The sequence below is a fragment of the Littorina saxatilis genome, linkage group LG5, assembly GCF_037325665.1.
Source record: "Littorina saxatilis isolate snail1 linkage group LG5, US_GU_Lsax_2.0, whole genome shotgun sequence".
Taxonomy (NCBI): Eukaryota; Metazoa; Mollusca; class Gastropoda; order Littorinimorpha; family Littorinidae; genus Littorina; species Littorina saxatilis.
Genome location: NC_090249.1, coordinates 61427141 through 61499229, shown reverse-complemented (window position 1 = coordinate 61499229; position 72089 = coordinate 61427141). Strand labels below are relative to the sequence as shown.

Here is a 72089-nt window from a genome sequence, read left to right as displayed (position 1 = left end):
ATTGTTATTTCCGTTGTCTGTTCAACCAGTAAGATTGTTATTTCCATTGTCTGTTCAACCAGTAAGATTGTTATTTGCATTTTGTGTTCAACCAGTAAGATTGTTATTTCCGTTGTCTGTTCAACCAGTAAGATTGTTATTTCCATTGTCTGTTCAACCAGTAAGATTGTTATTTCCCTTGTCTGTTCAACCAGTAAGATTGTTATTTCCATTGTCTGTTCAACCAGTAAGATTGTTATTTCCATTGTCTGTTCAACCAGTAAGATTGTTATTTCCATTGTCTGTTCAACCAATAAGATTGTTATTTCCATTGTCTGTTCAACCAGTAAGATTGTTATTTCCCTTGTCTGTTCAACCAGTAAGATTGTTATTTCCATTGTCTGTTCAACCAGTAAGATTGTTATTTCCATTGTCTGTTCAACCAGTAAGATTGTTATTTCCCTTGTCTGTTCAACCAATAAGATTGTTATTTCCATTGTCTGTTCAACCAGTAAGATTGTTATTTCCTTTGTCTGTTCAACCAGTAAGATTGTTATTTCCATTGTCTGTTCAACCAGTAAGATTGTTATTTCCATTGTCTGTTCAACCAGTAAGATTGTTATTTCCATTGTCTGTTCAACCAATAAGATTCTTATTACCATTTTCTGTTTTCAGGAATTGGCTGATGAGGACAAGAACGGAAATATCGTGAGCTACACGGCCACAGTGGTGATTGATGGGACAAACGTGACGTACACCCAGTCAGGCACCCCTCGCACCGTGAAGCTGGACTCTGTGCCGTGTGACGGTAACTTTGACGTCACGCTGCGCGCACACACCGCTGTGGGGCCCTCGCCTGGTGCTGTGCTGCACGTGCCGCAGTGGACTGAAGGTGTGACACAGTGCTGGAAGTTACCTGTCCTTTGTTTGCACCTTATGCTGTGCAACCCCCTTTCAGCATCCAGATACATGATGATGATAATGTTGTTTTACACCCCACAGTGAAACCATTAAGGGCATGCTCCCTAGTGTTACCCCGACTTTAGATAAACTGCTGAAGAAGACAATTTGAGGCCGCTGCAAAGGATACAAAACTTGAATTTTGTACTGATTTTTGTAGAGAATGATGGAAATAAGAAGTGTAATAATGTGATGGCAATAAAGACTAAATTTGGAAAACAAAAACTTTCATTTTGTGACTGCTTTTTCAGGGAACAATGGCAGCGTAGACAAACTGATGCTGAAGCTGAGCGACGGCAAGATCACTGCAGAATGGGAGGCAACTCCCTCCCTACCAGACGTGTCCGTCCTGCTCTACTACTGTGACAAGACCAGCGCTGACACCAACATGTGTCAGGTACGTCTCACACCTGTCAGTCAGCACCGCTCTGATCGCCTTAAAGGCCCACGGACCATGTGAAAACAGTTCGCCTCACATCTCAAATCTGGTCAGACTTTATGACGGGATAAGACCGTCCCTCCACTTTGTCATATACCTACAATCAACACCTTGACTGCTTGCGCTGATGAGTTGGACTTTTTATTAAGTCATTTCCGAATAAGGAACTTGCGAATTTAATTCTTAAAAACCACTGAGCACAGGGAACACCCATGCTTTTAATTGTTGGTATGTGACCAAGTGGAGGTCTTGTACCAACAGATCTGAGACAGTGAGGCCATCTGTTATCACAAGGTTAGCGGCCCATGATAGTACTCACCGCTCGAATAGTCTCATATATAGTTATATATATATCCATGTGTACTGATGTTTCCTTGTTGATGTGTATAGGCAGAAATATGTAATGCTTTAACAATAGCAAACTTACAATATCTTCTTCTCATAATTATGACCTGTCTTGAAAAACTGATAATCACCTTCTGAAAATACATTCATGCACCCAAACACACATGCACGCACACACACATAGACGCACACACACACTTTTTAAGACCCCCTCCTTTTTAAGACATGATTTTCTCGGATTTTTGGAGGACTTAAAAGGGGGGTTCCACTGTACAGGGTAAGAAACATTGTGTTTCTTTGTCCTCAGCACCCTATCCTACATGTCAACATCAGCACTGTACAGGGTAAGAAACATTGTGTTACTTTGTCCTCAGCACCCTATCCTACATGTCAACATCAGCACTGTACAGGGTAAGAAACATTGTGTTACTTTGTCCTCAGCACTCTATCCTACATGTCAACATCAGCACTGTACAGGGTAAGAAACATTGTGTTACTTTGTCCTCAGCACCCTATCCTACATGTCAACATCAGCACTGTACAGGGTAAGAAACATTGTGTTACTTTGTCCTCAGCACCCTATCCTACATGTCAACATCAGCACTGTACAGGGTAAGAAACATTGTGTTACTTTGTCCTCAGCACTCTATCCTACATGTCAACATCAGCACTGTACAGGGTAAGAAACATTGTGTTACTTTGTCCTCAGCACCCTATCCTACATGTCAACATCAGCACTGTACAGGGTAAGAAACATTGTGTTTCTTTGTCCTCAGCACTCTATCCTACATGTCAACATCAGCACTGTACAGGGTAAGAAACATTGTGTTACTTTGTCCTCAGCACCCTATCCTACATGTCAACATCAGCACTGTACAGGGTAAGAAACATTGTGTTACTTTGTCCTCAGCACCCTATCCTACATGTCAACATCAGCACTGTACAGGGTAAGAAACATTGTGTTACTTTGTCCTCAGCACCCTATCCTACATGTCAACATCAGCACTGTACAGGGTAAGAAACATTGTGTTACTTTGTCCTCAGCACCCTATCCTACATGTCAACATCAGCACTGTACAGGGTAAGAAACATTGTGTTACTTTGTCCTCAGCACCCTATCCTACATGTCAACATCAGCACTGTACAGGGTAAGAAACATTGTGTTACTTTGTCCTCAGCACCCTATCCTACATGTCAACATCAGCACTGTACAGGGTAAGAAACATTGTGTTACTTTGTCCTCAGCACCCTATCCTACATGTCAACATCAGCACTGTACAGGGTAAGAAACATTGTGTTACTTTGTCCTCAGCACCCTATCCTACATGTCAACATCAGCACTGTACAGGGTAAGAAACATTGTGTTTCTTTGTCCTTAGTCCGCTATCCTACATGTCAACATCAGCACCGACAGTGGCAGTCAACTGCTGCCGAAAGCCAACGCCAACATGAAGTTCGGGATGGCGGCAATATCGAAAGATTCTTCAACCAAAGGGATCAAGACCAAAGGGATCCAGTTCACTGACTGCCTCTATGATCCCGCAACAGGTGTGACTACCTGTTAGTTCTGACTTGACTTGGATCTGGCATGGTTTTGTCTGTGTGGAGTTTTCAACATTCTTTTTTTACATTTCTTTTGGCGCAGGAAATATGAGGGGAATAGACAATGTTCCGAAATAGCTCTGTCGGTTTGTATGGGTTGTGAGAGAGTGAATACTCTTGCTTTTGTTGAGGCAAACTTTCCCACGTGACACTATTGGCCAGTCACTAGCTAGGGGTGTATCTGAAACAGTTGGACAAGAAGCACGTGTGGAAAGTTTGCCTCAATTAGAGCAAGAGTATTCACTCTTTCACAACCCATGCAAACCTGACACACTTATTTCCGGAACTCGTCTATCAAAACATTGAGAAAACTAGTGACTTTTACATCTCCATCAATAGTTTGAGATGCGTGTTGAGAAAACTAGTGACCTTTACATCTCCATCAATAGTTTGAGATGCGTGTTCAGGATGTGCTATATAATATAACAAAATGCAGGGAGATCAGCAGCTATAACATCAGAGGGGAGTCAGCGAGAGTTATCTGTCAAATTTCCAGGACATAAACAATAGTGAGTTGAACAATGCAAGCAACTTGCATGCTGAAAAATATATCCTCAGGATCTTTGTTGTTCCTTCTTCTGGCAGTTTGCTGTTGCAGAAATAACTGTTCAAACTTTCTACCGCTCTTTATGTTTGTGTTGCAGAAATAACTGTTTAAACTTTGCACCGCTCTTTATGTTTGTGTGTCTTCTTCTTCTTCTTCGTTCGTGGGCTGAAACTCCCACGTATTTACGTGTATGACCGTTTTTACCCCGCCATTTAGGCAGCCATACGCCGCTTTCGGAGGAAGCATGCTGGGTATTTTCGTGTTTCTATAACCCACCGAACTCTGACATGGATTACAGGATCTTTTCCGTGCGCACTTGGTCTTGTGCTTGCGTGTACACACGAAGGGGGATAAGCCACTAGCAGGTCTGCACATAAGTTGACCTGGGAGATCGGAAAAATCTCCACACTTAACCCACCAGGCGGCCGCGGCCGGGATTCGAACCCTCGACCTTCCGATTAAGAGGCCGACGTCTTACCACCACGCCACAGCGCCCGTCATGTTTGTGTGTCAGAAATAACTGTTCAAACTTATCACCGCTCTTTATGTTTGTGTGTCAGAAATAACTGTTCAAACTTATCACCGCTCTTTATATTTGTGTGTCAGAAATAACTGTTCAAACTTATCACCGCTCTTTATGTTTGTGTGTCAGAAATAACTGTTCAAACTTATCACCGCTCTTTATGTTTGTGTGTCAGAAATAACTGTTCAAACTTTCTACCGCTCTTTATGTTTGTGTTGCAGAAATAACTGTTTAAACTTTCTACCGCTCTTTATGTTTGTGTTGCAGAAATAACTGTTCAAACTTTGCACCGCTCTTTATGTTTGTGTTGCAGAAATAACTGTTCAAACTTTGCACCGCTCTTTATGTTTGTGTTGCAGAAATAACTGTTCAAACTTTGCACCGCTCTTTATGTTTGTGTTGCAGAAATAACTGTTCAAACTTTGCACCGCTCTTTATGTTTGTGTTGCAGAAATAACTGTTCAAACTTTGCACCGCTCTTTATGTTTGTGTTGCAGAAATAACTGTTCAAACTTTGCACCGCTCTTTATGTTTGTGTTGCAGAAATAACTGTTCAAACTTTGCACCGCTCTTTATGTTTGTGTTGCAGAAATAACTGTTCAAACTTTGCACCGCTCTTTATGTTTGTGTTGCATGGATGAAAGACTGATATGCATGACAGGACTGGACCTAGTGTATATGAGGGGGGGGGGGGGGGGGTAGAAATTTAGCATTTGAAAGGGGTATTTGGGATCTTTCCTTTTGGAAGAAAAGGAACATTTGTGTGTTGTTGGTTGTTGGTTGTTTTTTTTTTTTGTTTTTTTTTTTGGGGGGGGGTGGGGGGGACTTCTAGAACGTAGGAAACACCTTGATCCAGTCCTGCATGAGCAGACTATCTAACTGCGAGTGTTTATGTGTGTGGATGGGTGAAACAGACTCTGTTTTGGCTACATCAGCTGGTCACCTTCATGGTATCTTCAATTCGTCAGCCAAGCTCCGAGTCTTTAACCACAACTAACATCTCAGACATTTCACATCTCTTCACTTGGAGACATCTCAGACATTTCACATCTCTTCACTTGGAGACAAATCTGTTGACTTTCTTCTGTTTTATTGTGTTTTTGGGTCTAAGTGCATGGGTTGATTTGACTGAAAGTGTCAAAGAGACAGTGCCTGCTAAGTTTGTGGACTGACAGCAACAAAGGTGAGTTTCACCGACTGTTGCCTGTTTTCCTTGTCTGCCTGTTCTGACCATTTTTCTGAATGTTTGTAATTTTGACCAGCGGAGATTTGAATTTACTCTTCGTTTTTTTTTCTTCTTTATTTTTCTCTCTTTTGCTTGGCCATGCTTTGTGACTTTATCTTCCCCTCTATTGATAGACACTTTTCGGAAATATGTCTGAGATGGGTTTTTTGTGTTTTGTTTGCGCTGTGGAAGAGTTGTGGTACTTGACGATGAGGCAAGCTGAGCTATAAATAGCTCCGTGGCACAGTGCTATGAAAGCGGACAGTTATTTCCAAACATCTTCCGTTGCTGTCACTGATCAAAACTGATTTGTCATTTTTCAGACCCAGGAAATCCCCTGGAAGTGAGCGCCTTCCCACAGTCGGATGACATCCTGGTTAGCTGGAACGCCGTGAGCGCGTGTGATTCCAGCAGACGCTACATCATCTTCAACTTTGAAATAGAAGTCTGCAACACAGAAACTACAACAAGTGACCCCGATAGGTGCAAAAGTAAGTTGCCAGTTAAACTTAGAAGTGTGTGTGTCAGACATGAGATTTTTAGTTCAAATCATGATTTTGCGGAAATGTAAAAGTCCCAGTACCCTTTTTGGACATGCCTGCAAATTCATTGAGACAATATTGGGGTGTGTAGAGGTGTGCAGAGGTGTGTAGAGGTGTGCAGAGGTGTGTAGAGGTGTGCAGACACTGTCCATCAGCTGTGGTTTCTACCAACTCCTATTTTGATATTTTTTTTATAAACCTTTTGGGTGTTCCATATTGTGTTCTTTTGGGTGTTCCATATTGTGTTCTTTTGGGTGTTCCATATTGTGTTTTGGGTGTTCCATATTGTGTTTTGGGTGTTCCATATTGTGTTCTTTTGGGTGTTCCATATTGTGTTCTTTTGGGTGTTCCATATTGTGTTCTTTTGGGTGTTCCATGTTGTGTTCTTTTGGGTGTTCCATATTGTGTTCTTTTGGATGTTCCATATTGTGTTCTTTTGGGTGTTCCATATTGTGTTCTTTTGGGTGTTCCATGTTGTGTTCTTTTGGGTGTTCCATATTGTGTTCTTTTGGGTGTTCCATATTGTGTTCTTTTGGGTGTTCCATATTGTGTTCTTTTGGGTGTTCCATATTGTGTTCTTTTGAGTGTTCCATATTGTGTTCTTTTGGGTGTTCCATATTGTGTTCTTTTGGGTGTTCCATATTGTGTTCTTTTGGGTGTTCCATATTGTGTTCTTTTGGATGTTCCATATTGTGTTCTTTTGGGTGTTCCATGTTGTGTTCTTTTGGGTGTTCCATATTGTGTTCTTTTGGGTGTTCCATGTTGTGTTCTTTTGGATGTTCCATATTGTGTTCTTTTGTGTGTTCCATATTGTGTTCTTTTGGGTGTTCCATATTGTGTTCTTTTGGGTGTTCCATATTGTGTTCTTTTGGGTGTTCCATATTGTGTTCTTTTGGGTGTTCCATATTGTGTTCTTTTGGGTGATTATTTTCTGACACTGAAGGAATGATGGTTTTTTTCCACTTGATGAAACAGTGTACCTGGCGAACGCCAGCAGCAACAGTTTCCCACTGGTTGGTATTGCCAAGGACGTCAACTACAGCGTGAGAATGAGGGCCAACACCACCTATGCCAACCGATCGCTGACCGACTTCACGGAACCGGTCTTTGCCACGGTGCAGTCCACTGTCTTCAGTGAGTAGTTGCTACTTTCTTTGATTTCCTAATTTATATACAGTGGAACCCCCTTTTACTTGACTCACTTGACTTATTCCTGCAGACTCCCTGTGGAGCATAGGGCCGCACCCCCCTTTTAAGACCCCCCAATTTAAGACTCCCTCCCTTTTAAGACCTTGTTTTCTCAGACTTTTTGTTCATAACATCTGTGAAATTACCCCCATTTTAAGACTCCCTCCTTTTTAAGACCTTGTTTTCTCAGACTTTTTGTTCATAACATCTGTAAAATTAACCCCATTTTAAGACTCCCTCCTTTTTAAGACCTTGTTTTCTCAGACTTTTTGTTCATAACATCTGTAAAATTACCCCCATTTTAAGACCCCCTCCTTTCTAAGACCTTGTTTTCTCAGACTTTTTGGAGGTCTTAAAAGGGGGGTGCCACTGTATTGAATTCAAAACCTTTCTTGCTCTGCACCACTCCACAATAGGTGCTTGGTCTATGACGTCTTGAAGAAGCCCGTCGGGTGAAAATTTAGTATTTTACTGGAGATGAGACATTCTGGTATTTTAATGTATTATTTATCATACTTCTATTCTATTGTCTTGGTTGCTGCACTTTTTAATATATCTTAATTTATTATTTATTGTATGAGTCGTACTTCGTTCTATTTTTCTTGGTGAATAGTTAGTCGTTCTCTCTCTCTCTCTGTCGCTCGTTCTCTCTGTCGCTCGTTCTCGCTATCGCTCGTTCTCCGTTCTCTCTCTCTCTCTCTCTCTCTCTCTCTCTCTCTCTCTCTCTCTCTCTCTCTCTCTCTCTCTCTCTCTCTCTCTCTCTCTCTCTCTCTCTCTCTCTCTCTCTCTCTCTCTCTCTCTCTCTCTCTCTCTCTCTCTCTCTCTCTCTCTCTCTCTCTCTCTCTCTCTCTCTCTCTCTCTCTCTCTCTCTCTCTCTCTCTCTCTCTCTCTCTCTCTCTCTCTCTCTCTCTCTCTCTCTCTCTCTCTCTCTCTCTCTCTCTCTCTCTCTCTCTCTCTCTCTCTCTCTCTCTCTCTCTCCTCTCTCTCTCTCTCTCTCTCTCTCTCTCTCTCTCTCTCTCTCTCTCTCTCTCTCTCTCTCTCTCTCTCTCTCTCTCTCTCTCTCTCTCTCTCTCTCTCTCTCTCTCTCTCTCTCTCTCTCTCTCTCTCTCTCTCTCTCTCTCTCTCTCTCTCTCTCTCTCTCTCTCTCTCTCTCTTTTCACCCATTGCACCTCGGTTCGACCGAAGCTAAGTTAAGAATAAATTCCTGTTGGGCAGCGGGATAAAGTATTCCCTCATACCTCGGAGATATACCTTCACTCGCTCGCAGCGACGTCACGTGACATTTTAGATGGTGGAAAGAATGCTGTCGCTTATCGGCACTGGGTGCAGTGCCTTTGTAGTGCACTTGCACTAGAACGGCACTGGGTCCAGTATCCGCTCCGGCGTCGAAGCATTTTCCACTAAAAAGTGCACAAAATTTGACCTATTTCGTCGCCTATAGGGGACGGAAAGAATGTCATTTCAATAGTGTGATAACATTCTTTCCGTCACGTGACGTCGCTGCGAGCGAGTGAAGATATATCTCCGAGGTATGAGGGAATACTTTAACCCGCTGCACAACAGGAATTTATTCTTAACTTAGCTTCGGTCGAACCGAGGTGCAATACCTCCTCTCTCTCTCTCTCTCTCTCTCTCTCTCTCTCTCTCTCTCTCTCTCTCTCTCTCTCTCTCTCTCTCTCTCTCTCTCTCTCTCTCTCTCTCTCTCTCTCTCTCTCTCTCTCTCTCTCTCTCTCTCTCTCTCTCTCTCTCCCCCCCCCCCCCCCGTTCACCCTGAAATGCTGACAGCTGTCATGAACTTGAGTAGCATTCTGAAGATGTGCGTCTGAACCAAGCCAGACTGATTCTGGTTTTGTACATGTACATGTTGCATGTTGAACTTGTTTTCTTTGTCACTTTCTGTATGACTACATGTAATGCACAGTTTAGAATAAAACTATTTGGCTGGGTTTTTTCTTCCCAAAAAATGTCTGCGCAATTCATATTCAAAAGAAAGGACACCTTTGTACAAAGGACAGTGGCAAGGTTCCCCAAGGGTGTCCTTTGCTCGCAGGTTTTACTGTACCATGTTGCTGCACTTGTTATTATATTTTAATTTATTCTATATAATACTGCTGTTCTATTTTCTGTATGAATATGATGTTGCTGCATTTTTCATTGTATTTTGATTAATTAATCATGATACTTTATTCTATTTATTTCCAGAACTGAGCAGTGGTGAAATTACTGGCATTGTCATGGGAGTGCTTGTGGTTGTGTTTGTTTTGGCAATGCTGGTCTTCTGTTTCTGCAGGTAAACTGGTTACTTTGGGTAAACCGGTTACACTGGGTAAACTGATTACTTTGGGTAAAATAGTTAGTTTGGGTAAACTGGTTACTTTGGGTAAAATGGTTACTTTGGGTAAATGGTTACTTTGGGTAAAATGGTTACACTGGGTAAAATGGTTACTTTGGGTAAACTGGGTAAACAGGTTACACTGGCCTGGGTAAACTGGTTACTTTGCGTAAACTGGGTAAACTGGTTACACTGGGTAAAATGGTACATCTGATTTGAAGCAGATCCATCGAGAACTTTGGCCCTGCATCGCGGACACACGGACACACACAAGCCGTATATAGTTATAAGATTATATATTTCTGGTTCTGTTCTAATCCCTGTCAGTCTGCTATCAACTGGACTGTTAGATTGCTGGTCAACAGAGAGTGACTGTTAGATTGCTGGTCAACAGAGAGTGACTGTTAGATTGCTGGTCAACAGAGAGTGACTGTTAGATTGCTGGTCAACAGAGAGTGACTGTTAGATTGCTGGTCAACAGAGAGTGACTGTTAGATTGCTGGTCAACAGGGAGTGACTGTTAGATTGCTGGTCAACAGAGTGTCTGTTAGATTGCTGGTCAACAGAGAGTGACTGTTAGATTGCTGGTCAACAGAGAGTGACTGTTAGATTGCTGGTCAACAGGGAGTGACTGTTAGATTGCTGGTCAACAGAGAGTGACTGTTAGATTGCTGGTCAACAGGGAGTGACTGTTAGATTGCTGGTCAACAGGGAGTGACTGTTAGATTGCTGGTCAACAGGGAGTGACTGTTAGATTGCTGGTCAACAGGGAGTGACTGTTAGATTGCTGGTCAACAGGGAGTGACTGTTAGATTGCTGGTCAACAGAGAGTGACTGTTAGATTGCTGGTCAACAGAGAGTGACTGTTAGATTGCTGGTCAACAGAGAGTGACTGTTAGATTGCTGGTCAACAGGGAGTGACTGTTAGATTGCTGGTCAACAGGGAGTGACTGTTAGATTGCTGGTCAACAGAGAGTGGAATATGTCTACATTTCTGTTTGTACCCACAAAAAAGACAATAAATTTGTATTGTTTATTGTGTATCTTTGTGTTGTATTGTTTATTGTGTATCTTTGTGTTGTATTGTTTATTGTGTATCTTTGTGTTGTATTGTTTATTGTGTATCTTTGTGTTGTATTGTTTATTGTGTATCTTTGTGTTGTATTGTTTATTGTGTATCTTTGTGTTGTATTGTTTATTGTGTATCTTTGTGTTGTATTGTTTATTGTGTATCTTTGTGTTGTATTGTTTATTGTGTATCTTTGTGTTGTATTGTTTATTGTGTATCTTTGTGTTGTATTGTTTATTGTGTATCTTTGTGTTGTATTGCGTGCATTGTGTATCTTTGTGTTGTATTGTTTATTGTGTATCTTTGTGTTGTATTGTTTATTGTGTATCTTTGTGTTGTATTGTTTATTGTGTATCTTTGTGTTGTATTGCGTGCATTGTGTATCTTTGTGTTGTATTGTTTATTGTGTATCTTTGTGTTGTATTGTTTATTGTGTATCTTTGTGTTGTATTGTTTATTGTGTATCTTTGTGTTGTGTTGTTTATTGTGTATCTTTGTGTTGTATTGTTTATTGTGTATCTTTGTGTTGTATTGTACGTATTGCCTGCATTGTGTTTCAGGGACAAATTCCGAGCACTGAGGTCAAAGTTCAAGAAACCTGCGGACATCGTCAACCCTCCGGTCAAACAACCACCTAAAAATCCTGTCAACGGGGTGAGTGTTGTTTAACCTTGACCCGATCATTCAGGATGAGGATTGTACACCAACCATTCCTTCCCAATTGTGATGCTGGGAACTTGCACTTTATCGCGTTCTACTACATTGCAAACTCAGCTTTATCATGCTTGGAACCTCGTGCCGCACTCAAGGTCAATTATGTGGCCAGTCGGTACAGTGGAACCCCCTTTGAAGACCCCCCAATTTAAGACTTCCTCGCTTTTAAGACTTCCTCGCTTTTAAGACCCTGTTTTGTCAGACTTTTTGTTCATAACCTCTGTACATTTTAAGACTCCCTCCTTTTTAAGACCTGATTTTCTCAGACTTTTTGAGGTCTTAAAAGGGGGTCCCACTGTATAGCCAAAAGTAAAGGCTGTGCAAGATCCATGCCATCTAAATAGGAATAAACATGAAACTGCCTCTGACCACTCTGTACTGCCCACTCTGTCCGATGATAGTAAAATCCTTTCACAGATCCCATAGGGGTCAGACATCACACACATCATCTGTACCTTTGTGAACTGTTTTTCATACATTCGAGGCTACATGAAAGAAACAGACAGTTTGCTTTCTCTAGAGGTCATGTAACATTTTATCTGCACATTTTAGCTTGGATAAACTTTCAAGGACCTTTTTATACCGGCATGAAAAACAGCCATGATAATTCTATTTAGAGGATTTCCGTCATTTTCATGATGATGATGGCAATACTTACACATGTACTTGTACTTGATGGGTGCCTTTCTTCAACAGTTTGCCGCGAGTGACGGCCATGTGGGAGGATACTCAAACCAGGCTTTCATAGTCACCTCTTCTCCTAAAGTTGTCCATGTGAGCTTTTTCTTCTTTTTCTAACTTGCTTTAAAAAATGTCCTCGTGTTATTGAATTTACAATTTCGGTATGTAGAGGAGTTTGTTTTCAACCAGGGGTTGTGTGTTTCTTCATGATTCAGGGGGGATTATCATCTCCTCCTTCGTGTTAGACCCACGGACAACAGTAGGAACAGCCTTCTGAGAGAGAGAGACAGACTGAGGGTATCAGTGCGTAGCCACTACTTTTCAACACCCCTTGTAAGACCCCCACAAATCTGTGAAAATCAGGTCAATTATTCTTAAAATGGAGGTAAATTTAAAGAGGTTTTAAACAGAAAAAGATTACGTTAGCCACGAAACAGCGCTGATTTTTTCGCCTTTGTCAACAGGAGCAGCAGGTGAGCGATGACAGTGGCTACTCCGGCAAAAATGACTCACCGCCACACTCCCCCACAGAGGACAAGACGCAGGTCATCCCCGAGTCCAGACCGGCCGGCTACAACATGGTCATCTCCACCACCGGGCACAATCCCTACATGCCTAACGCCGACACTGCCGGTCTGATCACACCCAGCGCTGACCAGGCCGACGTCTCTGGTATTGTTCTGTCTGTTGCTAACCAACCACTGGGGCAGCCTCAGGGGCTGTCCTTCCCACTCCCGGTACCAGCTTGTTGTCAGGAAGACGATGACAAAGACAGCGACAAAGACGAATGTGTGAGTGATGACAGCCGTGCATCAGAATCAGGGAACGAAGCCTACATGCGTTGCAGCACGGCAGACACTGTTCCAGACGATGCCCAGCCACCCGGTGCCAGCACCGCCTCTGACACCACACCGCCTGCTGCCAGACCAGACCCAGCGGTCACTCAGCCGGTCATTAACTTCGTGCTGGCTGACCTTCCGGCCATTCCTGTACCGCAGGATTTCCTCGATGAGCCAGATCTAGAGGATGAGGATGGAGCGTTGAAAGAAGCTGGTCCACGTTCTCAACACAACCCTGCTGCAGATTCCATGCTACAGGGCAACTACATGCGCCTGGCGGCTGCCAGTGACACCACAGAGCCAGGTCAGGACCATGTCAAGCAGCTGACCGCACAGCCTGGGCTGGAAGCGTCATTTTTCCCATCAGGCGACAACCACCCCACAGCACCACAGGACACAGAACACCTACGGAAGGACACTCCCCCGGCAGGAGATGGAAACGGCTCAGGATACATTGAGACTTGCAGTGATGCCCTGCAGAGGTCACCCCTAAGCTCACCCCTAAGCTCACCCCTAAGCTCACCCAACGTGGAAAGCACACAGGAGGTAGAGACTTGTACACCTCAGGAAGGAGCAGTGAATCCAGGCTACGTCCCAAAGGAAACCATCGCCAACCACAGCCATACCTACCAGCCCAACCAGGCCGTGGGTGAAGACGAATCTCAGCAAAGTCCACAAGCTGAAATCCTCACTGATCTGTCTGCCTCGACTCAGAACCCTCTCCCCTCCACAAGATCTGAACTGAGTCGCGACCAATCTCCAGCAGCCAGTGAATGTGAAGGATCGAACCCTGAGGTCTCACACCAGCAGCCCCCTGCTCCGCTAGCACCCCCTTCCATTGCAGGCTACCTCCCTCACTCCCTCCCCCCACTCCCAGCTGCTGACCCTCAGTCTGGGTCGTCTCAGCGACACGCTGAACAAGGAGGTGGAAACGACCTTGACAACAACCTTAACCTTGACCTTGCAACTCAAGGTCAACCTGATGAGGTAGCAGAAGATACTCCATTGCCATCCGCAGTCTCATCAGGGTACGTGGCCCGACCCGAGGAAATCTGTGACGTCCCCCAGCCCTCTTCCCAGCCTGTATCCCCGGAGAGGGGAGGGAGTGAAGAAGGCAGCGCACAACCCGTGGCGGAAGATGCTGCACAGTGGGATGGAGGGGGTGAAGAAGGCAGCACACAATCCGTGGCGGAAGATGCTGCACAGTGCGATGGATCCGATTCAGGTGCATCCTCCATGTCTGACGCAGAGCACAGCCTCAGTTCCAACGGAAGTGGTTACGTCCCTCATCAGGTGACCTTGACCCCCAGCCTACAGTCACCACCTAACAACAGCAGTGTGAGGATAGAAGTCACTGGCGACAGGCCGAGAGCCAACAACACCAATTACGTCCCTTTGGAGGCGACCTTGACCCCTGGCAGTGGCAGACTGTGGCAGCCTGACGACGCGAGTGAGGACCCTGGCAACAGACTTACACTGGAGCGGCTGGACTCTGGCTACTTCTCTCCATGCGCCACGCGCGCTGCAAGGCCCCTCTTCTCCTCGGACAGTGGGCAGGACAAGGTCCCGGCAGTGGACCACAATCACCAGGCCCACCACACAGACCCGTCCTCCACACACAATGATGAGGACGGAGAGACTGTCACCACAGGCGAGGGGGTGGGGGGAGAGAGGCAGGGGGGAACACTGGGCGGCACCCTGATTATGTCTTGCCAGGCGCGACTGACGTCATCAGGTTATGTGGAAAGGAAAGACTCTCCCTCGGCCACCTCCACCACCAGCGTCTGACAGAGAGTGAGACACAGATCTGACCATTCGTAACACTTTATTTCACCAATATGCCGTTACATTTACATATATATATCACCTTTAAGCATTGTACATATTCTCATATAATCAGATTTAACAAAATTGTTTGAATCAGAACTGACCATCTGCAAGACTTTTTTTCAGCATTATGCCGTCAGTGTTGTTCCCAGGGCTTGGTCTGCAGTCCTTTACGCACACTGTTTTGATCTGACGCATTGTCCTGAAGCAAGGTCGGTCAAATGTCCTGTGGTTTTGATGCGCAGGATGTCTTTTGACACGGCAACTATTTTGTTGTAGCCAGGACATTTAGATACATATTTTAAGCCCAGGCCAAACTGACCTTTTGACCTATTGTACCTTTTGTCTGGAACAAAACTGATTTCTGTCAGCATTATAATCTGTTACATTAATAATATTATTATCGTCTTAAAACGAGAGTGGTTCACGCTAAATAAGCTGCCATCATAATCATCATCATCATTTACATTATTCTGCATGTGTATTAAGTGGATTTAACAAAATATATATTCTCATATAACCAGATTTTTACAAATTGTTACAGATTGCTTGTCTTGGACAAAGATTTCTTGCCATATTTGAGTTATTTTTGCTACATTTGGTTACTGGTACAGCTGAGTACTCAAGTATTCTGCTATGCTCAGCGTTTAGTTAAGTTTGTAGGAGATATTTGGTGCAAACAAATAACTGCTTGCATGAAAACGTTTTATTTGTGGATCTGAATTTTTCTTTGATAGGCTCATTTGTTGAAAGATGTCGGTGTTACCACGTTTTACCAAAGGCTGTGATTATTTTGTTTCTGCTGGAAGAGCGTCATAATATTGCGCCGTGACAGGGTGCTGACGGATCTGCCTTGCTTGGAGAATTACTCATTGGAGAATTACTCACTGAGTGGCTGGGTGCAGTGTTATTGTGTCTCATAATAGCTGATGATTCCATGATAAACCTTCAGTGTTTTGGTTTGCTGGTGTGGTTGGATGTTGTGGTGGGTTTTTTTCTGCAGAAATGTTAGCAAACACAGCTTTCTGTTGTTGAAGTAAAATATTGTGATAGCGTGCGAAGTTCACTACCTGAAACAACACAGTATTAAAACTTGGGGCCCAGCTTACTCTGTCTTCCTCTTCCTCTTCATCAATTTACAAAGTTCTGTTTTCTTTTGTACTTAGCTTAGCAATAATGCAGAGTTTACCACCCCCCGCGGGTTAGGGGGAAGAATTTACCCGATGCTCCCCAGCATGTCGTAAGAGGTGACTAACGGATTCTGTTTCTCCTTTTACCCTTGTTAAGTGTTTCTTGTATAGAATATAGTCAATGTTTGTAAAGATTTTAGTCAAGCAGTATGTAAGAAATGTTAAGTCCTTTGTACTGGAAACTTGCATTCTCCCAGTAAGGTCATATATTGTACTACGTTGCAAGCCCCTGGAGCAATTTTTTGATTAGTGCTTTTGTGAACAAGAAACAATTAACAAGTGGCTCTATCCCATCCCCCCCCCCCCCCCCCCCCCCTTTCCCTGTCGCGATATAACCTTGAACGGTTGAAAACGACGTTAAACACCAAATAAAGACAGAAAGAAAGAAAGTTATTATTTCTTACGTAATTTCCTTTCTGTTTTTACGTCATCGTTTGTTTTGATTCAATTACTGAAGAAGGAGTTTTTACTCCGAAATATTTATTTCATTTTGGTGTTTGGGTGTTATTTTTTATTCTTATTAAAGAAAGAAAGTTTACACATCGGCACTGTTGGGTGGTACGTACCAACAAACTTCACATGGACAATCCCCTGCTGTGTGAGAGGAAAGGTAGCTATGATTTTTTCCTTTATCTTTTGTGAACAGTTATAAAATGTTGTACGCACATCAACTTTGATGAAAGGACAACTGACCACTAGTTAACTCCAAGGTCACATGAGGGTCATGCTGGCCAACAAATTTATAGCTGGTGGTTTCTGGATTTTGTGGCTGGACTGTTGAGTACTTACTTACTGCCTGTACTTACTCACTGCCCGTTATGCCGCTTGGCATGTAGGGCAGCACACCAATCTGTAGGCGTTGATAAAGTGCTGGAATGTTAATGTGATGTGTGTGTGTCCACCATAGTCTGTACAACCAAACAGGGTCTCCACAAGATGTGTGAATCAGTTGATAAAGTGCTGGAATGTTGTTGTGATGTGTTGTGTCCACCATAGTCTGTACAACCAAACAGGGTCTCCACGAGATGTGTGAATCAGAACAATATTTCTCTGAGAAATGCATATAATGCTGCGTCTCCAAAAATAACGGTCAACAGGGGGTGCGACGAGGCAAAGAACACGGCCAGAATGCTATGAACATTATTAATTGTTCTTCTTCTTCTTCTTCTTCTGCGTTCGTGGGCTGAAACTCCCACGTACACTCGTGTTTTTGCACGAGTGGAATTTTACGTGTATGACCGTTTTTACCCCGCCATTTAGGCAGCCATACGCCGCTTTCGGAGGAAGCATGCTGGGTATTTTCGTGTTTCTATAACCCATCGAACTCTGACATGGATTACAGGATCTTTTACGTGCGCACTTGGTCTTGTGCTTGCGTGTACACACGAAGGGGGATAAGCCACTAGCAGGTCTGCACATAAGTTGACCTGGGAGATCGGAAAAATCTCCACACTTAACCCACCAGGCGGCCGCGGCCGGGATTCGAACCCTCGACCTTCCGATTAGGAGGCCGACGTCTTACCACCCCGCCACAACGCCCGTCAATTGTTCTTCTAAACCCATAACAAAAATACGACACTTCCTGCCACGTTGAGGCTTTTGTGCTAGAATGTTTTGTTTTGGCACTTCGACGTTGCAGTTCTGGAGCAAACGATCCAAATTTCTTTGCAAGTTGTTACCTAACAAAGCACAACTCTAAAAATGGTCACAAACAAATCCATGGTAATTCCAAGTCGGGTATGGCGAAATAACTACATTTAGTCAAGCTGTCGAACTCACGGAATGAAACTGAACGCACTGCATTTTTTCACCAAGACAATACAGCTTCATCAATTGCCGCGAGAAGGAAATCGCTCACTTCTCACGTGCAAAACGCAGTGAAATAGACAAGCAAGAATAGCGCGGTAGCGTATTGCGCTAAGAAGGAAAGCGCGCTTTTCTGTATTCTTGTTAACTTTCTGAGCTTGTTTTGAATACAACATATCATATCTCTATGTTTTTGGAATCAGGAAATAATAAAGAATAAGATGAAATCATTTTTGGATCGATTTCATAAATTATAATTGTAGTACTAATTGTGATCACATTTTAAGAGTAAACATGATATATGTATATATTTTTAGATTTGGAATTTGATGAAGAATACGATGCAATCAATTTTAAATCTGTTTGCGAGAATTTGATTTTAATGACAACTTTAATGAGGAAACTCATTAATTAAATTTTAAGCCTCCAAGCTGAAATACAATACCAAAGTTGAAAAATGAGAGCGTGACAGTGCCACCTCAACTTTCACAAAAAGCCGGATATGACGTCATCAAAGACATTTATCCAAAAAATGAAAAAAACGGGTAGAGATATCATACTCAGGAACTCTCATGTCAAGTTTCATGAAGATCGGTCCAGACTAGTTTCTCGGAATCGCGTTATACACACACACACACACACACACACACACACACACACACACACACACACACACATATATATACACCACACCCTCGTCTCGATTCCCCGTCTATGTTAAAACATTTAGTCAAAACTTGACTAAATGTAAAAAGAATAACAACAACAAGTTTATCAACCCGACTTGCATTTGGACTTGATTGCTTCAAAATCTCCCGACCTTCAAAGCAGACAACTCGCGGACATCTTTATTTTTTTTTCAAGGGAGGATTCTTTTTTTCAAAATTCTTGCAAGACTCGAACATCCTTCTGCAGAAGAAATGTGTTATAAGTGACTTAACAGATCAAAACAGGGATGCATCCTTTTAGCGGTTTGTGTTGTGTGATCAGTACTGTAGAAATGGCTGTTCTTGCCTTCATGTTACATAACTACCGGGGAAGAACAATGTACCATGGTGGGTTAATCATCGATTCACAGGGAGCTTACCCTTACACACACTTTGTTCTTGTACTGGCCTTGGAATTAGACAGTGTTCGTGTTGTTTTTGTACTGGCCTTGGAATTAGACAGTGTTCGTGTTGTTCTTGTACTGGCCTTGGAATTAGACAGTGTTCGTGTTGTTCTTGTACTGGCCATGGAATTAGACAGTGTTCGTGTTGTTTTTGTCACATTGAACAATTATACAATCGGGTTCTTGAACATTTTGGATGTTGAAAAGAATCTGTGTTTTTCATGGCTTTTTTTATGTAAAAAAACCTGTTTTGTTACAGCTGGAGGTTTAAACAGTTGTATTCTTTTATTTATTTTTTTTTTTACAAAGAGACGCATCATTTATTTGTTGTTGAAAATTATCATCAATGAGTCTGTGCAGACTATTGTTTATTTATCACGGTTTTATGAGAGTGTTTTCCTGCTATTTGAACTACATGAACATGAACTGTACAAAGTTTGAGCATTTCACCATGTCCAAGCTTGATTGATTTTAATCAAGAACTTGAGTGTGTAAGTATGTATAATTTTTGAACATGAGTTTGAGTCCTGTTGATATCATATGAAGGACTTGTTATTTGCAGAACTCTTTTTGCCTGTGAACAAGTAAAAAACGCATTGAAGGGCCCAAATTGAAAATAATTCCATCCTTCATTTGTGAATGCGTTTCTGACAGAGTTTTGTTCTGTGGCTCTTTTTGTGGTTGGTGCTTGTTTTTCTCGTTGGTTTTTAATGTCATTCTTGGACTTGAATGAATCAGATTTAATTCTAAAAATGTAATGTGGACGTTTCCACGTTCCTTTCCTACTGAAAACAATTAATGTCTTCTTGTTTTTATGTGTTTTTGCATTGTTGAATTAGCTGTGTATGCCATAATCACACTGTGTATGCCATAATCACACTGTGTATGCCATAATCACACTGTTTATGCCATAATCACACTGTTTAATGTTATACTGGCCGTCATATACATGTATACTTTTGTAACCTCTCATCTTGATTTGAAGATTCTTTCGTTCATTTGGATCGTGCATCAAGTTTTGAATCGCCCTTTATATGCTTTTCTGAGATGTATGTTATGGCTAAGATGCTACCAATCTGCTTTGACTGCTTACTATCTGAAAAACTGCTGGTCGCCACAAAGAATATGAAAAAAACATCACCAAAAAATAAAAAAACAAAACAAAAAGCAAACAAAAAACGGAATATTATACTTGAGGGACTGTTTAAAAGAGAGAGAGAGAGAGAGAGAGAGAGAGAGAGAGAGAGAGAGAGAGAGAGAGAGAGAGAGAGAGAGAGAGAGCGCTTTTATGGATTAAACACAAGGCTTCCTTTCAATGGAGAGGGAGTGGGGATGGTGGGAGTGATATGTGTCATCAGTCTGTGCAGGTTATATATGTTGACCGGAGAAAAGAGAGAGAGACTAAGAATGAACTTTATTGTAAAAGGATAAAGATTTAAGGCAGGGCCCTTTCCTACAATCTGTCCTTGGGACGACAAATAAAAAAAATAAAAATACTTTCGATTTACACTTAAACAGAAAGGGAGAGAGAGGGAAGAGAGAGGAGCAGGGGTGAATTGCTTCATAGAAAAAACAAGTCGCGTAAGGCGAAAATACAATATTTAGTCAAGTAGCTGTCGAACTCACAGAATGAAACTGAACGCAACGCAACGCAGCAAGACCGTTTACTCGTAGCATCGTCACTCCACCGCCCGTGGCAAAGGCAGTGCCCGTGGAATTGACAAGAAGAGCGGGGTATTCGTTGCGCTGAGAAGGATAGCACGCTTTTCTGTACCTCTCTTCGTTTTAACTTTCTGAGCGTGTTTTTAATCCAAACATATCATATCTATATATTTTTGGAATCAGGAACCGACAAAGAATAAGATGAAAGTGTTTTTAAATTGATTTCGAAAAAAAAAATTTGATAATAATTTTTATATATTTAATTTTCAGAGCTTGTTTTTAATCCGAATATAACATATTTATATGTTTTTGGAATCAGCAAATGATGGAGAATAAGATAAACGTAAATTTGGATCGTTTTATAAATTTTTATTTTTTTTTACAATTTTCAGATTTTTAATGACCAAAGTCATCAATTAATTTTTAAGCCACCAAGCTGAAATGCAATACCGAAGTCCGGGCTTCGTCGAAGATTACTTGACCAAAATTTCAACCAATTTGGTTGAAAAATGAGGGCGTGACAGTGCCGCCTCAACTTTCACGAAAAGCCGGATATGACGTCATCAAAGACATTTATCAAAAAAATGAAAAAAACGTTCGGGGATTTCATACCCAGGAACTCTCATGTCAAATTTCATAAAGATCGGTCCAGTAGTTTAGTCTGAATCGCTCTACACACACACACACACACACGCACGCACACACGCACGCACACACGCACATAGTCATACACCACGACCCTCGTTTCGATTCCCCCTCGATATTAAAATATTTAGTCAAAACTTGACTAAATATAAAAAGAAAAAAAAAACCAAGAGAAAAACCTGTTACACTCTTAAGTTTCCATGGATCTGTATTACATGTTGACGCTGACCTGCTCAAGGTCATAGTAAAGTTGTGCAGACAGTGAATCATGTCAAGGTCATAGTGACGTTGTGCACACAGTGAATCATGTCAAGGTCACAGTGACGTTGTGCACACAGTGAATCATGTTTGTTAACACACACTTTGAATTGTAGTAGGTTTGCACACATTTCTGTCAACAGTTATGAAGTCTTGTTTTTTATTTTATTTTTTTAAATGTAAGCAAAAAATGTGACTGGTGAAGCTGTAATCAAAAGTTCTGCATTAATTTGTGTATGTGTGTGAGGGATCATGGGATTTTTTCCATGAAAATCTATTGACGCTTTTGCTGATAAAAAATAATTGTTTACAACTGTGCCATGTGTATGTTGACGTCTAAATGTGACAGTGCATGAGAAATGGGGACAAAGTTGAATTTGTACAAAATGGGTTTTAAAATATCATGAACTAGAGCTGAGGATGCTCAGTAACGTAAAAATTAAATTAATGTTATCTTTCCTACTTTAGGAATGATGTCAAGGTGAATAATGCACACATGCCTGGGAGCCAGGTTTGTGTGAATTCCACTTGACAGGCAGGGGCTGTAGAGGAGCTGTCAGCGTGGATATACAGTAGCAGGCAAAATAACCTGTTCACTTTTTTTGTACATTTGCAAAACGATTTGGTATATATGTACCATTAACAGGTTATTTTGATTGAAACTCTGTTGTTGGGACATGTATGTAGATAGATTGGACCCGTTAAGGCCCCAAAGGTCAAAATTGTTTAAAAAATCAAATGTTTTACCTCAGCCCACTTTTCTTTTTGTTTTTAGAAGAAAGGGCGTTTTGCGCCTAACGTCCCCGTTTCACAAATGTTGTGACACATGTTTTAATCAAAAGATCAGGGTCAGGGTCGATACATTGCAGGAACCTGTTCAGGTTATCATCGCAACGGAAACGAGAGAGCGCAACCCCAAAATTAAAAATATTTAATAATAGGAATTATTGGATCCTAGCCTATCCTCCTATTTCATAGGAGGTCAGTTTGTGGGGTTAGGGGGGGAGGGGGGGCGGTTGAAGAACAGGAAGCATCCAAGTGACACCCCCAGCCTTCCCCCACACGCAAATCCCCCAACCCCCTAGATCCTATCCCTAACCGAATTTAAACATGTAAATAGGTGTTCAGGTGTAATAAATTGATCAGTTACGGGTACTAGTGGTGTCATATTGTTTTGATGTGCTTGAGTGTAAGGACAAAGCTTTTGTAGTTGAGACCAAGGAAGTGTTTATGGTCCTCATTGTATGTTGATCAACTTAATAATCAGTATGTGTGTGCCATCGTTTACTCATGTGTTCCAAAATCAAAATCATTTGACTTAGTTCATCATTGACATTTTGTGTTTCTGAACACAGTCCCCGGCTGTCTAGAGTGTCAGTTGTTATGTTCATGCTTTTGGAGAGGGAAATTGGGTCCACATACTCATTTCACCAACATCGAGGTACATGTATTTCTGCTGCATGATATTGCATATCCTTGCCCAGTTTGAAAGCGGGAAGACTGAACTTTGGGGGCAAGTTGAAACACGTTTTAAAGGGTAACATTTCTTTAATCAAAGAGAAAACTGAGTTAAAGTTACAGGGTGGTAGTACACACACACACAGTTATCATGGTTGATGTTTTTGTCAACCGTGGCAGCCTTGCCGCTGTAGTACAACAAGACTGTGGTGATTGTCACACAAAAAACGCTGCCATTTTCATTCATGTTGCGCTGTGTCTGTGTCTGAAAAACATGATATTCATTTGCCATATTACATGTATCGTTTTATAATAAAACTTATAAACTGAGGAAAACGTGTGTGTGTGCGCGCGTGTGTGTGTGAGAATGCACGCGTACATGCGTGCGTGCCTGTTTGTCACAGTGTGTGTGTGTGCGCGCGCATGCGCGCGTGTTGGCACTGAAACATCAAGTAATGCCGAGTACCCTGAACTTTTTAAGTCAAAAAACGCTGAAGTCTGAAAATGCAATACCTTCCCAGAATGACGTTGTGGAATGAACAGTGCAAATGACTCCTTACACACTTGAACACAGTTTATTAAGTGAAATGCCTCGCTAATACTGCCCTAATGAATATATTCACAAAGAACCAAATACACTGTAAAGATACCGATACATATCTGTCCAAGCTTAGTGTACATGGATCACATTTTCCCTCCCCTTGGAATGACACTACGAATCTACAGTCTGGCTGATACCTGAAAGAGGATACATTTCTTGTGTAACTGATTACACAGATTGACCCAGGGGGCAATTACAAAATTAATTCAACAAAAAATGTTACTGCGCGCACACACATGAACGCATGCACGTACGTACGTACGCACACACACACACACACACACACACACTCACACACACACACACGAGCGCATGCACGTACGTACACACACACACACACATTCTCACACACACACACACACACACACACATTCTCACACACACACACACACCAGTCTATGAGATCAATTCCTGTTCCAATAACATTTCAATGAAGAGCAAGAGCCAAAAGAAAAATTCTGTTTGTTGCATTCAGTCAATAAAGTGTTATTGAATTGAATGAGTGAATACAAACTTTTCCCCACGCGTACTTCTGCCGCTCGCAGAGTTGAAAGGAACAAACATCAAGTGGGCCAATAACCAGGACTCAACGGATCCGACATGGCACAGTAGCTGCAATACCTGTCGGAGCCAACGGACCGTTTGAAAAATATGGAGAGGGTTGTGTTGGGGGTAGTGGACGGGAGGGGATTGTATATATGGCAGTTAATCGGAATTTTTTTTCGCAATGTTATGTATAACAGAATGTAGTCATAATCCGGGAATTGTTATTTTTTGAGACATGAAATCCAGTTATTTTTAAAATTATTTCTTTTTTTCTCTCAACGGAATGAGTATATGTATTAGTTGATACAGCCTGCATTTCCTTCTTGCCCTTGTATTTTTGTTTTTTCATGTAGCCCCATGGGGTTTCTTGAATAAATTTGCCTTGCCTTGCCTTGTGTGGCAAAGGATTTGGAAGTTCACTGAAATTGTGAACAGTAATTCTTCCTTTGGAGACGGAGGGGAGGAGTGTGTGTGGAAGTATAGCTATGACGATCAATACAGTGTTTGTGTGGCTCAGTGGAGGGGGGGGGGGGAGTAAGTGTTTTGGTGTGTCAGGGGAGGGGTGTTTGTGTGTGTGTGTGTGGGAGGGGAGGGGTGTTTGTGTGTGTGAGGGGGTGAGCGTGTGTGTGTGTGGGAGACGGGTGGAGGGTCAGGGTAAAGGAGAACAGTTTGAAACATCAGAGAGCTGACAAGGTCGGTCTTTCTAGTCTCATTTTCTCTCGACATTTTCGTAAGTACCTGCACCAATAGCCTATTCCATTGCTAAAAATAACCTACAACTAGCCCTCGAGATTTCAAAAAAATACAACAAATAGTTTTCTTTTCGTGGAAGTTGATAATTTCACTTATTTTCACTCTGTTTTGGATAAGCTTCTTTAGTTTCCTGGTGTGCTCCAAATAATGCTCTCATCAACCCGAAACAGATAAATCTAAAGCATCTTTTAATTAGTCTGACTTGCACACTAAGTTGTATCATGTTATTTTAAAGTATAGGGGGCTTTTTTTAATTTTTAATTTTTTTATTTTTTTATTATTCTTTTTTTAATTTTTTTTTATTTTTACAACACATTATACATTACATTACAGTTCACATCGCCACATACATACATACAGCATGCAAACTAAAAGAATGATTTAGAAAAGAGAGAGAAAAAGAGAGAAAAATAGAGAGAGAGAGGGGGAAAGTTAAAGAGGCACTGTATAGGACTGTTTGACTACAACAACTACTAGACCCTTAAATAATATTGATTACTACAAGATTCAAGTTTACAATAGAATATATATCAAGATACTGTTAACGAATTAGGGAGGAGGAGTAGAGCCTAGTACTGGACAATTTTCATGAAACCAGGTTAGAATATGGTTGCCAGAGGCGGTCAAACTTATCTTCTGCTAATCCCCCCTTGTACTTTTCCAATAAATAGCCTATTTTTAATGACCAAAGTCATTAATTAATTTTTAAGCCACCAAGCTGAAATGCAATATCGAAGTCCGGGCTTTGTCGGAGATTACTTGACCAAAATTTCAACCAATTTGGTTGAAAAATGAGAGCGTGACAGTGCCGCCTCAACTTTCACGAAAAGCCGGATATGACGTCATCAAAGACATTTATAAAAAAATTGAAAAAAATGTCTGAGGATATCATACACAGGAACTCTCATGTCAAATTTCATAAAGATCGGTCCAGTAGTTTAGTCTGAATCGCTCTACACACACACACAGACAGACAGACAGACAGACAGACAGACAGACACACATACACCAAGACCCTCGTCTCGATTCCCCCCTCTACGTTAAAACATTTAGTCAAAACTTGACTAAATGTAAAACTGAACACAGAGACCACACACACACACACACACACACACACACACACACACACACACACACACACACACACACACACAGAGATAAAGCAATGACAAAAAAATAGCAGAAACTTACACTTCAACACTCGAACACACACACACACACAAACACACACACACACACACAACACACACACACACACACACACACACACACACACTGACACACACAGCTCCGTTTGATATGAAAAACTGAAGAAAAGCCCTGTCTTTTTGCACTGAGAAACTGTGGAAGTAGCGTGTTTACCACTGGGTCTGGCTGAAGTACATTTACCCTCATTTACTTCCTTGTTAGCTTCCAAAGTAAACTCTTTTTTTCGTCCCATGCATGCGAAAGTGAGGATGTACTTCCGATGTCGCTCAAAACATTAGAAGTAGTCGCAAACTACCCTGAGTTACTTCCTCGCTTTGCTTCGAAGTAAACCCTTTTTCCGGCCCATGCATACGAAAGTGAGGCAAGTACTTCCTATGTCACTCAAAACTTCGGGAGTTGTCGCGAACTTCCCCCATAAGCATACGGGCCCAGGCCGTCCCTGCCCTGAAAAGAATATCGTGCAGCTATAGAAGCACACTCACAGAAAGTGTTGAAAGCGCCTTCAGCATTCGTTTGAAAGTATCTTTGTTGGAGATTTGAATATGTCAAACGAGGCCGGCACCATACTATTTCTCTGTCAGTAAAATATTGTTCACCTCGCGATCGTAACTTCGAGGTCGCAGGTTGCAACTGTGTGTGTGTGTGTGTGTGTGTGTGTGTGTGTGTGTGTGTGTGTGTGTGTGTGTGTGTAAGTGTTTGTTTGTGTGTTTGTGTGGGTGTGTGTTCGTGCGTGCGAGTGTGTGTGTGTGTGTGTGTGTGGTGTATGCTTGTTTGTGTGTGTGTGTGTGTGTGTGTGTGTGTGTGCTTGCGTGCGTGCGTGGGTGTGTACGTGTGAGGGTGAGTGTATGTGTGTGTTTGTGTGTGTGTGTGTGTGTGTATGTGTGTGCGCGTGCGTGCGTGAGTGCGTATGTGTGAGTGTGTGTGTTCCAGTGTCTATATGTGTACGTTTGCGTCAGTTTCGCTTCTTTAATGACGCATGGGTTTTGGGGGGGCTCACGCTTTTAAGTACAGCTATTACCATAATCGACCCTATGTTGTCGGATGTAGTCCTACAGTTTGCCAACCAGCCAACGTCCATAACATTATGAAAACACGGCCAGCCAGTACTGCGCCGCACGGATCCACCCGGCCCTGATTGTTGATTGGGGTCGGCGAGCACTATGTCAAGCCCGCTGGGACCACATCAGCGCATGCGCATGTTTCACTTTCCTTCAACGCTTGAAGTCATTGAACAAACTTCAAAGTTTGAAGATGATCAACTCAAAAGAGAAACATGACTAATTCATTTTGTTGGGGCGTGATAACATGGTGACATAGCACGTTTATTCACAGGATGCTTTGTACGTTCATGTGTGTGTGTGTGAACAGATGAACATTGTGCTTCGGATAAAGGCCATGAAGGAAAATTTGGTCGAAAGGAAATGTTGTGTTGGACCCTGCGCTACAAATAACAACACGTGATATAACGCAGTTGTACGGTAAGCCTCTATCTGAATAGATATTTTGCTGCCTATCATCTTTTCTCATTTTTATTTAGTAGTCTTTGATAATTGGTGTCTTCTTACTTTCTAGTTTAGAAGCGTATTTATTGTATATTACTGTTGTTGTACGTTGAGCGGCAATTTGTTGGCTTTCTTGTTTGGTACGCGTTGAGCAAGTTGTTGGCTTTCTTGTTTGGTACGCGTTGAGCAAGTTGTTGGCTTTCTTGTTTGGTACGCGTTGAGCAAGTTGTTGGCGTTCTTGTTTGGTACGCGTTGAGCAAGTTGTTGGCGTTCTTGTTTGGTACGCGTTGAGCAAGTTGTTCGCTTTGAACAAGGAAAGACTGGAAAACAAGGGAAAACAAGGGAACCTTGACAATGTAACAACCATTTAGCTGCGTCCTCTCTTCTGTGCGCTCATTCTCATTTACGAAACAGGAGCGAGGTGACCCACATTATATTTGAGACAATGACAAAAGGTGACGTTTTCATGTCAGTATGTCCCAAATGACATCACCAGTACATTTTTCATTCTATCTAATCTGTTTTCGTTCTATTTTTTCTAATAACATGCGTTAACAATTGATTGCCAACTGGAATGGAAGAGCACAAAAAGTGTAACTTGATATGTAGTTTCTCTAGAGGGAAAAACATCTTCCACTTTCATGTCAGTGTGTCCCATGCAACATACATTTGCCAAACAGCTATGTGTAAGTAGATTATTTGTTAGTGGTATAGAAAATACTGATCAACAATCAAAGTCAGTTTTCACATTCATTTTCTACCTATTTCTTATTTGTTTATTCTTTTGGCAATGGTGAAATGTCAGCAATCGTGTGTCATTCGGGACAGTAGACATGACACCTGACCTTTTGTCACTGTCTCATTTGTGATTGAAAAAAAATGGCCATGGGTGACTGGACTATGCGTTGCACCCTGACAATGACCATGGGTGACTTGACTATGCGTTTCACCCTGACAATGGTCTGGGTGGCCGAGTGGTAACGCACTTGCGCTCGGAAGCGAGAGGTTGCGAGTTCGACCCTGGGTCAGGGCGTTAGCAATTTTCTCCCCCCTTTCCTAACCTAGGTGGTGGGTTCAAGTGCTAGTCTTTCGGATGAGACGATAAACCGAGGTCCCTTTGTGTACACTACATTGGGGTATGCACGTTAAAGATCCCACGATTGACAAACGGGTCTTTCCTGGCAAAATTGTATAGGCGTAGATAAAAACGTCCACCAAAATACCCGTGTGACCTGGAATAATAGGCCGTGAAAGGTGGATGTAGCGCCTAAAGGCAGTCGATCTACTGGCCGATGTGAATGCGTGATATATTGTGTAAAAAATTCCATCTCACACGGCATTAATAGGTAACATGCGCCTTGAGTCGCCTTGTGTGGTGAGATACGTGCGCGATATAAATCCTCGTATATAAATAAAAAAAAAATTAAAAAAATAAAATGGCCATGGGTGACTGGACTATGCGTTGCATGTGTTCTGCGCGAACTTAGAATCCGGTTTCATTCTAGAATGGACCGGGTCCAGGTTGGAATTCTAACCCTGCGCAAGTACAGGGGTGCCATTCTAGAATGAAACCCTTGTTGCTGGTCCATTCTAGAATCGGCCGTGCGCAAGGTTGGAATTTGGGTCCAAGTTGGAATAGTCATTTCAGTTAGACTATCACACAACCAAAGCCACAAATGTGGATTTTCTGTTTGTTTTTGTTTTTTGTGTGTTTGGTTGGGTGTTTTTTTCGGGTTTTTTACACTTTACTCAAAGACATCGTGAATTGGGATTGTGATGTTCTGAAAGTGATTACGATTTTGAGAGACACTCAGCACTGATCGCTACGAACGGAAATTTCCGGACTGACAGTGTTTTGCCGATCTCGCTTGTAACTTTTAATCTTATTCATATACATGAAGTTGGTCTTCTGAATTGTGAAGATAAAGTCTTTAGCTTTGTATCGATATATAATATGACTATATAGTTTGAGCGAGGGAAAGGCTTTTTTTTTTATTTATTTATTTTTTTAACTAGCTTTAACGTTCTATCAGGCATGCGCCTCTTAAGAACGGTGCTGCTTTGACCACAAGACTCGCAGCCATAGCAAACCCCTCGTTATGAGCGCCGACCACAACGAAAGCAATTGGCTGCGGTGGGCCCCACGAAAATCGGCAAAGGCGAGGCTAGTTTCTGTAGAAAATCGTCTCTGTTTTCTCCAAAATGACATATCATCCCATAACTGGCGTTTGTATTTCGACATAAGGTCTTGTGGCATCTAATAATCGATTTCATTCTTTCATTTGATTCATTTGTGAACTGTGAAATGAAAGTTTTACGCCCTCACGGCAAAGCCATTAGGGGCATGTTACACGGGAAAACCCGGCTTTGTATGAAAATAAAAAATAAAAATGCGGGGGAGGGGGGGGGGGGGGATGTAGACAGCTGGCTGCCGGCTGCTAGAGGAGACCTGAAATGGGCTTGGGACCTGGTTGGGTCGTCTTGGGTCAGTGCTGAAATGGTTACTTTTTTGGCTGTTGGCCGAACGGACACCCGGGCTTCATATTTTTGCATGCATGTATTCGTGTTTCCAAGGCCTGAGGCTTTCGCTGTGACCCTGGGATCTCTATCGTGCGCATGCGTGCACACGGGGGTGTTCGGACACCGAGGAGAGTCTGCACAAAGTTGACTCTGGGACACACATCCCGCGCCGAACTTGGGGGTTGAACCCACGCGGACAGTAACAACCGGTTTTAAAGCCAGCGCCTCTACCGACTGGGCAAACTCCCCCCCCCCCCAATTTGTTGGGGTCAAGAAGTTCCATGGAGGGCGGGGGGTATGGAGTAACACATAGTGTTTTGCTCAGAACATTCCCACCCATGCAGAGCCGCGCTATGGGTACGCATTACCGTGAAGCTGGCAGTCAGTGCTACCAAATGTCGTCTGTGTCTACCACTCGGTGGTGACTTAATGTGGGTCTATGTAAGCAGATGCTAGCGCAAGCAATCTGATGCAGAGTCAGGAGGCGGTTTGGTACAAGAGAACCTTAGAGGCCACAGCCTCGGCCGTCTAAGGGATCTGTGTGTCTGGAGGCACATTTGGTTTCTGAGGTTCAAGCGGAGCTGTTGCCTCTGCTCCCAAGTTCCCGTGTCTGGAGGCGTTTTTGGTATGGTAGCAAACCTGTAGGTTGGGGCCTCTACCTTTCAGGATGCCAGGACTACAAAATGTGTGTCTTGGGACACATTTAGCTTAAGATTCCAGAAGTGGATCTGTGCTGTGCTGGGTCTGCTGCAAGCACACTAGAACCAGCTCGCAACAGTTGAGGTGAACAAATTGGTGACCAAGACCATCATCGGTTTCTCTCCGAGTGATGGGTGTGGGCGGAGAAAGTCTCCCAGACTGAGAGCATTCTCCCTTCTGTAGCGGATGAGACTAGACATCTCTTCCTTGAGACCTTGAGAGTGTCACAACCTTCAAACACGTGTGTGAGGTGTCCAGTCTTGCCACACTGACAGACTACCTTGTCCCAGTAGATGCGGCTGCTGACCGTGCGCAAGCGACGCAACAGGCTCATGGGTCTCGGGGGGAGTGGGAGGTGGTGCCCTTTCCTATTGTAGGGGAGGTGTATCCATCCTCTCTCTTCACATGTTTGTGACAGTGTCTGCTCTCTTTCCTCTCTTTTTAGCTTGGCTAGCAGCAGTTTGGCTTCCTGGCAGGAGAGCCGAATGTCTGTCACTGGCATGGTTGACATAGCCGCTGCTTTTGCTGCTCTGTCCGCCATTTCATTTCCCCGGATTCCTGTGTGGGATGGCAGCCACATGAGGGAAAAGTCTGTTCCTTTTGTCATAATTTGGTGGGCTAAGAAATGAATTTCAGTTTGCATCTCTCCTCTGTTCTTGGTGCCATGTGCAAGTGCTTGCAACGAGGATTTTGAGTCCGTAAGGATGACCACCCCCAGGGGTGGGGTTGGCAGATCGTTTATCAGTGTGCAGGCCATGTAGATAGCAAAAAAGTTTGTCTAGGTTAACCCGACGGACTCTGTTTTTTTCCCCGCAGACTCTAAACGGCTTTTTTCCATCCTTGTGTGTGTGTGTGTGTGTGTGTGTGTGTGTGTGTGTGTGTGTGTGTGTGTGTGTGTGTGTGTGTGTATGTATGTGTGTGTGTGTGTGTGTGTGTGTGTGTAAGGAGGGGTGGGGGTTGGGGGAGCGGTGGAGGTTCAAATCTAATTTGATTGAAAAATGAGGGCGTGACAGTGCCGCCTCAACTTTCACGAAAAGCCGGATATGACGTCATTAAAGACATTTATCAAAAAAATGAAAAAAACGTATGGGGATTTCATACCCAGGAACTCTGATGTCAAATTTCATAAAGATCGGTCCAGTAGTTTAGTCTGAATCGCTCTACACACACACACAGACACACACACGCACACACACACGCACATACACCACGACCCTCGTTTCGATTTCCCCTCGATGTTAAAATCCACTATATTTCAAAATAACGCGATGCATGCTATTCAGATTAATTCTAATCTGAATTAGATGTATGCCTTTAGCCAGAAATAGGGTTCAGGTTTGAGTGCATGCTGCGAACGAGAAGGAATAGAGGCCGATGTGAAACTTCGCCAGAGGAAATATGTGACCCTCCACCACGGAATGAGTCGCATGTCACCTTTGCATGATTTTCTTATTTGTACATTTTCCTAAAGAGTTTTTTATGCTCTATCCAGTGGTGAAAACCGTTTTAGAAAAGCCTGTGACTAAGGTGACCCTCACACTGTTACCAGAAACTCCCCGGACTTATATCAAGCCTAGCGCAGAACCGAACGAGGTGACATGCGACTCATTTCGTGGTGGAGGGTCACATAATTATGTGCTTCGTTTGGACTTTATATCTTCCGGGAATGTGGATATGATTCAAATCATCGGGACGTGTGTTGTGCACCGGTTTCCGAGGATACGCGGGATGCAAGTGTATTGTTGTGAGGCCAGGCTGTCTTCCTTCTGTAGGGCGCGAGAGTGTTATGTTAAATGGGTTTTATTTCATCATTTGATTCGGTAGTGAAAAGTTGAAATGTTTCCTTGTTGTGAAGTGTGTTTAGTTCCTGTGGGCGTTGTCATCACCCTGAGGGGTTGTGCGTGTGACAGCGTGTGACTGAGTGTGTGACGTGTGTCGGTGTGTGTGTGTGTGTGCGTGTGACAGCGTGTGACTGAGTGTGTGACGTGTGTCGTGTGTGTGTGTGTGTGTGTGACAGCGTGTGACTGAGTGTGTAACGTGTGTCGTGTGTGTGTGTGTGTGTGTGTGTGTGTGTGTGTGTGTGTGTGTGTGTGTGTGCGTGTGACAGCGTGTGACTGAGTGTGTGACGTGTGTCGTGTGTCGTGTGTCGTGTGTGTGTGTGTGTGTGTGTGTGACAGCGAGTGTGTAACGTGTGTCGTGTGTGTTTAGTGTGGGTGTGTGTGGAAACCCCCTGTACGAAAAGCCAGTGCTTTACCAGTGAGTCGACAATCACACAATTTTTTGCCAGTGAGTCGACAATCACACAATTCTTTACCAGTGAGTCGACAATCACACAATTCTTTGCCAGTGAGTCGACAATCACACAATGCTTTGCCAGTGAGTCGACAATCACACAATTCTTTACCAGTGAGTCGACAATCACGCAATTCTTTGCCAGTGAGTCGACAATCACACAATTCTTTGCCAGTGAGTCGACAATCACACAATTCTTTGCCAGTGAGTCGACAATCACACAATTCTTTGCCAGTGAGTCGACAATCACACAATTCTTTGCCGGTGCATTATGGTCGTGATAGGTTAATCTGGGGAACCCTCTTCATTAATGACTGCAACGCGTCTTTTTCTGTTCGTTTCTTCTACTTGTGGAAGGTGGTCCATAATACTAATGGGAAAAACATTCATACTTTGAAATTTAGCTATTTTCCATCATCATCGTCGTCGTCGTCGTCAGTCGTCGTCGTAATCATTGTCATCACCACCACCGCCACCACCACCTGTTAGGAAACGCTACCGTTGCTGAGCTTTGGTTCAGTTTTGTGTGTTGCATGTAGTTGACTTATTTGTACTTTGTGGGAAAGTACCGATATTATATTTTGTAAACACAATATTTATGCTTGGACGAGAATGCAGGTGAACTTTCTAGTCCTGTCAAAACAAGTTGTTTACCATGCTGTTTTAGTCGTGAGTTCGTGGCGTTCGTTCGGATTAAGTGTGTCGGCGCTTTTGATGTACGTCAGAGAGAATGTCGCTAGTTTAGTCCATGCACGGCTCGTATAATGTAGTTGTATCGTGTTCGGTCTGGAATATTCTCGAGATTGAGTATTTACTATATATGCCAGCGCGATTTGAATGTTAAAAAAGTTTCTATTTGAGTTCTGCTACGTTGTGCAGTTGTATGTATTGAATGCTGAATAAATCCTCGAACTCAATTTGACGAGTTGTTTTCTGTTGCTGCGAAGACGGGCGACGTAGAATAAAAGAACACAACTATACGACATTTGAGAACTTGTGGCAATCTCAAGTGTCGTGTAACAATTGGGGGCCAAGCCAAGGATCTACGTTTAACGCCAAGGGTTTTCCAGCAACAAGGACTAGCGTCAAGACAGTCACAGGAGGTAGCCATCAATCGGGTGTATCCTGAGGGATCAGTATTGAGACTACGGAACCGTGGATTCGGTGTGACTGGTGAAGAGTTTGGTAATCGCCGCAGCTCGGTACGGTGAGCGACGCCGGAGTGTATCGGGATTACAGAGGTTAGCTGCCGTTTGGACGAGACGGACTTCGTCGCGGAGCTAGTGCATTAATACTACGAAATACGACTGAGGTACGTCGTGTACGTATCGTGAGCAGAGTGCGCCGTCACGTTAGACGAGGAGGGTGGCAGCCTGCGTCTACGAAGGTGAACAGCGACGAGAGAAGCATCGGAGGTGCAGTAGAGACTGTGTTCTTTTAGAAGACTACATTCGTCTACGTTCGTGGCTGTGAAATAATACAGACGAACGCACCGGAAAAGACCAGAATGGCTGAGTTCTGGGCAAAAGGAGTTGAACTGGGACTGAAAGGCAAGCAGCTGACGGAGTTCGTCGAGTCCCAGACACGACTGCAAGCGCAGCGTGAAGAAAGACAAGCGCAGCGTGAAGAAAGACAAGCGCAGCGTGAGCGTGAAGAAAGACAAGCGCAGCGTGAGCGAGAAGAAAAAGAAAGACAAGCGCAGCGTGAGCGTGAAGAAAGACAAGCGCAGCGGGAAGAAAGAGAAGCACAGCGTGAAGAAAGGCAAATGGAGCTGAAACGCGTAGAGCTCCAGATAGAAATGGAGACGAAGCGCTTAGAGCTTCAGACAGAAATGGTGCGTGTTCAAAATGAGCAAGCGGCACCACGCCAAAGAGATAACCAGCAGCAAATGCTACACAGGGCACCGAAACTTCCAGCATTCGCTGACGGGAAGGACCAGATCGACTGCTACCTTGCAAGATTCGAGAGGTTCGCCGAGAGTGCTAGATGGCAGCGCGACGACTGGGCGATTCAACTCAGCGCACATTTGACTGGGGCAGCACTTGAGGTCTACACTAGACTTTCAAATGATGACGCCAGAGACTATGATGTACTGAAGGAAGCTCTGTTGCGTTGCTACAACTTCACTGAAAGGGGCTACCGTCAACGCTTCCGCGAATGCCAGCCATTGTCTGGAGAGACACCGAGCCAGTTTGTGGAGCGCCTGTCGTCATACCTGCAGAAGTGGGTGGAGTTATCAGGTGAAGAGCAGTCATACGAGAGTCTGCGGGACTTGATCGTGAAGGAGCAGTTCCTTAATGCCTGCCCGAAGGACCTGGCGACCCGCTTGGAAGAGCAAAAACTGCGGGGTTTGAAGGACATTACTGATGCTGCTGAGCGTTATCTCATTGCTCATGGAAGGACCCTGGGGACGTCAAAGTCATCGAAACCTTTCCAGAAGAGCGGGAACCAGGGAAACCAACCTGCCAAGGGACAAACTGAGTCCGCACCATCATCCAATGAAGGGCAGAACATAACGTGTTTCCATTGCAATGCCAAGGGTCACCGAGTCGCCAACTGTCCCCAAAAGAAAAATAACGGACATGTCAATGACAAAGCGCAAGAACATCGACGGAGATATTACGACAACAAGAGGCAAACGAGTGGCTCGAACCAACAAGTATGTGCGAGCAGCGTCATACTACCAAGGGCTGCCGAGCAAGTGGATACACCATCGGACGTGGAAGAATGTCTATCTGATGGCCAGCTTCTACTCGCTAATGGCAAGTCAATCTCTGTCGTCGCCAGCGCAGCTGTGTCAGTGTCGAACATGCCCGTGTCGAAGGGATTTGTTGAGAAGCAGGAAGTGACTGTTCTCAGAGATTCGGGCTGCAATGGAGTCATTGTCAAAGAGGATCTGGTGCCAACAGAGAAGTTCACTGGTGACTTCAAGTGGACGCTCATGGCTGACAGCAAATGCGTGAGGGCACCAGTGGCAAAGATCCAGATAGATACTCCATACTTCACCGGAGAAGTTGAGGCCGTCTGCCTGAAGAAGCCCTTGTACGATCTATTAATTGGGAACATTGGGGGTGCGAGACGTCCTGATGACCCTGATGTCGAATGGAGAATGGGCGCAGCTCAGCCTGCTGTTGAGGAGGAAGACCCACTGCCATTCGCGAATGAAGATATCAGCGAACTGTTACGAGATGACAGAGCAACTGTGCATCGCCGCGACCAGCCGCAGGTTGTAAGCGCTGTGACGACCAGAGCCCAGGCGAAGAAGGACAAAACAACTACGCCACTCAGGGTCACCAACAGTTCTGCAACTGCTGTCGTGGACAGGGATCGGCTGATTCAGCTACAGGAAGCTGATTCGACCTTAACAAAGTACAGGAGTCGTCCTGTCAAGGAGATGACTAAGGGCGAAGGCACTGTGCAATTTGAAGTGAAGGCCAAGATCCTGTACAGAGTGTTCCAGCACGCGAGAGTCAACGGTGGGAAGCCATTACGTCAAGTTCTGGTGCCTCAACCGCTTAGGCGCCAGGTGATGGAGGTGGCCCACGACTCTATTATGGGAGGTCACCTGGGGGTCAAGAAGACATCGGACAGAATCCAGGCTGCGTTTTACTGGCCAGGACTGCATGCAGATGTGACTCGATTCTGCCGATCGTGCGATATTTGCCAGAAAACCATACCTCGAGGAAGGGTCCCGAAAGTGCCGTTGCAGAAGATGCCTTTGATCGACCGACCTTTCAAGAGGGTGGCCATTGACCTCATCGGCAAGATCAAACCGTCATCGTTGGGTACTGACCCTGGTAGACTATGCAACCAGGTACCCAGAAGCCGTGCCTCTGAAGAAAATTGACACCGAGACTGTTGCCGAGGCACTTGTGGACATTTGCAGCAGAATTGGGGTTCCTGAAGAGATCCTCACAGACCTGGGGACACAGTTTGTCTCTGAATGCATGGAAGAGGTCAACAGGCTGCTGAGCATTCGTCACTTGACTACGACACCCTATCACCCGATGTGCAATGGGCTAGTCGAAAAATTCAATGCGACGCTGAAGTCCACGCTGAAGAAACTATGCAGTGAGCAGCCAAGGCAGTGGCATCGCTACATCAATGCCTTGCTATTTGCATACAGGGAGGTGCCACAAGAGTCCACTGGATTCTCCCCGTTCGAGCTGATGTACGGGCGGACCGTGAGAGGCCCGATGCAAATACTAAAGGAATTGTGGACGAAAGATGTGGACACACCTGAAGTGAAGAACAGTTACCAGTACGTGTTCGAGTTGCGAGAGAAACTGGAGGAGACTCTCGAGATTGCGAGAGAAAACTTGAGAAAGTCTCAGGATAGCGGAAAGCACTACTACGACCGCAAAGCCGTAAACAGGAAGTTTACACCAGGTAACAAAGTGCTGATACTGCTTCCCACTGATCACAACAAACTACTGATGCAGTGGAAAGGCCCATACGAGGTTGAGGCCGTGGTAGGGATCAACGACTACAAGGTGAATGTCGGCAAGAAGTCCAAGATCTACCACGCTAACCTCCTGAAACTGTATGTGGAGAGACCTCCGGAAGCAGTACAGGTCGCAGCAAGTGTGGAAGAACCAGCCGAACTAGACGAGTTCGACGGCGAGGAACTACTGGAGTTGGGAGACCTCCACAAGAAAGAGGGAGTGGATGACGTCAAGTTAGGACCTGACCTGACAGAAGATCAGCAGAAGGAGCTGCATGATTTTATGGGCGACTTCACCCATAGGTTCTCTGATGTTCCAGGCTCTATGTCCTTGGTCGAACATGAAGTCCACCTCACATCTGACGTTCCTGTTCGCTCAAAACCATACCCTATCCCGTTTCAGGCTCGGGAATCCTTGAAGAAGGACATCGATAGCATGTTGAAGATGGGGGTCATCCGTGAGTCATCATCCCCTTACTCATCTCCCGTTGTTGTTGTCAAGAAGAAAGACGGTACAAACAGGGTATGCATTGACTTCAGGAAAGTGAATAAGATCACCGTGTTTGACCCTGAACCAATGCCGACGGCGGCTGATCTGTTCCGACGGTTGACTGGCAGTAAGATCTTCTCAAAGATCGATCTCAGCAAGGGATATTGGCAGATTCCTGTGCGCGAAGAGGACATACCAAAAACCGCCTTTGCAACTCCAGACGGAACGTATGAGTGCCTGCGGATGCCTTTTGGCATGGTGAACAGTGGTGCTACCCTGAAGAGGGGAATGCGAAAAATGCTCAAAGGAATGAAGAATGTTGTGTACTACTGGGATGATCTGCTAGTCCACACGGAGACCTTTGAGGAGCATCTGGAGACTTTGAGGGAATTGTTTTCCCGCCTGACAAAAGCTAATCTGACCGTGAGACCCAGCAAGTGCATTTTGGGGACCGACAACGTTGACTTCATAGGTCATACACTGAAGGAAGGTCAAAAGGGGCTTTTGTTGGAAAACGTCACCAAGATCCTCAATGCGCCACGTCCTGAAACCAAGAAGCAGGTGCGATCCTTCCTTGGATTGGCTGGGTACTACAGAGAGTTCATTCCAAACTTCGCCGCCATAACGGCGCCTTTGTCAGACATGACCCGAAAAGGATGCCCCAACCGAATACTCTGGGGATCAGCTCAGGAGAAGGCATACCAGACCGTGCGCGACCTGATGTCACGAGACCCGGTGCTACGCCTTCCTGATACTGCCAAAGAGTTCATCTTGCGTACAGACGCATCGGACGAAGGGATCGGCGCCATGCTGATGCAAGAGCATGGAGGTAAACCGTTTCCGGTCAGCTATGCCAGCAAGAAGCTGTCAGGAGCCGAGAAGAACTACTCGACCATGGAGAAAGAGTGTTTAGCCATTGTGTGGGGAATCAAGAAATTTGAACTCTACCTCCAAGGGGTGAAATTCGTGCTTCAGACTGATCACAAACCCCTCACCTACCTGAACTCTGCGAAGTTTGTGAATAATCGTATCATGAGGTGGGTGATGTACTTGCAGAACTTTGATATGCGAGTGGAATCGATCAAAGGTTCAGACAATGTTGGAGCAGATTTTCTCAGCCGAGTATGTGAGTAAAACTGTGTTCATTCTCCAACAGACTAATGTACATACCTGGATTTCAATCTGTTATGTATATGTTAGGCGCGTTTGATCGATCTGCGCTATCGCGCGATCGCGCTGCGCGTTTGGTGGATTGATGAAACGCGCACACATCGATCGATGTGCGCGCGTTTGATCGATACAAAGAATACAAGAATCGGTAAAACGCGCAGCTCTAATATACTTGCGCATTTGGACGATCCGTCTCACAAATCACCATACTACGCACACACACGTCTGCTGGCAATGACCGGAAGTTATGACCGGAAGTAGGCCTAGCTATAAGTGTCTAACTGACAACAAGAGAGAGAGAGAGAAGAGAGAGCGATAGAGAGAGTGAGAGAGAGAGAGACTGAGAGACTAAGAGAGAGAGAGAGAGAGACTGAGAGACTAAGAGAGAGAGAGAGAGAGAGAGAGAGAGAGAGAGAGAGAGAGAGAGAGAGAGAGAGAGAGAGAGAGAGAGAGAGAGAGAGAGAGAGACTGTGTTTGAAAGATTGAGAGGCCTGACAACAAACAAGTACAACAAATAATCTTCAAAATTTGAAAGATCGCTAGAAATTGAAACAAGTCAATCGAGAACAAAAATCTTTGCCCAAACATAATGTAGTTCTTCGTACCTGGCTTTGATGGTTTGGGGACAACTAACACATCGTATAATCCCAATCTGGGCCGGAATGTTTATCAAGGAAAATTTCTTCTTATTCACCCAATGTCGAAAATGGGGTTCCACCCAATTAGTATGGGGTTCTCTTAGGTGGTTCACAACCGTATCAAGTTGAACTTTTCGCTTGACATCAAGCTTGATTTGGGACACATGGCTGATGTATCTGCCTCCACTTGCAGTGTGTGCCTAAACCTCTCCATCATGTATCAGTTAAACGAATGAAGAGAGAATGAAGCAATCAAGAGAGAATGAAGCAATAAAACTAACTTGACCTATGTGAATAGAGCTCAGCAGTAATCAAAAACAACAAAAAAGGAGCTGAATTGTAATCAAAAACGTTGTTGGGGTATATTTCGGAACATTCCTGTACTTGAAACTTTTCACTTCCGGCGTGCGATGTGTGTGTGTGGTAGGGACTAGTTTGTGACAGATCGTCCAAATGCGCAAGTATAAGAGCTGCGCGTTTTGAATAACGATTCTTGTATTCTTTGCATCGATCTAACGCGCACACATCGATCGATGTGTGCGCGTTTGATCAATCCACCAAACGCGCAGCGCGATCGCGCGATCGCGCAGATCGATCAAACGCGCCTAACATATACATAATATGTGTACAGGTAGCGTTTCAATGATTGAAAGAAATTAGGTAAATTTCTTCTGGTGTTGGGGGTAATGTTAGGAAACGCTACCGTTGCTGAGCTTTGGTTCAGTTTTGTGTGTTGCATGTAGTTGACTTATTTGTACTTTGTGGGAAAGTACCGATATTATATTTTGTAAACACAATATTTATGCTTGGACGAGAATGCAGGTGAACTTTCTAGTCCTGTCAAAACAAGTTGTTTACCATGCTGTTTTAGTCGTGAGTTCGTGGCGTTCGTTCGGATTAAGTGTGTCGGCGCTTTTGATGTACGTCAGAGAGAATGTCGCTAGTTTAGTCCATGCACGGCTCGTATAATGTAGTTGTATCGTGTTCGGTCTGGAATATTCTCGAGATTGAGTATTTACTATATATACCAGCGCGATTTGAATGTTAAAAAAGTTTCTATTTGAGTTCTGCTACGTTGTGCAGTTGTATGTATTGAATGCTGAATAAATCCTCGAACTCAATTTGACGAGTTGTTTTCTGTTGCTGCGAAGACGGGCGACGTAGAATAAAAGAACACAACTATACGACATTTGAGAACTTGTGGCAATCTCAAGTGTCGTGTAACACCACCATCATCACCACCATCATCAATCGATCAAGGTAGAAAGATAAAAGCCTAACGGTTTTGTTGTGTGTGTGTCCCCGACTCTTTGAATATGTGCAAGTTATCCACAGAGAGTAACTGGCGGACTAAAGTTGTTTCTGAGTGCTCTTGTATCGTTTTGTTCTCAGAACAGGAGGTGGTCCATATGAGTAGGAGAGCTCTACTCCATAGTTTGAGGCGGCCTTCCACTGACTGCGGCATTTTTATGGCAGTCGTATGACTTTATGGTGTGATCGTGTCAGCGATAGGCAGGCTTGCCATAATTATGACGGATGTTTACCTTTGTTTGATTTGGATGTTTGTCACAGGACGCACCGTACCCTGACACATTGGAGTTCCTGTGAAGACGGTCAGATGCTGATGTGAGCGCGTAAGGGGCAGAGTCAGCAGGTTGCCCTGCACAATGTTCGGTGTGAGAGGTCAGCACTTCAGTGTGTGTGGACACCTGTCTTCATACCTGCTTCTCACGGTCGTCCTGTGCCAGGCGCTTCATGTCGGGGGCTTGTGGTTTGAGCCAAAAGGCAGTAAGTCTCTCTAGACCTCATTACTGTAATGTTGTGTGTGTGTGTGTGTGTGTGTGTGTGTGTGTGTGTGTGTGTGTGTGTGTGTGTGTGTGTGTGTGTGTGCGTCGGTGTGTGTACTATGTGTGTGTGTGTATGTGTGTGTGTATGTGTGTGTGTGTGTGTGTGTGTGTGTGTGTGTGTGTGTGCGCGTACCAGTGTGTGTGTGAAGTGTGTGTGTATGTGTTGAAATTTAGCATTTGAAATGGGCATTTTGGGTCTCACACGCTTAGAAAAAAATATGCATTTACCGGGTAATTAGGGGGAGGGGGGCGGGCTGGCTTCTTCTTGGTTGATATAATTAGGTTGGGGGTTATTTTGTTAGTTTGTTGGGTTGGTTGGTTGTTGGTATTTGTTGTTGATGTTGTTGTTGCTGTTGTTTAATTTCGGCCGAACACAGTAAGTGTCGTAAATGTCCTATAATTGTTTTGGGGACTTTTATGTTTTCAGGGATCGAGAAAAATGCAAGTTACAACAGCATGTACTATGTTGGAGAGAATCTCAAAGTTCACTGCATCAAGTTTTCCGACTTCACTGGTGAAGTGTACTTTCAACAAGGAAACCGAAACTACAGCCAGGAATACGTGACACAGATAAACACAACACATGCCCTGTTGGACAAGCCCGTCACAGATGATGATTTTGAAGAAACGACTTTATCGTGTGCGGACGGTGATGGTCTAGTGGCTAACGACACCATATACACTGATTGTAAGTATAGACTTAAGGTTGTGTGTGTGTATATATAATATATATGTGTGTGTGTGGGTGTGGGTGTAGGCTGTTCCATTATTATTTAAAATCTGAGAAACGGAAACACATACCAGCAGTCCAATTGGACCATTTTGTATACTAACCCTCCCCCAGCCGACACTCAACTGGCCATTCTCTCAATCGAGCTCATTCGGGCCTGGGACCGCGTGATATTGATTATACCTTTTAGGGCCCTCGTGAGGGCTCGGACAGAGCCTTCTGGGCTCTCAAACCGTGTTTCCGCGTTTTTTTCTTAAATTCAAAAAACAGGCTGAACTAGCATGTGGACAGGACAAGATGATAGGGTGGATGCGCCAACAACAGTAATCCATTTGAAGCCAAGAACTATCTTGTCGCAAAGGCAGTATGCACAGGTGCGTTGTCAGGTTGAAGCATGAGCCCTCGCCGTGTTTGGACAGTGTTGTTGCCAAGCATCGAACACTTTGGGCAGTCAGTGGTGGCCATGACAGTCAGACTGTAAGCATGTCCGCAGGGGTCCAAGTATCTTAATGTCCTGACTGACCTGGCGACGCAAGATGCCACCCTTAGTTTTTCAGTGCTTCTTGTGATTTCAAGTTGCCAGGGGGTGGGTCACCTGGAAACACCCACATACAAGACAGTTGTTTGGTTTCTGGGTGGAACTTATAAACCCAGGTTTCGTCACCGCTGACGATATTCTGTATTGATTTGGACTAGTCGTTGTTGATTTTTCTCAAGTCATTAAAAGGCACAGTCAGCCTCCTGTAAACCATCACAGACACTGTCAGGCTTTTACGCACAGTACAAACACCCTTTCATTTAAACACTCACCGCTTAAGAACATCCTAGGTGCCCTCCGTAAAGAGCGAGCAATTTTCAAAGAATTTATGTGTGCGTGGTTTATCTTACCCCTGAGCCATCGTGAACCCGTGTGATCCAGTTTCCTTTTTTTCACAATTTAGTCGTCAGTTTGTGATTTCAATGCGACCTGCTGTAAGCTTATCTTCAATAACACGTTATTGTGTACCTCTGAATCTAAAACGCAACAAACGGCTGCGAGTCACACGAACTGAGCGGTGGCGGTTGACAAATGAAAGAAACTGGCGCTATGCAGAACCATCGTCTGCTCGCGAAACACGTTTTGTGTGACAGGCGTTCACGGGCTTTTCTTTTTTCAAACTTTCAAAACTTCGAATTGTACTGATCTTGTCTTGATGAAAAAAGAATTCTTGTATGATTTGAGAATGTTTGTGTAACAAGCTGTCAATGTATTATTTAGCTAACATCAGCTAACATCAGCTAACATCAGCTAACAGAGATCAGGAAGCAGGTCATGGAATAAACAGAAATCAGCGCCTAAATTTGATTCCTCATAAATGAAGCTCGAACACAGTAGTTATTCAAGTTTTGACTGAACATTTTCAACTAGGTTTAGAAATTCAGACGGGGGTTGTGACGTGTGTGAGAGAGAAAGCATGTGTGTGTGTGTGTGTGTGTGTGTGTGTGTGTGTGTGTGTGTGTGTGTGTGTGTGCGTGTGTGCGTGCGTGCGTGCGTGCGTGTATGTGTGTCTGTCTGTGTGTGTGTGTGTGTCTATATGTGCGAGTGTGCGTGTGCAAATGTTTTTGCGCAAGTGTGTGCGTGGTACGTGCGTGCGTGTGTGCGTGCGTGTGTGCGTGCGTGCGTGTGTGTGTGTGTGTGTGTGTGTGTGTGTGTGTTTCGGACAATTTCCGAAAAACTACTTGGCAGATCTTCATGAAACTTTTTCATACAGTTACACATTTTCCGAGGTGACATCCACAGACTTGATGATCTGGTTTTTCTAAACTGTTCAGTCGGCGTTGTCACGACCTTATCAAACAAACAAGCAAGCAAGCAAACAAACAAACAAATAAACAAACAAACAAACAAACAATAAACCGATCTTGAGTTGAGAAGGAACAGGTCAAGCAAATAAACAAACACTTAAACAAGTTTAACAATTGTTCATTTATTCCATGAACAACATGAGAAGTAACTTATTCTGACAGTAAAATAATCGTGGAGTAAATTGTTCGTACAGGGAGTACTTTTTTTGTACGTCGAACAAAAAGAAAGTACTGGAAGTAAAAATCTGAGGAGTACCTATTTCGTGGAGGGAGTAATTTTTCGTTCCTTTGGGAGTCCTTTTCTCGTACAACAGGTGTACTCGGAGTAACATTGTTACTCCCAGTGCACAGCGACATCGAATATTGTACATTATTTTCTTCACGCTGATGGTATTAAACCCGGGACATTATTAATGAAATTGTTTCAGATGCTCCTCAAAATGCGACAGATCTGAAGATGGTGTGGTTGAATGAAGTCAACCTGTTCATCAATTGGGGTTTTAACAACACGCCCTACAAGATCGCTCATTCAGAAAGCCTGATAAACGTGACAGGAGAATGGTGCTCAAATCCATCAAGGTAGGTTGTAAACATTAATAGTTTCATGTTTGCTTCTGTTAATCTTCTTGTTACGGAAGTTAAATGCAGCGTTAGGCGGAGGTTTTTGAATGGTGTTGTTTGTTTTTATGTTGAGAGCACAAAACTATAATGCCAATGATGATAACATGAACATTTGTTTTAGATGTTTTGTTGCCTTGGCAATCAGGTCACTTGCCAAATGTTAATAAGGCTGGTGTATGCCATCGCCAGCGTCTCTGGTAGGAGTTATAAATCCAGGCTATCTATTCTGTACCTGATATTTTTAGAATCTACTGTTGTCTGCATATCTGAAGTTTTGAAGAGTCACAACACAAATAAGTATAAATTCAGCATAATGCTGATCCTTACTGAAATGGTTGTGAGATAAATGCAGAGTTGATTATTCTTTGCTTTGTTCGTTGATAACATTTTCATCTTTTTTCGCGTTTCAAGTGAGGGTAACTGTAAGGAATGCTACAATGGAAATCTAAACAGTGCCTCATGTGAGATTCCTGGCATCACCAACGAATGGGCGACAGTGTATGTCAGAGTCAACATGACCAACGTTAGACGCACCGACACCGTGTCCACAGAGTTCCCTGGTGTTAAGATCAGGCACCATGGTAAGCTTGGTGTTGCTCTTGTTGCTGGCAGTGACATGGGCATGAACATACCATTTTCTTTACATCCGGAATGAGATATTACCTGTGGTGTATGATTCAAATGTTCGGCCACATATAAACTCCACAATTAAAAACGTGTTTAAACAGAGGATCTGACAGATGGGCAGTCACACTTTTCTTGACTCCAAAGGTCTCAGTACAGTTTATTTGGAAAAGACTAAATTCACCCAATTAATCAATTAATTTAAATCATGATTACAAACATTGCATTGTTATTTTTGCGCAATGAATAAACGACATGATCTATACGCATTTCACATTTTTTGCTCTCTCTCTCTCTCTGTTTGTCTCTGTCTCTCTGTGTCTTTCTCTCTTTCTCCCTCTCTTTTGCTCTCTATCTAACCACATGAGTCTTCACCCCAAAAAGACCAAATACATGTTAATTACAACAAGGCAAAAAAGACAAAACATCAAGAATAACCCTCATTCCTTATTAATTGGCAACGACGCAATAGCGGAAGTAGAAGATCACAAAGTTTTGGGAGTAAATATCGATAATAATTTATCTTGGGCCCATCATGTTAGGTCGTTGTGTAAAACCATGTCGAGGAAAATATATCTGTTGAACAGAATAAAACACTTTCTTGATCCACACTCAAGGTTATTATTTTATAATGCATTCATGCAAACCATCACGGATTATTGTTCGACCATCTGGGACTCTGCCAGTGCAAATATTTTAAAACCACTGTATAGTCTACACAGACGAGCATTGAAATCAATTCTATTAAAACAATTCAGTCTCGTTTTCGACGATTATAAGATTTTGCCCTTAAAAGAAATATTTAAATCAAATAAAGGCGTGCTCCTTCACAAAATCCTTTCCGGCCATGCACCACGTGCTTTTATTACAAAATTTAAAGCCAAACCAAACCGAAAATTCAATGTCCCCATTCCACGGATAGATCTCTTTAAATCAAGTTTAGCTTATTCTGGCAGCGTTTTGTGGAATTCTCTCCCGGAATCAGTTCGAGGCCCCATAGAGTCTCAATACTTTCAAAATACACCTCTCATTACATTTAATGTCAAATTACGAAAAGTCACAGTGATGGAAGACTTCGTTCTGATTATTTTCATATTGATCATATCTGTCCAAACAGCATCATTGTTTTATTAAACATGTTCTGGCAATTTCCCAATTTTGATCATAACGCAAGAATGTGTGTATAGCCTGCAACGTGTATATAGTCCTGTGAATAGTTTTTCTGTATTTTTATTTTTTATTAATTTACTTTTATGCTTATCCTTTGTAATTGTTTTACGTTTGTATATATATGTATATAAGATTAGAGTAGTCCCTCTCTGGGCGAAGGCTGGTTGAAAAGAAGCTCGTTTATATTGCTTATGCCACAACCCATAAAACCATAAAATTTGATTTGATTTGATAGAAAATAAAATTTGATTTGATTTGATTTGATCTCTGTCTCTCTCTGTCTCTGTCTATCTGTCTGTCTGTCTCTCTCTCTGTCTGTCTGTCTGTCTGTCTGTCTGTCTCTCTCTCTCTCTCTCTCTCTCTCTCTCTCTCTCTCGATCATTTCATATGGAAGGTAAGAAGCAAAACAAGAGATTGACTTGAAGGTGCCGTAAACGTGAACTCCCTGGCATGTTACAACCTCTTCTTATTATGCAGGTCATCTCGGAAAATGTGTGCGTTAATTGGTGTGTGTGTGTGTGTGTGTGTGTGTGTGTGTGTGTGTGTGTGTGTGTGTGTGTGTGCGTGCGTGCGTGCGTGCGTGTATGTATGTATGTTTATGTAATTACGTGCGTGCGTGCGTGCGTGCGCGCGCGTGTGTATGTGTTTGTGTGTATGCTTTTGCTATCAAGCATATGATACCTGCTGTAATAGTTTCATGCATTTGTTGTATGCATTTAATGATTGCTTCAGATGTGTATATTTGCATATAATTTGCTGTGTGTGTGCCCACACACGTGTGTATCTGTATGTGTGTGTGTGTGTGTGTGTGTGTGTGTGTGTGCGTGTGTGTGTGTGTGTATCTGTGTGTGTGTCCGTGTCCGTGTCCGTGTCTGTACGTGTATAGCTGTGTATGTGTCTTGGTGTCGTTTGACAATGTTTGCTTAAGTTATATTATCTTTCCAAGCTATGTTTTCATGATTATGTCTCAACATTTGGCAGGCTCTTTCTTTATTTTGCCTCACTTATTTGCATGTGTAGGCTATGTTTAAAGCCCAATGTATCACACCCTTATTAATTTCGTTTTATGCACCAATTTCATTTGTCTGAAAATTGTCAAAATCAACTCATTGATTAGAACAATAAAACATCCATCCATCTCTCTTTCTCTCTTTCTCTCTCTTTTAATGAGTGACGCAATACAACAGATATTGTTTACACGTCAGTTTATTTGGTGTTTGCTTTCAGTGAAACCGCTTCCCGTGAGTTCAGTACACGTGACGGCACTAAACAGCACCTCTGTCAGAGTGGACGTGACTACAGTGCTGTATAAGTCATTCTACACCATCACCTACCACGCACCACTGGGGGACGAGGGAAACTACAACACGGTAACAACATCAATACAATACTTTAGGTCATCAGTTTGGCAACTATACTGGACAAGCTCGTGATAACGATAAATAGGCAAGATGCTAATTTGCAGCAATACTGTCACAGTTTGACATTATTGCGCTTTCGCTGCTCACATGACAAATCTGACGCTTACAGACCTTGTGATGAGTTGTTAAAGATAGCTGGTCACGTGACGATACTACAGCTCACAGTTATGTTGTGATGAGTTGTTAAAGACAGCGGGTCACGTGACGGGCGATACTACAGCTCACAGTTATGTTGTGATGAGTTGTTAAAGACAGCTGGTCACGTGACGATACTGCAGCTCACAGTTATGTTGTGATGATCGAGTTGTTAAAGACACAGTCCTTCTCGGGACACGATTTCGGCTTACAATACAGTGTCCAGTTTCTTTATGGTGTGTGTGTGTGTGTGTGTGTGTGTGTGTGTGTGTGTGTGTGTGTGTGTGTGTGTGTGTGTTTACGTTGTCTCGAAGATGACTAATCCAGTTTTTCAGGGTCGATCATAATGACTTGATAACGCTTGACGAGACTTGGTTTTTCTCCTCTTTTTTCTGTCGGTGGCGAACAGACTTCCAAGACAAGTGAAAAGTCCTTTGTGATCAGCGGCCTTCACCCCGCCTACAGCTACACGTTTGATGTTCGTTGCAAGTATGAAGCCCACAGGGGTTACCTGAGCGAACCCGTGCAGTTCAATCTGGGAAGAATGCCGGAAGATGGTATGTGTGTGCCTTGATTAGTACCATTTCTGTATTATTTGTTTTCCTTTTCTTTACACCTGCCTGTACTGTCCTGGAAAACGTTGGCGTTAATGTTCCTAAACTGACTGGGTTGGTATTTTTAAAGTGTTTTTTTTTTTTTATCGCAGTCGTGTTCATGATTTTATTCGTTACTGTTGTTCGGTTGCTAAACTGAGAAAGGCTGACTACGTATTTTAAGGCGTTTTGCTGCCATTTTTTTACTTTCAGCAGTGACTGGTAGAACTAGAAAAAGTAAACTTAAAAGTAGACTATGATGTGCTGTGAATCATTGTGTATTCATTAGTTCAGTGTTTTAGTTTTATTATAATCATTTTATTTAGGATATGAACACTTTTTTTTCCAACCGTAATGGCTAAAGTACACAGTTCTGTTGTGGGTATTGCACGCCATATTGTAATGGATATTGCTCTTGTTGCCACTTTCTTTCTTTGTCCTGCAGTCCCTTCAACAGCCCCAGTAGTGACACCTGGCGGGTTTTACCTGGACTGTTCTCCGGGTTCAGACAAAAGTGCCAATAACGCAACAGCCTTCATCTATTACCAGGTGGGTTGTGTGAACATTCGAATGCAAGGAAGCCGCTGTTCTGATAGTAGCCTAAGTTCATCTACACGAACGTGTATTAATTGTAGCAGAGACGTGTGATTGGGTCTTGCTTCTTACCTTCCATATGAAATGATCGAGAGAGAGAGAGAGAGAGAGAGAGAGAGAGAGAGAGAGAGAGAGAGACAGAGAGAGAGACAGAGACAGAGAGAGAGAGCAGAAAAGTAAAAAAAACGAACTCACCTTGATAAATGACACAGGAATGTGAAAGGACGTGTTTTGATGATGGCTTTCTTCCTCAACACGACAGATACACACCTGGTTTTGTTGGTGATTTTGTGTACTAGGTCATACCAGAGGAGGACAAGAACGGAGAGATCGTGAACTACACGGCCACAGTCCACGGTGATGAGAAAAACCTGACGTTCACCCAGTCAGGCACCACTCGCGACCCCCGCACCGTGAAGCTGGACTCTGTGCCGTGTGGCGGTAACTTTGACGTCACGCTGCACGCACACACCGCTGTGGGGCCCTCGCCTGGTGCTGTGCTGCACGTGCCGCGATGGAGTGAAGGTAAGACTAATGATAATAATAATAATAATAATGGACATTTGCTATATAGCGCATAATCATATATATGCTCAATGCGCTTTACAATAACTATTAATTAATACCGTGTGACATGGAATTTTTTTACACAATATATCACGCATTCACATCGACCAGCAAACCTCAAGCCTATTAGGGCGAGCATTCACCTTTCACGGCCTTTATTCCAAGTCACACGGGTATTTGATGGACATTTTTATCTATGCCTATACAATTTTGCCAGGAAAGACCCTTTTGTCAATCGTGGGATCTTTAACGTGCATACCCCAATGTAGTGTACACGAAGGGACCTCGGTTTTTCGCCTCATCCGAAAGACTAGCACCTGAACCCACCACCTAGGTTAGGAAAGGGGGGGAGAAAATTGCTAACGCTCTGACCCAGGGTCGAACTCGCAACCTCTCGCTTCCGAGCGCAAGTGCGTTACCACTCGGCCACCCAGACCAGATGTACAATACCGATATATGCTCAGCCCGGCGGTGACCTAACGATTAATTTGTTACTGCTGATATGTTAAAGGTTCAAACCGTGATAAAAAAAATCGATATCGTATGTCTTTAACGGCGAACGATTCAGGGTGGGAGGGGGGGCGTTAAATATATGAGATATATTTGTCAGCATTCACCTGGAAATTAAGGCCGGACACATTGCTTGCATACACAGTTTCTGATTAAGAAATGAGATACAATACGAACAAAATAAACTCTGGCAATAAACAGCGTTCGTAGAATCACTGTTTACATTTAATGCCAAAAAAAGAAAAAGGTTAAAACAAAATCTGGATTCGTACTCATCGAGTATTGTGCTGAGATATGAATGAAGCACTAATGTGTCCATGTAAAGCTAGCTGCAGGCGACATTGTCTTACCTGCTTTCATTAAGAGTTAACAAGAAGTGTTTCAATGAACTTACAGAGCCTGACAGCATCGTAGACAAACTGAAGCTGAAGTTGAGGCTGAACAATGGCGCGATCACAGCGGAGTGGGAGCCAGTCGCTGACACACATAACATGTCGCTCCTCGTCTACTACTGTAACAAAGCCAGTGATAATGCCATGTGTCAGGTAAGCCACAGAAAGGTTTGGACCTAGTGTATGAGAGGGAGGGGCTTCCATAAAGGCAAGGGCACAGGAGTATGCAATGGGGGGGGGGGGGGGGGGGGTTGATCTGGAGGCCGGGACATGTTTAAATTTAACATCTGAAAAGGATATTTTGGGTATCTTCTGGAGAAAAAAGGCGCATGTGCCTGTTAAGGGGGGGGGGGGGGGGACTCCCAGAACCCCGGAAACCCCCTTAGATCCAGCCCTGGTAGATCTGTTATGCTCTGCTTAAAGCCACAGTAAGTCTCCCGTAAACCATCACAGGTACTGTCAGGCTTTTACACACAGTACAAACACCCTTTCGTTTACACACTCACCGCTTTTGAACATCCTAGGTGCCCTCCGTAAAGAGAGAGCAATTTTCAAATAATTTATTTTTGCGTAGTTTATCTTACCCCTGAGCCATCGCGAACCCGTGATCCCGTGTGATCCAGTTTCCTTTTTTCACAATGTAGTCGTCAGTTTGTGATTTCAATGGGACTCGCTGTAAGCTCATCTGCAATAGCACGTTATTGTGTACCTCTGAATCTAAACGCAACAAACGGCTGCGATTCACACGAACTAGAGCGATGACAGTTGACTGTTCAGAGGAACGGGCGCTAGGCAGAACCGTCGTCTGCTACGAGAAAGACGGTTTGCGTGACACGTTTCTGGGCTTCTCTTTTTTCAACTTTCAAAACTTCGAATTGTACTGATCTTGTCTTGATGAAAAATAATTCTTTAATGATTTAAGAATGTTTGTGTAACAAGCTGTCAATTTATTATCTAGATTTTAAAAGTTAGTTCTAGCGCCAAAACGAGGCGCCTGATTTGCTGATCAGAGGGTCCACGAAAATAAATTCTTTGAAAATTGCTCGCTCTTTACGTAGGGCACCTAGGATGTTCTCAAGCGGTGAGTGTTTAAACGAAAGGGTGTTTGTACTGTCTGTAAAAGCCTGACAGTATCTGTGGTGATTTACGGGAGGCTTACTGTGCCTTAAAGGATTTTCAACAATATTATATAGTAGCGTTGGCGCTTTATTATTGTCTGGTCAAATGTTTGGTGCCATGGCAGTTACTGTCACACACACACACACGCACACGCGCGCGAGCGCGCTCATTACAGCACAGAAACCTTTAAATAACTGTACCCTTTATTTGGTAGCTTCAGTTGCCCATCACCTGTCACTGACCAGCAGTGTTGATGTTTCCAGAGTGCGATTCTCCACGTCAACATCACTGCAGCCAATGGCAGTTACCCCCTGCCGTCAGCTGACGCAAACATGAAGTTTGGGGTCGCGGCCATATTGCAAGATGACGCAACCACCGGAATCAAGTTCACAGAATGCATCTATGATCCCACCAAAGGTGTGAAGAAAAATGAAAATACTGTTTGATGTCATGTGATTCAATACAACAGAAAACGCAGAGCGCTGACGTGCCTGGTTGAATTTAGTGTTTATATGCATGCATGTAAAATGTAGGAATAATCTTATTCACGAGATCAACAGCGAGCGTGTTTGTCGTGCACACTTTTAAGTCAACAATTAAGTTCTGAATATTTACTGCAAGGGCTATGCTACCACGTTTTTCCTTTTCCACCATTATGTGAAGTCAATGTTTCCTGTGAAAGTGTAATATATTGTATTCCGTGTACCCACTTTTCCTTACTTAGATAACTTCGGAATTGTTTCCATCCCCTGTTTTACTTCAGATAGGCCTAGTTATTTTCCACTAGAAACAAATAAACCATTGTGGGTTTGTTTACGATTCAGTGTCACCCATACCATCTGACGTGAGAGCCTCGGGGCAAACTGACTCCATTTTGGTCATGTGGAAGGGAGAGAACGCCTGCGACTCCACAAAACGAATCATCATCTACAACTACGAAATAGAACTCGTCGTACCTGGTGGATCTGAGACTATCAGTAAGTGACTGACAATGTTTAGCACGCTGTGCGTCTTGGTGATAAAATAGAAAATGACTTTGAAGTTTTTCTGCACGGGGAATTAGAGGGAATCGATTTCTAGAAAATGTCTGCGCGTTTGTTTGTTGAAAGAGGAATCAGCAAAGTGAAGCGAGGATCGCAGGCTGTGTGGGCTACCAGAATGGAGCGCTCTACTTTCAATGTGTAAACTTTACCAACAGTATTTCCTGCACAGTTAATGTATTCCCAGAGAGTGATGTCATTAGTCCAAACGATTTGTTTTAATCTCTAGTACTATAGTAGTGATTAGAGACACTTTTTTGGCGAGTTAGGTCCCTTTGAAAAATGGATGATATTGTAAGACATTATGTCAAAGATGATTCAGATCAAAATATATTTGATTTTTTTTCAATTGCAAACAAGAAAAATATATTTTGCAAAGTAATGAGAAAAACAAAATTCTGTTCAGAGGTTCTTGTTGACCAATTAAAACGGGTTTCTTGCGATATTTTTGTTTGGCAATTGTCAAATTTTTTTCACGTGGTGGACTGATGGTGATGAAGTAATACTGATCGTGTTTCTGTATGTCGACAACAAGACTCGCTTTGTTTCTCTCTATGCAGGGTCCGTCATGGTGATGATGTAATGCTGATCGTGTTTCTGTATGTCAACAAGACTCGCTTTGTTTCTCTCCATGCAGGGCCCGTCATTGTGATGAAGTAATACTGATCGTGTTTCTGTATGTCGACAACAAGACTCGCTTTGTTTCTCTCCATGCAGGGTCCGTCATGGTGAAGATGTAATGCTGATCGTGTTTCTCTCCATGCAGGGTCCGTCATGGTGGTGATGTAATGCTGATTGTGTTTCTGTATGTCGACAAAGAGACTCGCTTTGTTTCTCTCCATGCAGAGTCCGTCATGGTGATGATGTAATGCTGATCGTGTTTCTGTCTGTCGACAAGACTCGCTTTGTTTCTCTCCATGCAGGGTCCGTCATTGTGATGATGTAATGCTGATCGTGTTTCTGTCTGTTAACAACAAGACTCGCTTTGTTTCTCTCCATGCAGGGTCCGTCGTGGTGATGATGTAATTCTGATCGTGTTTCTCTCCATGCAGGGTCCGTCATGGTGGTGATGTAATGCTGATTGTGTTTCTGTCTGTTAACAACAAGACTCGCTTTGTTTCTCTCCATGCAGGGTCCGTCATGGTGATGATGTAATGCTGATCGTGTTTCTCTCCATGCAGGGTCCGTCATGGTGATGATGTAATGCTGATCGTGTTTCTCTCCATGCAGGGTCCGTCATGGTGATGATGTAATGCTGATTGTGTTTCTCTCCATGCAGGGTCCGTCATGGTGATGATGTAATGCTGTTCGTGTTTCTCTCTCCATGCAGGGTCCGTCATGGTGATGATGTAATGCTGATCGTGTTTCTCTCCATGCAGGGTCCGTCATGGTGGTGATGTAATGCTGATCGTGTTTCTCTCCATGCAGGGTCCGTCATGGTGAAGATGTAATTCTGATCTTGTTTCTCTCCATGCAGGGTCCGTCATGGTAATGATGTAATGCTGATCGTGTTTCTCTCCATGCAGGGTCCGTCATGGTGATGATGTAATGCTGATCGTGTTTCTCTCCATGCAGGGTCCGTCATGGTGATGATGTAATGCTGATCGTGTTTCTCTCCATGCAGGGTCCGTCATGGTGATGATGTAATGCTGATCGTGTTTCTCTCCATGCAGGGTCCGTCATGGTGATGATGTAATGCTGATCGTGTTTCTCTCCATGCAGGGTCCGTCATGGTGATGATGTAATGCTGATCGTGTTTCTCTCCATGCAGGGTCCGTCATGGTGATGATGTAATGCTGATCGTGTTTCTCCCCATGCAGGGTCCGTCATGGTGATGATGTAATGCTGATCGTGTTTCTCTCCATGCAGGGTCCGTCATGGTGATGATGTAATGCTGATCGTGTTTCAGTCTGTTAACAACGAGACTCGCTTTGTTTCTCTCCATGCAGGGTACGTGGTAGATGCAAGCAAGGGGGTGTACGAGCTGAGGAATGTGACACAGGACACCGACTACCAGGTCAGGATGCGTGCCATCACCTCCAGTGGCGTCTCTGGCTTTTCTGATCCTGTGCGTGCAAGGCTATCGTCTATCGTCTCAGGTATTTTTCATTATCGTGTGTGTGTGTGTGTGTGTGTGTGTGTGTGTGTGTGTGTGTGTGTGTGTGTGTGTGTGTGTGTGTGTGTGCGTGTGCGTGTGTGTGTGCGTGCATGTGGATACAGAGACAAAGGTTATCAATGTTCGTTGGAAATAGCGCAGAGCCTAGTAATGACCCTTTGGTTTTCCTAACATCAATAGAAAACAAGTCGCGTGAAGCGATATTACATGTACTACATTTAGTCAACCCTTCAAACTCACAGAGTAAAATTGACCGCAGCGCATTTTGTTCACTGTTATATACCCAACAGCTGTGTCAGTTTCTTGTCGCGTTCACGCACAGAAACTGACAAGCCAGTACTAGTGTTGCACGGTAGCGTGTGGCGCGTTGAGGGAAAGGAATCTTTTCTGTATTAATATTCTTTTCAGCTTACTGAGCTTGTTTTTAATCCAAACATAACATATCTATATGTTTTTGAAATCAGGAAATGATCGAGAATAAGATGTAATCATGTTTTAATCGATCAATCATACTTCAATTTTAATTAGAATTTTCTTTTTGTTTTTAAATTTTTTATTCTCTTTTTGTACATTTATTTTTTTATTTTTTTTACATGTATATGGTGTACATTACAGAACATCACCTAACCGAAAGGACAGAATCATATAACAGAAAAGCACACTTGGACAATTACAACATACATGGGGTGGGAGGATGGAATGGGGAGGGGGGATGTTCAGTGGTTTGGTGGTCGCATTATCAAAAGGTTTTAAGAACGAAAAAACCTAAGGGTTACATCAAAACGTGCATATACAGGCGCCAATCCTTGTAGAATTTATCTACTGTATTATTCACAACTGCGTTATACTTTTCACAAATAAATCTTTGCTTGAAGTTTCTACTAAATGTCTAAAAATGAGGGGTCTTTTTGTTCATTTTGGAAATATATACATGGTGTTTGGCACAGATTAATAACACATCAAAAGCTTTATCGGTGACTACATTGTTCGCCACTCCAAGAAGAACCAGTTCTTTAGACAGTTTTAAATTGTCGCAATGGGTGCAGTTCGCCTTTAGCCAATTTACAAATTCTATCCAAAAAGTCTGCACTTTATCACACTCCCAAAACATATGTAAAAGGGTTTCTTCATTTCTACCACAAAATGTACACAATGACGTATCCACAATTTTTCGCAAAAATAGAAACCTTTCTGTGGGCAAAATTCTGTACAATAATCGGTACTGGAACCATCTCAGACAAGTGTCTTTTGTTGTTTTAAAAACATGTTGAAAAATAGCCTTCTTATCTAACAAACAGTCTAAAGATTCAGACCATTTTTCGATACATTTTGGGACCGTAGTATGTTCAATCAGTTTTTTGTAAATAAGTTGTGTCTTACCTTTACAAATACATTTCCACACAATGGGCTCTGTCATAATAAAATGTTTATCAAATTCTAAGCCGATTTTTCTCTGATATTTCTTAACAGCCTGGATTACACCTTGATACAATACAAAATCGCCTCGCACATTTGGATATTTGATTTTAAACGCATTATAGGATAAGTATCCATTTTGTCCCAAAATATGACCAATCTGAGCTATTCCATTGTCGATCCAATTTTGAATGTACACTGTCTTTTTATCTCTCCGAATATTAACATTATAATGTAAACATTCTGATACAAAATCGTTAAAGGTTATAGAGTCACATTTTCCATGTAGTTTCTTATAATGTTTAAAAACATTGGTCCAAAATGGGTTTTCCATTCTCTGCATCAAAACATTTGCAAATTCCTCTCCTCTCATATTAATTGTTGTAACAGATGGACATGCTTTAAACAATAATCTTGATATTAATCCAGTAAGACCAACAACTCTTTTTAACCAAACAATTTTTAGAGATGACAGAAAACTTTTCACGTCAATCATCTTTAATCCTCCATCTTCATAGGGTTGGGTGACCGTAGTTCTTTTAATTTTATCTCTTTTTCCATCCCAAAGAAATTTGAAAAAAATATTATTTAACTCCATCATAAACTGTTCGTCTGGATCAGGTAAATTAGTAAACAAATATAATGTGTCAATTTGGAAATAGCCAAGGTTTTTAGGACTGTTATTTTACCAAAAGGTGTCAGGTTCCTTCTGGTCCATGAATTCAGAAGTTTTTGAATTTCCTTTAACTTATTTCTATAGTTGAGAAAAACAACCTCGGATACATTCACCGAAAAAATAACGCCAAGTGCTTTAAAATTATCCGGGTTCCAGGTAAAATTCATATCAGGCAAAAATCTTCTTTTGCAAAACTTTAAAGGTCCTAACCAAACTACAATTGTTTTATCATAGTTCATTCTCAGACCTGACAGTGATGCAAAATGTTGTAACACTTTTATACTTTCACAAAAAGATTGCTCTGTACCATCAAGAAACAGACTGGTATCATCGGCGAATTGTGACAATAAAATATTTTCGCCAAGAATATTCATACCACCAATCTTTTTGTTCTGGCGTACCATAAGAGACAATATTTCAGCACAAATCAAAAATAAATAAGGTGACAGCGGATCCCCTTGCCGGGTGCCTCGACCTACATTAAACCATGCTGAATACCGACCATTAACTGAAACACAGGACTTAATTTTGCAATAAAAAGTAAAAATCCATCGTTTCATGTCATTTCCAAAGTTAAATTTGCTCAAAGATTTTTCAATAAATGACCAGGCAACACTGTCGAAAGCCTTTTCAAAGTCGACCATCAAAAGTAGGCCAGGTATATTATGTTTATTTGAGTAGAACAGGGTATCATATATTAATCTGACGTTTTCACCAATATAATTTCCTTTCAAGAAGCCTTTTTGATCATCATGAATCAAATTTGGCAAAACACGTTTAAACCGTTCTGCAATGCACGTTGATGCAATCTTATAGACCGTATTTAACAGAGTAATTGGTCTCCAATTTTTCAAGAGTGTTTTATTTTTTCCTTCCTTTGGAATACATACTATAACGCCCTGTCTCTGAGTCACTGACATTTCTCCTTTCTCAAATCCACAATTTATAGACCGTAACATAAACTTTCCTAAGTCAGAATAGAAAAACTTGAAGAATTCCGCAGTGTACCCATCTGATCCTGGGCTTTTGTCGTTGTTTAATTTTTTCACAGCTTTGAGTAGCTCACATTGAGTAAGTCTACCTTCCAGTTGTTTACTCTCAGCATCTGTTAATACAGGATGAGCCAGGTTTTCATCAATCTCTTGATTTACCAGTTCGGCTTCTCTTGAAGTGTATAACTCCTCATAAAAAGTCTGTGCTTCTTTAACAATTAAAGCATTATCATGAATAACTTCACCATCATCTTTCTGCAAAAAACACATGGACTTCTGGACAAACTGTCTTTTCTCCAAATTACAAAAATATTTTGTATTTTTTTCCCCTTCTCCAATCCACTTCGCACGGGATCTAATTATCATACCATCCAATTTTTTCTGCCTTATTTGACTTAACTCCTGTCGTGTTTGCTCTAAAAGTTGAATATTATACTCTGTCAGGTTACTTTCCAAAGTGTATATCTGAGAAAGAAGATCTTTTTCTTTTCTGTTACTTTCCTTTTTTTTATATGAGGAATATGAAATGCATCTACCTCTTATTTCCATCAATAACATCTCAAAAAACAACTGATCATCAATCAATAGCTGTAAATCATCATCGTCAATCAAGTCAATATTGTCCACATTATAAACAGGTAAAGCATATTGTATCTTTACATCAACAATAACCTTCTTCACTATATTTACAAATTCCATGTCTGTCAACAGTGAATTATTAAACTTCCAAAAGGGTCTATCACGTTTAACAACATCAGTTCTAAAACTTACACTTAGAATTTTCTTATTTTTTATTTTCTGAGCTTGTTTTTAATCCAAATATAACATATCTATACGTTTTTGGAATAAGCATATGTTAAAAAATAAGAGATGATTATTTTTGAATCAATTTGAAAAACAATTTAATTAAAATGTTAACTAATTAATTATTTTTTAAGCATCCAAGCTGAAATGCAATACCAAAGTCCGGACTTTGTCGAATATTTTTAACTAAAATTTCAAGCAATTTGATCGAAAACTTGAGGGTGTGACAGTGCCGCCTCAACTTTCACAATAAACCGGATATGACGTTATCAAAGACATTATCGAAATAAGAGAAAAAATCGTCTGAGGATATCATACCCAGGAACTTTTATGTGAAGTTTCATGAAGATCGGTTTTGTAGTTTTCTCTGCATCGCTCTACACACACACACACACACACACACGCACGCACGCACGCACGCACGCACACACACACACACACACACACACACACACACACACACACACACACACACACACACACACACACATACACCACACCCTCATCTCGATTACCAGTGAATGTTAAGACATTTACTGAATTTGTCATAACTTGACCAAATGTAAATAAAGAGAAACAAAAAGTGGATGAGAAATGTGGGTTCTTTGTTGTCGATTTGTCAGGATGGGGTTGAAAGTATTATAGAAAAAGTTCTGATATCAGCATTATCTACGTGGGTCATGCCAAGATCAGGACCAGTAAAAACGAACGTTTAGGCCAAGTCTACAACACGCCGCACTGGATATAGTGTAGCTTGATGTGTTCAGTCTAATGGATATAGTGTAGCTTGGTGTGTTCAGTCTAATGGATATAGTGTAGCTTGGTGTGTTCAGTCTAATGGATATAGTGTAGCTTGATGTGTTCAGTCTAATGACGAGAGTTTCTTTTGCTTTTGGTTGTTCGTGAATACCATCTTTCTGCCACCTCAGGACTGAAAGACGAGGAAATTGCTGGCATCGCCATGGCCGTGTTGGTGGTTGTGTTCATCCTGGGATCCCTGGTCTTCTGTTTCTGCAGGTAAGAATTAGCCGCTGCGAATGTTGTGATATGACGACAAAGGGCCTACATGCAGGGCCGGACCAAATGAGTTGTAAGGGGGGGGGGGGGGGGGGGGGGGTTCCTCCTTTTTTGGGGGGGCAAATCAGCAAAGTGGCGAAGCCACAAGCGCGCGCCTGCAAAGCAGGCGCGCGAACTATGGGGGTCCGGGGGCATGCTCCCCCGGAACATTTTTGAAAAACGGGTAAAATCTGTGCAATCTGGTGCATTCTGGGCCTTGTTTTGAGTGTTAAGAGCAGCATTGTTTTGGTGCTAAAACTAGTAAAAGTCAAAGCAAGGTACATGCTTTTTCCAGGGGTGGGGTTCCGGAACCCCTGGAACCCCCCCCTGGGTCCGGCCCTGTACATGTATTCATTACACTTCTGCCCTGTGCTCAATTAAAGAAAAGCGGCTGGACAGATTTGGAGGATTTTCTTTTTTGTGTGCTTCTGTCTTTCACTGGGTTTTTTAACACCTGGTAGGGGAAGGGCTCCTAATATGGACCACTTTTTGTTTCATGCTGATAACTAGCTTGTTTTCTTGCGAAGAAGTTTCATTTTGTGTTTGGTAGTCCTTCTCTCTTAGGTTAACCGTTAACCCTAATAAGAGTTACATAGCTTTGATAGATATTCAGCAAAAATTAAATACAGAAAAATCCACAAATGGTCCATATTAGGAGCCTGGGCGCCTAATATGGACCACCGAAGCGGCCTTCTCGAATCACTGTATAAAGCCCCCTATACTTCAAAATAACATGATACAACTTAGTGTGCAAGTCAGCATAATTAAAATATGCTTTAGATTTATCTGTTTCGGGTTGATGAGAGCATTATTTGAAGCACACCAGGAAACTAAAGAAGCTTATCAAAAACAGAGTGAAAATAAGTGAAATTATCAACTTCCACGAAAAGAAGACTTTTTGTGATATTTGTGATATTTGTTTTAAATCTCGAAGGCTAGTTATAGGTTATTTCCAGCAAGCTTCTGAATGAATTAATGAAAATAGCATTAACTTTTATTTTCTTCGATTTGTTGAAGGTGGTCCATATTAGGGGACTCACACATACTTTGAGATTTTGCTATTATTTTGTGTTTGCAGTAGAAACTCGGGGTCAACACTGCTAAAATGTAACAAATACGGTCTTAGCTGTCAAATGTAGCAATTTTTGTGTGATAAAGCTTTGGCTGTGGACAGAAACGAATCCGTTTTAGGCGGCAAATTTAGAGTGAACCCTGCCAAAAGTGAAAAAAAATAGAAAAAGCCTAACGGTTTTGAGGTTTGTGTTTCTGCAACTGTTTTGACATTTGAACGTTATCCAGAGAGGGTGAATACAGCCAATGAAATTGTGTTGAGCGCTCTAGCGCCGTTAGTTTGTCAGAACAGGAGGTGGTCCATATTAGGAGCCGGTCCATATTAGGAGCCCTTCCCCTATATTGTGATATTATTTACTGTTTGTTTTTTGCTTTAGGGGCAAATGCAGCTAACTGCTCCTTTCTTTTGCTAATGTATTTCGGCTTGCACATTTCATAATTAGTCTTTCTCCCCAAACGTCAGATGACTATGACGTAATAAGTGTTGACGTCATGTGTTGCTTGTATGACAGGGACAAGTTCAGAGCGGTCAAGTCCAAGTTCAGCCGTTCTGTCGACATCCCCACTCCAACACTGTCTCGGGAGGTAAGACGGGTAGAATCTTCATAGCGTGTCTCGGTATATGAGATCATGGGAAGAATCGTCATAGCGTGTCTCGGGATATGAGATCATGGGTAGAATCGTCATAGCGTGTCTCGGGATATGAGATCATGGGTAGAATCGTCATAGCGTGTCTCGGGATATGAGATCACGGGTAGAATCGTCATCTCAACCCCACCGTGTCTTTAACGACAGCCGTCTGGCTCTTGAGCGTAAAGGCGGTTCTTGATTTAACCAATGTCGACTTCGCGAAGATTTTGTTCTACCTAAATTCAGTGCTAAAGCTTCGTGTAGCACACTACGGGAAGTCGACCTCGTCCAGTTAATGTGTAGCTAAGGTAGTCAGTGTGCTTTTAATCGGACACACATGTCATTCTTCACTGGATTATGCTGTACAACACTGGATTATGCTGTACAACACTGGATTATGCTGTACAACACTGGATTATGCTGTACAACACTGGATTATGCTGTACAACACTGGATTATGCTGTACAACACTGGATTATGCTGTACAACACTGGATTATGCTGTACAACACTGGATTATGCTGCACAAGCACGATGAAGAAGGAACCCAGAAAGAAATATGTTTACCTGAAAATATAGCTAGTCCGATAGACACGTGGGGGAATTCGGGGGCTGTGATTGGATGGTCTCACACATCCCTATTCTGATCATCGAAGTATGTTCCTTTGGATATTCGCATGGTTCCGGTTTCTTCGATGTGTATAAAGTACACGCATACCTGGCCAGTTTGTTTCTGTAATACTCGCAAAAATGCAAAAAAAGATCTGCGCATGCGTTCAAATCAAAGAGAAAAACAAGTCGCGTAAAGCGAAAATACAATATTTAGTCAAGTAGCTGTCGAACTCACAGAATGAAACTGAACGCAATGCCATTTTTCAGCAAGACCGTATACTCGTAGCATCGTCAGTCCACCGCTCATGGCAAAGGCAGTGAAATTGACAAGAAGAGCGGGGTAGTAGTTGCGCTAAGAAGGATAGCACGCTTTTCTGTACCTCTCTTCGTTTTAACTTTCTGAGCGTGTTTTTAATCCAAACATATCATATCTATATGTTTTTGGAATCAGGAACCGACAAGGAATAAGAGCAAAGTGTTTTTAAATTGATTTGGACAATTTAATTTTGATAATAATTTTTATATATTTAATTTTCAGAGCTTGTTTTTAATCCGAATATAACATATTTATATGTTTTTGGAATCAGCAAATGATGGAGAATAATATAAACGTAAATTTGGATCGTTTTATAAATTTTTATTTTTTTTTACAATTTTCAGATTTTTAATGACCAAAGTCATTAATTAATTTTTAAGCCACCAAGCTGAAATGCAATACCGATGTCCGGGCTTCGTCGAAGATTACTTGACCAAAATGTCAACCAATTTGGTTGAAAAATGAGGGCGTGACAGTGCCGCCTCAACTTTCACGAAAAGCCGGATATGACGTCATCAAAGACATTTATCAAAAAAATGAAAAAAACGTTCGGGGATTTCATACCCAGGAACTCTCATGTCAAATTTCATAAAGATCGGTCCAGTAGTTTAGTCTGAATCGCTCTACACAGACACACAGACACACAGACACAGACACACACACACACACGCACATACACCACGACCCTCGTTTCGATTCCCCCTCGATGTTAAAATATTTAGTCAAAACTTGACTAAATATAAAAAAGGAAAATCGCGTGTTTGTGTGCTCGATGTAATCCTAAGAACCTTTACACTCTTTCTTCGGACACTCAATCGCTGAAGCTCGCATTTTTCATGATCCGCTAACTTCGACCGTTACTTTTCATATTCACTGAGACTCGGCATGTGACCTCTACATAATCATTCTCAGGAACACACACAAACAAGCAAACAAACAGACACGAGATGGGGAACACACACAAACAAGCAAACAAACAGACACGAGATGGGGAACACACACAAACAAGCAAACAAACAGACACGAGATGGGGAACACACACAAACAAGCAAACAAACAGACACGAGATGGGGAACACACACAAACAAGCAAACAGACAGACACGAGATGGGGAACACACACAAACAAGCAAACAGACAGACACGAGATGAGGAACACACACAAACAAGCAAACAGACAGACACGAGATGAGGAACACACACAAACAAGCAAACAGACAGACACGAGATGAGGAACACACACAAACAAGCAAACAAACAGACACGAGATGAGGAACACACACAAACAAGCAAACAAACAGACACGAGATGAGGAACACACACAAACAAGCAAACGAACAGACACGAGATGAGAGTGTGAAGGTGACATATGTTAACGATTTTTCTCCACAGTTCCACCACGCTGGCCAGCCAGGAAGCAGTTTTCTAACCGGAGTTTCAAACCAAGGATTCGTACCTGTAGGCACTTCTGCTGCGGTAACCCATGTGAGTTTTTATTGTTGGACAGACTGGGCGTGTCTTTGTGCGCAAAGCCTCCTGTAAAGTGTGTGTGTGTGTGTGTGTGTGTGTGTGTGTGTGTGTGTGTGTGTGTGTGTGTGTGTGGTAAATATATAAATACTGGTCACAGCATTACTATGGTTCATAGTGTATGACATAGCAGAGTAGCACGGCACACAGCAACACTGCCAAGCATTCTGTTTGACGTCATTGTGTGTCTGCTTGTTTCAAGTCAAATTGACCTTGTTCATTTTGTTGTGAGTGAGTTTTTTTTAGGATTGCTGGCGTGAGTACGCGTGCACCAAGTGGGCGCACGTGTTCACTAGCACGCACGCACACGCTCACGCACACTACATTGTATACACTATACTGAAGTCAAAACGAGACTGACCAATGTCCATTCTGTGTCCACAGAAACACCAGGACAGTAAGGACAGTGGCTACATCGACAACTCTCCCGCCACCCCTCGCCAGGTGGTGCTGCAAGGGGCGGACAGTGTCCCATCAACCGGACCAACAGATCTCACCATCACTGACCACACTCAGTCCGCCAGCCCTGATGGCAACGTCGGCTGCACTGCTTACGTCACCATGGCGGATGGTTATATCCAGGGAGACGACTCTGGTTGCATTGTGTCTTCAGGCGAGGAGCCAGCCGCTGCCGTGGCAGAGTGTAAATCTGCACACATCCCGGTACCGGCGTGTTTCGGCGGAGGCGAGAGCGATGAAGGTCTTGACACAGTCGGCAAGGGGACTTTGAAAGATTTCCCTTCCCTCTCAGACACAGGCAGCAACAGCTATGTTCGCTTCAGCACTGAGGACTGTCCCCGGCAAGATGGCGAACAGCTCTCCGGTGAACCAGCAGAAGTTGTCATCAACTTCTCCAAAGGGAAATGTCCGGCGCCATTTGAGCCCGTTGTTGGTGTTGTTCATGTCGCGCTGTCGGACCCTGGCACAACGCCGACTGCTGTCAATTCTGGCAATGGAGTTGACTCTGAGGCCAAGCTTGACCCAAAGAAAGAGGACAACGGCTGGGCAGCCCCTGCAGAAACTGTCACCAACCCAACCCAGGATTTCACCCTGGAAGGCGCCACGAACTCCGTAGACAGGGAGGTAACTGTGTCTGTTCCCGAGCAGCAGGGACTTGGCAGCTATTCGCAGATCTCATCCTCCGGCGTAACTGAGAAATCACGCAGGCAAGGCACGCAAGAGGGGGAGCCTTCTGACGAGCGGCTCGAGGCGAGTCCAGCGACGGTGAGTCCTGGCTACGTCACCCATGACGTCACGCATGTACACGCCCAGTCTGGCCCGACGCGTCATGTCAACCAGCAAGATGCTTCAGATAATCTTCAGGGCGAAGCGGCACCAGGAAGCATGGAGGATCCGTCACCCTCCCACCACACATATCTGCCTTCCTCTGCCCCTGGCGGGCGTCTTGACGAACCCTGTAACCCAGCGAATGTAAACCCTGAGCCAGAGAACCCGATACAACAGGACCTCTCACCAACAACACGTCATCTCCCCTCTGTGCTGTCCACTCCGTCAGCGGCTGATTCTCCACCACGTCCACCTCAACAACCTGTAGAACAGGGGGAAGGAGCTGTTCTTGACCCCCAGATTGATCGTGACATTGACCCTGCACCTCAAGGTCGTGTCATTGACCCTGCTCCTCAAGGTCACCTTGACCAGGAGCCAGCGACAGACATCCCCCTACTGTCTGCTATGCCCGGTGGCTATGTTCTCCGCCATGCAACAATCCCAGATGTCTCCCTGCCCGTGCAGGACGAAGATGACAGTGAAGGGGGAAGCCAACACACAGAGAAGGACGAAGATGACAGTGAAGGGAGAAGCCAGCACACAGAGAAGGACGAAGATGACAGTGAAGGGAGAAGCCAGCACACAGAGAAGGACGCAGCGCGATCTGAAGAGTCGGGGTCCTCTTTATCCGATTCAACGCCAAGCCAGAGTTCAAACGGCGCTGGTTATGTACCCTTGGATAAAGTTGAGAAGATGACCTTGATTCTTGACAGCAGCGCTGCCATGGTAACGGCTGATGAGAGCGATGCAGGCGGGAGAGAGGGGGGAGGAGGGAGGGGTGGCTTTGAGAGACTGGACTCTGGCTACTCCTCTCCCAACTCTGCCCAACGTTCTCCGCAATGGCGATCGTCTCCTGGCTTCACGAGTGTGCAGGAGACACCGCACAATGACAACGACGATGAAACGTTCAACATGACCCCAGGAGAGCCTGCAAGGGCAGCCCCCAAGAAGGGTGTTGCCAAACAGAGACACGGCGAGAGGATCAAGGGAGAGAATGCAGGGAAGGAGAGGGGGTCACTCGGTGGCGCACTGGTTATGTCGTCCCCCATGCGGCAAGCATCATCCGGGTACGTTGAGAGGAACGACGTGTTCGCCGCGCCGTCAGAGACCAGTGCTTGAGAACGGGAGCAGCTGGAAGGACTTGTCCTCAGGAGAATGCGCCGACCTCGTCCTCGCTCCTCGAAGTGCTGTGCAAGTGACAAGGGTGTTACGACATCGACATCTGTGTTCCATGAATATACACGTGTTGTCAGTGCAAGTGACCAGGATGCTACGACATCGACATCTGTGTTCCATAGATATAATCGTGTTGTCAGTGCAAGTGACCAGATGCTACGACATCGAGATCGATGTTCCATGAATATACACGTGTTGTCAGTGCAAGTGACCAGGATGCTACGACATCGAGATCTGTGTTCCATGAATATACACGTGTTGTCGGTGCTGTACTGCTGTTTCGGAATTTACATGGAACGAAGAAGGAAAGCGGAAGAGGAAGAAGTACAAACATACTCGCAAAAAACGATCTGCGCACGCGTTCAAATCGAAGTGGGAAAAAAATGGAAAATCGCGTGTTTATGTGCCCGATGTAATCCTTAGAACCTTTCTTCGAACACTCAAAAGCAACTTCAGGGCTGGAAGACTACAAAATTGCACTTTCTGCCGACTGAATCTACGCTTTCTCAAATCAACCGGAACAGGAAGAAGAAAAAACTTTCGAAAAAACAATCTGCGGATGCGCATTTTCTCAAAAACAGGAAACCGGAAGAGGAAGAAGAAGCAAAAGTGCTCGTAGAAAAAGATGTGCGCATGTGCGAATCTAAAATGGCCGCGGAACTGTTAATCGGTGTATTGACTGACGTAGTCCGGAAGAATTCATGCATCAACTTACGTCACGTATTTGACGTCATCACTTCGCATACCTTATGGTCTCGGTATTTCGTTGGCCTTCATATTTCCTACTTGTAAAATGACCCTCAAAGCTAACCGAGACTAGTTGAGGTTGTATCAATGCGCCTCGCCAGCAGGTGGTTAATGGCTTTTTTAGCGAGTGGTTATCGACAATTAATGACCGGTAATTTTTAATGAGTTGGGGCATTCTGACCAATCACAGGATCTGTTTCATTAAAACGCCACCTTGATTGAATGACAATACTGATAACGTAGCGCAGTGAATCTCTGACTGACGCCATTGTGGTTACGTTTGATCATTTGTTTAATAACAGTTGATTCCACACGGGACATTTGTTCATAGATGTTTAAAATATTAACATATTTCCTTTTGTTTTAATTGTGTGTTTTTTTTCTCAGGAATGCTAATTAAGTGATCTTCAAAAGTAGTCATTCTGAGAGGAGATCATTTTCAGCACGCGTAGCCTTCTGTAAGGATGTGTTCTATACGATACCGGGGTTCCATGACACCGAGAGTTGTCACAGAGTGTAGTCACAGAATGTGCAGTAGTAGCCTGCTATCTAGAGCTGGGAAGGTCTGCATTTAGCAAACGACGTCTTCGTCATAAAGTGTCATTGTCTTCTTTTTGCTCAACAACGTCCGTTTTCCCAATCATGAACATGTAGCTAGCGGACCGTGTTTTGCGTCGCCTTGACTGGTTCTCTCCCCTGCCTTGACTGGTTCTCTCTCCCCTACCTTGACTGGTTCTCTCTCCCCTACCTGGTTCTCTCTCCCCTACCTTGACTGGTTCTCTCTCCCCTGCCTTGACTGGTTCTCTCTCCCCTACCTTGACTGGTTCTCTCTCCCCTACCTTGACTGGTTCTCTCTCCCCTACCTGGTTCTCTCTTCCCTGCCTTGATTGGTTCTCTCTCCCCTACCTTGACTGGTTCTCTCTCCCCTACCTTGACTGGTTCTCTCTCCCCTACCTTGACTGGTTCTCTCTCCCCTGCCTTGACTGGTTCTCTCTCCCCTACCTTGACTGGTTCTCTCTCCCCTACCTGGTTCTCTCTCCCCTACCTTGACTGGTTCTCTCTCCCCTGCCTTGACTGGTTCTCTCTCCCCTACCTTGACTGGTTCTCTCTCCCCTACCTTGACTGGTTCTCTCTCCCCTACCTGGTTCTCTCTCCCCTGCCTTGACTGGTTCTCTCTCCCCTACCTTGACTGGTTCTCTCTCCCCTACCTTGACTGGTTCTCTCTCCCCTACCTTGACTGGTTCTCTCTCCCCTACCTTGACTGGTTCTCTCTCCCCTGCCTTGACTGGTTCTCTCTCCCCTACCTTGACTGGTTCTCTCTCCCCTACCTTGACTGGTTCTCTCTCCCCTACCTTGACTGGTTCTCTCTCCTCTACCTTGACTGGTTCTCTCTCCCCTACCTTGACTGGTTCTCTCTCCCCTGCCTTGACTGGTTCTCTCTCCCCTGCCTTGACTGGTTCTCTCTCCCCTACCTTGACTGGTTCTCTCTCCCCTACCTTGACTGGTTCTCTCTCCCCTACCTTGACTGGTTCTCTCTCCCCTACCTTGACTGATTCTCTCTCCCCTACCTTGACTGGTTCTCTCTCCCCTGCCTTGACTGGTTCTCTCTCCCCTACCTTGACTGGTTCTCTCTCCCCTACCTTGACTGGTTCTCTCTCCCCTACCTGGTTCTCTCTCCCCTACCTTGACTGGTTCTCTCTCCCCTGCCTTGACTGGTTCTCTCTCCTCTACCTTGACTGGTTCTCTCTCCCCTACCTGGTTCTCTCTCCCCTGCCTTGACTGGTTCTCTCTCCCCTACCTTAACTGGTTCTCTCTCCCCTACCTTGACTGGTTCTCTCTCCCCTGCCTTGACTGGTTCTCTCTCCCCTACCTGGTTCTCTCTCCCCTACCTTGACTGGTTCTCTCTCCCCTACCTTGACTGGTTCTCTCTCCCCTACCGTGACTGGTTCTCTCTCCCCTACCTTGACTGATTCTCTCTCCCCTACCTTGACTGGTTCTCTCTCCCCTGCCTTGACTGGTTCTCTCTCCCCTACCTTGACTGGTTCTCTCTCCCCTACCTTGACTGGTTCTCTCTCCCTTACCTTGACTGGTTCTCTCTCCCACCTTGACTGGTTCTCTCTCCCCTACCTTGACTGGTTCTCTCTCCCCTACATTGACTGGTTCTCTCTCCCCTGCCTTACGATGGCCCGTGTTGTTGACAGGGTGTTGAAGATAAATTTATATCCCCTAGTTGATTCGTCTGGCTCTGGTTCGTATTCTGATAATGTGACTGATGTACACGGTTTTAATACATATAATACTGAAGAGACATGAGTTTGGAAAAATGTTCTTCTTCTGGGTAACGCATGAGACTGCCATCGTTAGTTGACAGGCAGGGGTCGTACTTTTTGTATAAAAAACAAAACAAAAACAAGAGGCGAAGCCTTCAAGGCTCACGTAAGAAATCGACAAACAGTAACACAAACTCAATCACTCCGTCACACATACACACACACACACACACACACACACACACACACACACACACACACACACACACACACACACACACACACACACACACACACACACAGTAAGCATAGGTGAAACTATGCAAGAAAGCGAGACCCTGGATCTGCCAAGAAGTCTCGGCCCGCTCACAATAACAATGACCGAGACTTTCAGTAATTCCTTTGCGTGACGTCTAACCCTCTTACGTCATAATGTGACGTCTTCAAATAGTTTCTATCACACACGTCGAACACTTTTGACCGAGACTGACGTAATCCATAGACTCGGAAATGTTAAAGTTTCTACCACAGACATACACACATACATACATACATACGCACGCACAGACAGACAAAGTTTATCATCGCATAGGCTACACTTACGTGAGCCAAAAACTACGGTACTATTTAATTCTTATGCTTGTACAGTGGAAAACGATTTTGTGTTTACATTGCAATGGTAGAATTAGCTTTTAGCAGATTCTAAACACATGGTTTGGAAGGATATATATTTTTGTACTTGGATATATTGCGACAATGTAACCCGTTAATGCTACTTTCAATCATGTAGACGAAGCAAATAACAATTATGTCACACCTCATTTCAAGCTTCTATCACATAATTATGTAGTTTTTCACAGTTTGTTGTTGTCCTTAGCGAAGCCTCGGATCTGAGTTATACATTTCACTTTTCATACCCAATCTTTCTCACAATCCAAACCAGTCTGCATCAATCAGGAATTGTTTTGAGTTTTGAATTACGCAGCGTAAAACTTTGATTTCGATGTAGTTTTGATTGTGCAGGCTTTTGATGTTATGTGTCGTCTTTTTATTATTCTTGTTTTGTTTTGACGTTGATACGGCGTGGCTTGCGACTAAGATCTCAAACAATGTGCTCACATTTTCTTGAGCAAGACTCATATCGAATATTTTCTCAATAAAAACGCTTTTTGAAACCGTCGTTCTGTTTACTTTTGTGTGAGTGTGAATCTTTGTTGAACACTCTAAACAGGAAGCAGGCACGGACACACAGTCAGACAGATACACAGAGTGAGACTGACGTGACAGACAGACAGACTGACACACAGAGTGAGACTGACGTGACAGACAGACAGACTGACACATAGAGTGAGACTGACGTGACAGACAGACAGACTGAGACCGACACACGGCCGACAAACACACAGTCAGAGAGATACACCGAGTGAGGCCTACGTGACACACAGTCAGACTGACACACAGAGTGAGACTGACGTGACACATAGTCAGACTGACACACAGAGTGAGACTGACGTGACACACAGTCAGACTGACACACAGAGTGAGACTGACGTGACACATAGTCAGACTGACACACAGAGTGAGACTGACGTGACACACAGTCAGACTGACACACAGAGTGAGACTGACGTGACACATAGTCAGACTGACACACAGAGTGAGACTGACGTGACACACAGTCAGACTGACACACAGAGTGAGACTGACGTGACACATAGTCAGACTGACACACAGAGTGAGACTGACGTGACACATAGTCAGACTGACACACAGAGTGAGACTGACGTGACACACAGTCAGACTGACACACAGAGTAAGACTGACGTGACACATAGTCAGACTGACACACAGAGTGAGGCCTACGTGACACACAGTCAGACTGACACACAGAGTGAGACTCACGTGACACACATTCAGACTGACACACAGAGTGAGACTGACGTGACACACAGTCAGACTGACACACAGAGTGAGACTGACGTGACACATAGTCAGACTGACACACAGAGTGAGACTGACGTGACACACAGTCAGACTGACACACAGAGTGAGACTGACGTGACACACAGTCAGACTGACACACAGAGTGAGACTCACATGACACACAGTCAGACTGACACACAGAGTGAGACTGACGTGACACATAGTCAGACTGACACACAGAGTGAGACTGACGTGACACACAGTCAGACGGACACACAAAGTAAGACTGACGTGACACACAGTCAGACTGACACACAGAGTGAGGCCTACGTGACACACAGTCAGACTGACACACAAAGTGAGACTGACGTGACACATAGTCAGACTGACACACAGAGTGAGACTCACGTGACACACAGTCAGACTGACACACAGAGTGAGGCCTACGTGACACATAG

The 72089-nt window shown here is 43.6% G+C and overlaps 2 protein-coding genes and 1 long non-coding RNA gene across 5 annotated transcripts in view; all 3 read left to right on the top strand.

Annotated features, from left to right (window-relative positions):
• LOC138967642 (uncharacterized) overlaps positions 1-17304 on the top strand; it is a 37805-nt gene extending 20501 nt beyond the window's left edge. The window contains exons 9-18 of one of the 3 annotated variants that reach the window (XR_011456005.1): positions 655-871; positions 1191-1336; positions 3103-3271; positions 5944-6111; positions 7138-7296; positions 9553-9640; positions 11312-11405; positions 12162-12239; positions 12611-16391; positions 16537-17304. Coding sequence is in view for 2 of the 3 variants with exons in the window: in XM_070340247.1 (XP_070196348.1) it covers positions 655-871; positions 1191-1336; positions 2500-2530; positions 3134-3271; positions 5944-6111; positions 7138-7296; positions 9553-9640; positions 11312-11405; positions 12162-12239; positions 12611-14773 (3282 nt within the window). In the remaining variant the exon portion in view is untranslated. Of the gene's footprint in view, positions 1-654; positions 872-1190; positions 1337-2499; positions 2531-3102; positions 3272-5943; positions 6112-7137; positions 7297-9552; positions 9641-11311; positions 11406-12161; positions 12240-12610 lie in introns of all 3 variants that reach the window. The other 2 variants (XM_070340247.1, XM_070340246.1) reach the window with 2 other exon arrangements.
• Positions 17305-17328: 24 nt separating this feature from the next.
• Positions 17329-23278, top strand: LOC138967644 (uncharacterized). The gene is made up of 2 exons (XR_011456006.1): positions 17329-20495; positions 21383-23278. It is a non-coding gene; the product is annotated as an uncharacterized lncRNA (long non-coding RNA).
• Positions 23279-27266: 3988 nt separating this feature from the next.
• Positions 27267-68253, top strand: LOC138967643 (uncharacterized). Its single transcript, XM_070340249.1, has 17 exons — positions 27267-27529; positions 41379-41594; positions 42081-42341; positions 44657-44807; positions 45261-45430; positions 47871-48013; positions 48609-48756; positions 49238-49341; positions 49686-49911; positions 50860-51008; positions 52238-52391; positions 52799-52951; positions 54964-55113; positions 59948-60035; positions 61658-61730; positions 64094-64186; positions 64613-68253. Exons 2-17 carry the CDS (start codon positions 41474-41476, stop codon positions 66632-66634), a joined length of 4206 nt encoding a protein of 1401 aa, XP_070196350.1. The 5' UTR covers positions 27267-27529; positions 41379-41473; the 3' UTR covers positions 66635-68253.
• The last annotated feature ends 3836 nt before the right edge of the window (positions 68254-72089 follow it).

Coding starts and splice junctions, on each gene's coding strand:
- LOC138967643 (XM_070340249.1), top strand. CDS start 41,474: ATGTTCGGTGTGAGAGGTCAGCACTTCAGTGTGTGTGGACACCTGTCT. Junction 48,014..48,608: donor ACGAGGGAAACTACAACACG/GTAACAACATCA, acceptor GGTGGCGAACAG/ACTTCCAAGACAAGTGAAAA. Junction 52,952..54,963: donor TGGTGGATCTGAGACTATCA/GTAAGTGACTGA, acceptor CTCTCCATGCAG/GGTACGTGGTAGATGCAAGC.